The sequence below is a fragment of the Malus sylvestris genome, chromosome 17 (genome assembly GCF_916048215.2).
Source record: "Malus sylvestris chromosome 17, drMalSylv7.2, whole genome shotgun sequence".
Classification (NCBI taxonomy): domain Eukaryota; kingdom Viridiplantae; phylum Streptophyta; class Magnoliopsida; order Rosales; family Rosaceae; genus Malus; species Malus sylvestris.
In genome coordinates this window covers 32,548,912-32,617,173 of record NC_062276.1, presented here as the reverse complement: position 1 = coordinate 32,617,173, position 68,262 = coordinate 32,548,912, and the positions used below count along the sequence as shown (strand labels likewise).

General features: G+C 36.4%; 8 protein-coding genes, 1 long non-coding RNA gene, 1 other non-coding gene and 1 pseudogene across 21 annotated transcripts in view; 4 read left to right on the top strand and 7 right to left on the bottom strand.

Annotated features, from left to right (window-relative positions):
• Positions 1–3,882, top strand: part of LOC126612505 (UTP--glucose-1-phosphate uridylyltransferase-like) — a 5,019-nt gene extending 1,137 nt beyond the window's left edge. The window contains exons 5-21 of the mRNA XM_050280933.1: positions 1–46; positions 142–219; positions 300–350; positions 464–537; positions 818–890; positions 979–1,036; positions 1,181–1,227; positions 1,303–1,368; positions 2,062–2,094; positions 2,289–2,341; positions 2,414–2,489; positions 2,560–2,616; positions 2,742–2,825; positions 2,906–3,004; positions 3,095–3,199; positions 3,493–3,564; positions 3,667–3,882. The exon at positions 1–46 is cut by the window's left edge and continues 15 nt beyond it. Of these exons, the coding sequence (XP_050136890.1) occupies positions 1–46; positions 142–219; positions 300–350; positions 464–537; positions 818–890; positions 979–1,036; positions 1,181–1,227; positions 1,303–1,368; positions 2,062–2,094; positions 2,289–2,341; positions 2,414–2,489; positions 2,560–2,616; positions 2,742–2,825; positions 2,906–3,004; positions 3,095–3,199; positions 3,493–3,564 (1,072 nt within the window). The 3' untranslated portion in view covers positions 3,667–3,882. The remainder of the gene's footprint in view (positions 47–141; positions 220–299; positions 351–463; positions 538–817; positions 891–978; positions 1,037–1,180; positions 1,228–1,302; positions 1,369–2,061; positions 2,095–2,288; positions 2,342–2,413; positions 2,490–2,559; positions 2,617–2,741; positions 2,826–2,905; positions 3,005–3,094; positions 3,200–3,492; positions 3,565–3,666) is intronic.
• Positions 3,883–4,804: 922 nt separating this feature from the next.
• Positions 4,805–6,487, top strand: LOC126612509 (transcription elongation factor SPT4 homolog 1-like). Its single transcript, XM_050280937.1, has 5 exons — positions 4,805–4,971; positions 5,071–5,162; positions 5,269–5,324; positions 5,646–5,707; positions 6,228–6,487. Exons 1-5 carry the CDS (start codon positions 4,873–4,875, stop codon positions 6,276–6,278), a joined length of 360 nt encoding a protein of 119 aa, XP_050136894.1. The 5' UTR covers positions 4,805–4,872; the 3' UTR covers positions 6,279–6,487.
• A 2,846-nt stretch (positions 6,488–9,333) lies between these two features.
• LOC126612511 (uncharacterized) lies at positions 9,334–15,371 on the top strand. 3 transcript variants are annotated; one of them, XR_007619147.1, is made up of 5 exons: positions 9,334–9,780; positions 9,814–11,483; positions 11,609–11,719; positions 14,582–14,646; positions 15,238–15,371. It is a non-coding gene; the product is annotated as an uncharacterized LOC126612511 (long non-coding RNA). The 3 variants fall into 3 exon arrangements; XR_007619145.1 differs by lacking the exon at positions 15,238–15,371 and having other exon boundaries at positions 9,335–9,780; positions 14,582–15,135; XR_007619146.1 differs by lacking the exons at positions 14,582–14,646; positions 15,238–15,371 and having other exon boundaries at positions 9,335–9,780; positions 11,609–11,747.
• LOC126612510 (homeobox-leucine zipper protein HDG11-like) lies at positions 9,846–13,537 on the bottom strand. The gene is made up of 10 exons (XM_050280938.1): positions 13,062–13,537; positions 12,612–12,729; positions 12,352–12,504; positions 11,814–12,233; positions 11,606–11,707; positions 11,305–11,511; positions 10,838–11,018; positions 10,457–10,725; positions 10,292–10,381; positions 9,846–10,199 (listed from the first exon to the last, which is right to left on the bottom strand). Exons 1-10 carry the CDS (start codon positions 13,175–13,177, stop codon positions 9,846–9,848), a joined length of 2,010 nt encoding a protein of 669 aa, XP_050136895.1. The 5' UTR covers positions 13,178–13,537.
• Positions 15,063–19,295, bottom strand: LOC126612503 (homeobox-leucine zipper protein ROC8-like). The gene is made up of 11 exons (XM_050280931.1): positions 19,177–19,295; positions 18,841–18,967; positions 18,222–18,339; positions 17,945–18,136; positions 17,382–17,825; positions 17,171–17,272; positions 16,872–17,078; positions 16,353–16,527; positions 15,922–16,190; positions 15,723–15,812; positions 15,063–15,538 (listed from the first exon to the last, which is right to left on the bottom strand). Exons 2-11 carry the CDS (start codon positions 18,954–18,956, stop codon positions 15,167–15,169), a joined length of 2,085 nt encoding a protein of 694 aa, XP_050136888.1. The 5' UTR covers positions 18,957–18,967; positions 19,177–19,295; the 3' UTR covers positions 15,063–15,166.
• A 1,553-nt stretch (positions 19,296–20,848) lies between these two features.
• LOC126612507 (DNA repair protein recA homolog 1, chloroplastic-like) lies at positions 20,849–24,678 on the bottom strand. Of its 10 annotated transcripts, none has more exons than XR_007619140.1 (8): positions 24,500–24,678; positions 24,349–24,424; positions 23,359–23,415; positions 23,118–23,247; positions 22,257–22,361; positions 22,102–22,180; positions 21,830–21,901; positions 20,849–21,308 (listed from the first exon to the last, which is right to left on the bottom strand). XR_007619140.1 is itself a non-coding variant. In XM_050280935.1 (6 exons), exons 1-5 carry the CDS (start codon positions 24,568–24,570, stop codon positions 22,285–22,287), a joined length of 411 nt encoding a protein of 136 aa, XP_050136892.1. In that variant the 5' UTR covers positions 24,571–24,678; the 3' UTR covers positions 21,913–22,158; positions 22,261–22,284. The 10 variants fall into 10 exon arrangements, 2 of the variants coding, with proteins under 2 accessions (XP_050136892.1, XP_050136893.1); XR_007619137.1 differs by having other exon boundaries at positions 22,102–22,158; XR_007619138.1 differs by having other exon boundaries at positions 21,830–21,897; positions 22,102–22,158.
• Positions 24,679–25,625: 947 nt separating this feature from the next.
• On the top strand, positions 25,626–30,561 carry LOC126612506 (isocitrate dehydrogenase [NADP]-like). Its single transcript, XM_050280934.1, has 16 exons — positions 25,626–25,858; positions 26,621–26,664; positions 26,779–26,888; positions 27,217–27,254; positions 27,374–27,451; positions 27,550–27,603; positions 27,677–27,778; positions 27,914–28,005; positions 28,102–28,205; positions 28,335–28,403; positions 28,498–28,613; positions 28,709–28,743; positions 28,854–28,996; positions 29,099–29,221; positions 29,821–29,934; positions 30,203–30,561. The coding sequence occupies exons 1-15, from the start codon at positions 25,810–25,812 to the stop codon at positions 29,900–29,902; spliced, it is 1,239 nt and encodes a 412-aa protein (XP_050136891.1). The 5' UTR covers positions 25,626–25,809; the 3' UTR covers positions 29,903–29,934; positions 30,203–30,561.
• A 3,811-nt stretch (positions 30,562–34,372) lies between these two features.
• LOC126612498 (uncharacterized) lies at positions 34,373–42,753 on the bottom strand. The gene is made up of 16 exons (XM_050280924.1): positions 42,431–42,753; positions 42,263–42,346; positions 41,927–42,067; positions 41,738–41,808; positions 40,936–41,029; positions 39,740–39,817; positions 38,912–38,978; positions 38,632–38,717; positions 38,483–38,533; positions 36,965–37,012; positions 36,235–36,355; positions 35,953–36,133; positions 35,432–35,569; positions 35,156–35,268; positions 34,751–34,822; positions 34,373–34,673 (listed from the first exon to the last, which is right to left on the bottom strand). Exons 1-16 carry the CDS (start codon positions 42,599–42,601, stop codon positions 34,567–34,569), a joined length of 1,623 nt encoding a protein of 540 aa, XP_050136881.1. The 5' UTR covers positions 42,602–42,753; the 3' UTR covers positions 34,373–34,566.
• Positions 42,754–45,105: 2,352 nt separating this feature from the next.
• Positions 45,106–45,209, bottom strand: LOC126612721 (small nucleolar RNA Z103). The gene has a single exon (XR_007619281.1). It is a non-coding gene; the product is annotated as a small nucleolar RNA Z103 (small nucleolar RNA).
• A 114-nt stretch (positions 45,210–45,323) lies between these two features.
• Positions 45,324–45,409, bottom strand: LOC126612723 (small nucleolar RNA Z103; annotated as a pseudogene).
• A 956-nt stretch (positions 45,410–46,365) lies between these two features.
• Positions 46,366–48,036, bottom strand: LOC126612501 (universal stress protein PHOS32-like). The gene is made up of 4 exons (XM_050280927.1): positions 47,704–48,036; positions 47,462–47,571; positions 46,994–47,112; positions 46,366–46,852 (listed from the first exon to the last, which is right to left on the bottom strand). The coding sequence occupies exons 1-4, from the start codon at positions 47,879–47,881 to the stop codon at positions 46,732–46,734; spliced, it is 528 nt and encodes a 175-aa protein (XP_050136884.1). The 5' UTR covers positions 47,882–48,036; the 3' UTR covers positions 46,366–46,731.
• Between the last annotated feature and the right edge of the window lie 20,226 nt (positions 48,037–68,262).

Here is a 68,262-nt window from a genome sequence, read left to right as displayed (position 1 = left end):
TCGAGATGGGTTGACGTTTCTTGACTTGATTGTCATGCAGATTGAGGTTATCTTTATGTCTTCTTCTTCTTCTTCTTCTTCTTCTTCTTCTTTGTGTGTGTGTGTGTGTTTATACCACTTACCCTGCTAATTCTTTTGCAGCATCTCAATGACAAATTTGGGAGCAGTGTTCCCTTGCTTTTGATGAACTCATTCAACACTCATGACGATACACAAAAGGTTTGAGAATCTAATGCCGTATTTTTTTGTTTTTGTCCTTTAAATTTACCCGTGGACTAACTAGGTCTTGTCTCCATTAGATTGTAGAGAAGTACTCCAAGGCAAATGTTCAGATTCATACTTTTAACCAGGTCTGCGGCACCTTTCTTGATTCTTGATCACCTTATTTACTTTATACGTGTGTGTATTAAATACTTAAACCAACGAACTTATACCTTTCCCTGTATGTTTTTTGGATGTACAGAGTCAGTATCCTCGTCTGGTTGTTGACGATTTTACGCCACTGCCATCCAAAGGACAGACTGGCAAGGATGGATGGTATAACTTATACCCTTTCTCTTCCTTTGATATTACTCGTTTTTTCTTTATGATTTGGTGCTATTACTTAATTTACATCCTACTCATATAATTTAATCTTTTTTCTTTAACGTTCTATAAGGCGTGGGAGTGACTGTTGGCTTGGCACTGTGGTTTAGAGGTCTAGATAAAAAACACCTAAGCCCTATACTTTGTAGTTTGTGGAATCCAATTTCTATCTAGTGAAATTTCATGCAAAGTTGCATCGCTTTCTACTCATGGTTATTTTATGCACATGAAGGTATCCTCCTGGCCACGGTGACGTGTTTCCATCCCTCAAGAACAGTGGAAAACTTGATCTGTTATTGTCACAGGTCGGTCTCTTGATGCCGTTTGTGGTCATTTTATTAGTTTCTCACAGCCCAGGTATAATTCTTTCCTGCATTCGTCTCCATTTTGCAGGGTAAGGAGTACGTGTTTATTTCTAACTCGGACAACTTGGGTGCCATTGTTGACTTGAGTATCCTATTTTTTGTCGGATTGGCACATCTCTTTCTAGACTATAGTTCTTTAGTTTCTAAGATATATTATTGCCTTGTCCGCGATACTGTTTGAGAAAAGAAGTCCTTTTGGATGTTGTTGTATCCCTGACTGGTTGCAACAGAAATTCTACATCATTTGATCAAGAACAAGAACGAATTCATCATGGAGGTGTTAAAAGGTTACGAGTTTTAGTTACCTTTTCTCTTTTAAACCTGTTTCTACATATCTTTCTTATTTGTGCAGGTGACACCGAAAACATTGGCCGATGTGAAGGGTGGCACTCTTATCTCTTATGAGGGAAAGGTTCAGGTATGAAATTTGTATCCATTGCTAGTACTTTTCTGTCAGTTACAAGGTTATGATATATTGACAACTTTGTATTTTTTCTAAACTTTGGTGGGCACTCCACAACTCTTCAATGTGTGCTTTATCAAGCCACTTTTATTTTAGGAAGTACTGTTTTATTTTGGACAACTATATTTTTGGTTGTGGTTTTTAATTAGTGTTTCATCGTCTTCTTTTTAAATTAGCTGTTGTTTTTAAATATAAGAAGTTTAGTCGTCTAAGTAAATTCATTTTTAAAGTAGTTGGTTGAAATAAATTGGTGGCATGAAATTGTGACTATAGGACAGCTGACGTCGCTGTGATTGAATAGTAAATGACCTATATATATTTCACATATAGGGTTTGGTTTCGAACTTACTAACCCAAAAACAAGGTCAATTTGAAAAACACTAGTTCAACTGGCTGGATCTCAAGAACCTTGAGTTCGTTGGCCTAGTTCAAGGTTGAAGAGGCCAGTTCCCCGGTTTTTTCCTTATGAGTAAATGGATGTCAAAGGAAAACCAAATCGGCCACCCAGCGATTCCCCTGGTTAATCTATTTCTTCCTAACAACGGCATGAATTCAATGTTAATGCATCTTCTTTCCCGTATGAGGCAAAATCCTCGATAACTTTTTCAATGCGCGACCATTTTTCTCTTATCTGATGTACTTGTACAGCTCCTGGAAATTGCTCAAGTCCCTGAAGAACATGTAAGTCATGTTTCTATTATTTCACTCCTCCAACCCCCTGCTTTAATATTTAGCTGTCATCTTGTTCTCACTGCTGATAGCAGCTACGTAAAATGTAGCCAGAAATCCCACTTTTATAGTGGCCCAGGATCTAGTGAAAATAAAAATTTTGTACGGTTTATAGTTGACGATTTGGGGTGCTTTCTTTGAAACAGGTCGATGAATTCAAGTCAATAGAGAAGTTCAAAATTTTCAACACGAATAATTTGTAAGTAATGTTACCCCAAATCTTGTAAACACTCATGAAATACGATTGTGTGCCAACAAAAGTACCATTCAGGTGGGTGAACTTGAATGCAATTAAAAGGCTAGTGGATGCTGATGCACTTAAGATGGAAATTATCCCAAACCCAAAGGTATATATTTTTCATATGAAGCTTGGTTGTTCCGAGGTTCCGGTTTTCTGATGCTTAGATTTGTTTATAGGAAGTGGATGGGGTCAAAGTTCTTCAGCTAGAAACCGCAGCTGGTGCAGCAATCAAGGTACTTAAATCTTTAAAACTCATCTAAGTACGTTATCAAAAGTTGAAGCTCGATGCAATATTTCTATAGAGATTGATGTTTTAATAATTTTATTACTAATTTTAATGATCCGTTCCTACTACCAGTTCTTTGATCACGCTATTGGTATCAATGTACCGAGAGCTCGATTCCTTCCTGTGAAGGCAACTTCCGATTTGCTTCTTGTCAAGGTAGCCTTCTTTTCCCGCTACTAGATCTTGAATTTCACAATTACTCGAGGCTTGTCTAACGCATTTATCTTCTTTTGCAGTCTGACCTTTATAACGTAAGAGATGGCTTCGTTATCCGGAACAAATTGAGAAGAGATCCACAAAATCCCGTTATTCAATTGGGGCCTGAATTTAAGAAGGTGAATATTTAATATAGTGATGATCTATTGCCTTTTTCTTTATCGTTCCTACTACCTGATGATGAGTGTGATAATTTTCTTTCCGTATAGGTTGACGATTTCTTGAGTCGATTCAAGTCAATCCCCAGCCTCCTTGAGTGTGATGGCCTTCGGGTTGACGGTGACATATGGTTTGGATCTGGCATTAAACTCAAGGTACGCACTTATAGCAAAAATTTCAATCACCAGCTTCTTGTCTTTCGATGTTTGTGTGAGATATTGATATCTGAATTTTGGTTGGCTTGTCGATGGCGTAAATTAACCTCGTCTTATCTTCCTTACTACAAGACTGCAACATCGATTATTTACCATCCCGTGCTCGCTTATCTCTTTTCATTTGTTTCAGAAACCTTTGAAGTCCTGTTGCATGTTTCGCCGAACACATTATCTACTATTGTTCTGTATGGTCTTACTAACGTTGTCTGCCGTTGTTTTTTTACTTAATGTAGGGGAACGTACATTGCTCAGTAAGTTCTGAAGAGATGTTAAATATTCCTGATAACATCACGCTTAGAGAATAGGTAAAACAAGAAAATGAATCTAGACGGTCGTATGTTACAAAATATGTTGATGGTCGTCGCTGTTTTATACGTGGTAATTGTGTACTCTAACTGTTGGTGCAGGATATCAATGGCTCTGAGGATCTCGACATTACGCATCAGGAGAGCGTGCTAAAGTTGGAGTCGAGGGCGGGATGGTTGTGCCGTGCTTGTTTACTCCGATGGCGAAATAAAAGCTTTTTGAATTTTTGCTGCATGAGTTTGGTAGAGTTTGCAGGTTACCATGTTAAGCTCTATGGTTTTTGAAGGAAGGAATAAAACTTTAGTTTTATTTTTCTATTTTCATTCTCATTCGTTTATTTTTCGTAACACATTGTTATGTATCATTGAAGAGAAATTGTTCTTTCCCGTCCTGCAAAAATTTGGTAATAGAAAAGGTGTATGTTCAGCCCACCATGTATAAATCTCGAGATTTATACTTGTTTAACGGTAAATAATAAGGTGGTGAGCATTGTCACCACTTAAGTTAAGGGTGGCGAGCACTTGCCTCCAATTTCCACCCCCAATTTAGTCACTTGTGCTGGAGAAATGTAATTAATTTGAGCATTGTAATATATATATGCACGACAAGTTTAATATTTTGCACCTTAACTATATTAATAAAATAAGAGTTCCGTTCTACTAGACTTTACAGTTTAAGAAATTGTGATCACCAAGCATTCAATCTTAATCTAACAGTGAAAAATAATTTATAACGAAAGCACCTACCGTTGGATTAAGATTGTGAGTTTATCAATACACACTTGAAAAGGGACGTTTAGTAATTTTAAAAGAATTATGGATAAAAATTGGAAAGTGAACGAAGGTGCCATTTAGTAGGACAACTCGTTTGGTAGGTAGATGGAATTGAGCCTTAGGAATAGAATTGGGTTGACATGGACTTGTAAGTTGTAACTCATGTATAAGTATATGTTAGATAACTCATTTTATCACGGATTCATAACCTATCATGTCTAGTCTTGTCCATCTCATATTTGACACAACAAATAAAAGACTGGACTCCAATCCATTTTAATTGGTCTAACCTATCCCAACCAACCCACCAAAGAAGCCGGAATACTTTCCGCCAAAAAAAAAAAATTAGTTTGAAGTCTATGTGGTTAATTGAAAAAATATTTAAGGCGAAGGATAAATGCACAAAACGGAAAAACTTCAGTGGCCTTTTTTGCAAATTTCCCTATTATATAAAATAAGGACTCTGTTTATTTATTTATTTTGGACGACCGAAAAAAAGAGTGCACTGGTAGTTGTTACTTTTGCTGAAAGAAGATGAGGAACGCGCAACCGGAACCGGCCCAGATTCCGACGAGCTTCGGCCACGAGCTTAGGGCTTGCCTCCGTTGCCGCCTCGTCAAGACCTACGATCAGGTTTTAGGGTTCTACATTTCGTTTTCCTCTTTAATTTTTGTTTTAATTTACAGAGGTTTTAGTGTTTTTGCTGATTGCATTATTCAAATGCAAATGCAGTTCAGAGAACATGGATGCGAGAACTGCCCTTTCTTCGACATGAACGACGACAACGAGCGCATCGTCGATTGCACCACTCCTAACTTCAACGGGTTCGCCGTCTCTACTTTCGTTCTCTGAGACGATTTTGATTTTTTTTTTATGAATTTTTTGTTTCTTTTTCTTTGGTTATCGGAAATTGCATTGCTTGGATTTCAGGATCATCTCGGTAATGGATCCGAGTAGGAGTTGGGCTGCGAGGTGGCTCCGAATTGGTACAAATTTTGTTTATTTCATGATTTTGCATCCACTGAATTATACAGTGATTTTCGACAACCATTTTCAATTTTTTATTTTCTGTAATTTGTGCAATTTCAGTTTGCTTTGGGAATTTGTTCACTTGAATTTCGTTGTTGAGTTGCCTATGCATTCTTTTAACACTTGATATTGTAGTGGCTTACTCTCAAGTTTCTGCAACCCACCTTGCTTGAATTGTTTGCTTTTCGGACTTTTAAATGCTCTACGTTATGCTTACAATGTGGCATTGATTTACAAATTGGCTGTGAAATTTGCCCATGTATTTTGATATTTGGCAGCAAAATTTGTTCCTGGTTGTTACACGCTTGCTGTTTCGGAGACTCTTAGCGAGGACATGAAGGTAACATTAAGCTTTTGCTATTTTCTTGTAAGATATACAATTTTCAGTTGATTGGGTTGTGACCAATTTGCAAGTAACCTGAAAAGGCTGCCGTAAGACATTAGGAGTGAAACGTTCCAGCTTGTGGAGTGTGTTTAGCGGTCCACTCAGATACGGATGGCTTTTGTATGTGTTTTGTGTATGCATGATTGAACTAGATTATCATATGCTCACATCTTTAGAAGAAAGATTGCTAGGATGCGGTGCTGTTGTTGGAACATGTTCCTTCTTTAATTTGCCAATCCCTGAGATGTGCAACAGATCTAATCGTCTAAAAGTTCTTGTACTGGGTGTGGAGGATATTCACAAACGATTTCCATGTGCTTTGTTCACTCGATTGCACTTTCCAAATCCGTAGAGGTCGCTTGTATTGGCATGTTTAGAAGTTCTTGCGCTAATTTTATTGTTGTTGGGTCTTTACACTTTCTGTCTCCATTGTTTTTCTTTGGTCAATCTTCTTATTTGGTTCATCTATTTGCAGAACATGTGCGAAGATGCTCAGATGCAATACGTGCCGCCAAAGCGTGTATGAGCGACGTGATGATCGGACCAAAAAATGAACAAACCCCGTCAGAAACCGTCTGGAAGACTAGAAGCGAATGCGTTTTTTGTTATTTTAAATGAAAACAGTTGGTTGTTAAAACTTGGAAGTGAAGGAACTTTCTGCCAGCGTGGTAAGAACAGCAGCTTGTAATATATTTATTTTTGGGAAAGTATCTCCTTCGGGCGTTTAGCGCAAAATGGTAACAGATGCTCACACCCAATGAATTACACGGCCATTAATATCTTATTAAAGCAAAATTTGCATTTGCATATGATTATGAGAGGGCCAAAATCAATTTCTTTTATAATAGTTACACAAAATTTATCTAAAGTAGGGGGGAGAGAAATTCGAACTTGAGTGCAGATAGTAGAGCACACCGTTTTAGGTGTTTAGTAAATAAGAGATTTATGATATCCTTATTTTTTTAGAACACAATAGGCTTAATTCTATTTACATATAGAACTAAAAAATCACCACATTCTTCTATACTAAAACTCAGCACAAGGTATTTCTCTTTATTTGTAAGTAAGAGGTCTTAGGTTCGATTATCGCCAAAAGAGAATTTGAATCACATTATTGCTAGCCCATTTTGAGGCTTAGCCCACTCTCCACCTCCTATTATAGATAATATCGTTTGTTAAAAAAAAAAAAAAACTCAGCATATGATCATTGTTTATTAACAGCAAATGACTCTTTTGCCCCTGTTTTGTTGTTCTATTTACTTTCATTTTTCATCCTACACAGTAAAATTACTAAGAGCTTATTTAGATATGGTTTTAAAATGACTGAAAGTGTTTTTGGTAAAAATGATTTAGAACCAATATTTAGTAACGGTGCAAAGTAAATCCTGAAAAAACACTAAAAATACTTCTCGGATCCAAATGAGTTCTAAAATGCTCTGGTGACGAGTTCTAAAATGCTCCGGTGACGTCAATATATTGAGGCCCACATATGATTAGTGAGGCCCACATATTATTTTAGCATCGTGGTTGGGGTTACTAAGAAAGCGGTCATTTCTTTGCTTATATATATTGAACTTCGAAATGGGAGCAAAACATATCTATGGCCGCCGCTGAAGAGCAAAATTATTCTACCTCAAATCGTCTTCTTCATTGAGTATTATCATGGAACGAGGTAGTTTTTTTTATATATTTAATTAGTTTTTGCTTTATATTGTTGGGAAAATTAGGAAATTGCTTTACATGTAGTTTCTGAGTTAAGGTTAAAACTTTCACGATTTCTAAAGTGTTGATTTAGCGTTTGTGATGAATTGATTAAGTCATACCTATTATGATTTTATCAAGATTTGGTTTGGCATTTGTTTTTATGTTGCGTTGAAAAATGAACTAATATTAATTGATGGTTTCAATGAGTTATTGTATGAATTATTCTTTGTTAGGGACCTTTAACGAAAAGGGTTTGGGCTAACAAATATTTAATAAAAAATCATCCCAAAATGTTATTTAACCAAAAGGGCTCAACGTTTAATAAAAAATCATCCAAAACTATTATCCACGGGTCAAACTTACAAGCCCAACCCGCTACAAATCTACACTTTCGTAAATATCCCTAAATGATTCGATATTGTCCTGACTCTTCACTAACCTTAACCTAGCACGAAATCGTCATAATAACTTCATGTCTTCCTATCAAATTGAATTCCTTCATTTCAAGAACAACCAATCAAAGTTGAAAAATGAAGCATTCATCAGAACAAAGTCGCTGAAACAAGTTCAAAAAAGTTTCATGGCAAAAACCGGCAAAAAAGTGTCTGGAAAAAAAGAACCAAAATATAAAACTGTTTCTGGAGAACCCAAAACATAACATTGTTTCTAAAAAGAAAAAATATCAGATATAGTGTTTGTTAAGAAAAGAACCAAAATCTAGAAACAGTGACTTAAATTTTAGAAACAGTCTATGTTTTAAAAACAATTGACTATATTTAACCTTTGACTGTTTCTTTTCTTTCATGCATCAGTTGATTATATTTAAGAAACAGGGAACTTATTTTGCTTTGAATTCAAATACAGTGAATTCCACTATTTTTTTTCTAGCTTATATTTAAGAAACAGTGTGTCTATTTCATTTGGATCTAGAAACAGTGACTTAGATTCCAGAAACAGTAACTTAGATTTCGAAAATAGTAACTTAGATTCCAGAAACAATGTTACTTAAAATCCAGAAACAGTTTATTTTTACAGTCCAGAAACAATGACCCGTTGTTATTATTAATAGCATGCCGATCTTAAATTTATTTTATGGAGAAACAAACGATGAACTCCACTGACGAAGAAAAATTGAAAAACAGTACCTCTAATACACCATAAATAATAACAACGATCACATTTCAACGAAAGAATACAAAATATTAATTAAATAGCATGAGGATCTATATTTTTGTTTCAAAGAAAAAGAAGAAGGCCTGCAAAACAACGATGAACTCCATTAACGATGAAAATCTGGAACTCAACCTAAAAAAGTTAGGGGTAAAATTGACAAATCATAATTTATTATAGTTGGGTTATTTTTAGTTGAACTACTTTAATATGGTCTTGTACTAATCATTAAACAAAACTTATAACATGATATTTTATTAAAATTAAAAAATTTTAAGTCATTTTTATTAGTTTTTCTGTTTTTTAATGGAGACTTACAACAATTGTATTTTCATACAGAAGTGTAACTCCTTTGAGTATTTCTCTCATGAATTGGCTGTATATGGTAATTTTCTTTGCGGTTGTTGGGTGTATTGGAACCAACCGATTTTGGTTTGATTCATTCAATCATCAAAGCCTACATATGACAAAATAAGTATAATTTGGGTAAATATTATCATAAGCCATACGTGGGATGATCCTAATCATACTTTTACTGATGTTTTAGGTTATGTAAGCCTGAGTTTTGTTTACTAGGGTTGATAACTCAAAGCATTACTTCAAGATCGGTGATCACGGATGTTTCATATAACTTCGTAAAAGAGAGAGTTTGCTTGTCAATCTCGAACTTGGAGCCTTCTATCTGTGTGTATGATTGAAGACATGCGTAATGGATACTCCAAGGTGAGTTCATCTCTTCAACCATGTAATTAGATCTAAATCCTAAGTAATACCGAGTACATGCTTGTCAAGCTAATGGGAAAGGCCAAGTAAATGCAATTTCTTTGTTTGTGTGAATTGTTTGTTTTTTGCACTTTGGGATATACGTATCCCTAAGAATTATAGCGGGGTGGTATCATTGATTTGATCTTTGAAAAAACCATCATTAGCAATTATAAAGAGTTGTAGCTCGAGTGGTTAAAAACATTTACTGCACGCTCAAAATTATGCACGACTTTCATTCATCTCATGACCAATATCGCTTTGGAGGAAAATGAAAACAAAATAGCAACCTTAGCAAAAATATAAACAAAATGAAAACAAATTTTGGAGGAAAAACAGCTCTTTCCTTACAAAAATGCCGGTTGATATATCCAAATGAACTTTCAAAACGAGTCTTACAACTGTCAGAAAATTAAATTTCTTAGTCTTATGAGACTAGTTTTGTTCCTAGCATGTGTTAATCCAAGCCAGAACATTTGAGTGCGACCTTTATTTTTGTAACGGTGGAACTGATTAGAGTATTGACAGTTGCCACTAACTCCATGTTCATCTGCTCTGAAGTTGTGGGGCTGGAAACCAATATGTGGAAAACCACTGTAACAAGTGAACCACATGCATCCCCCATCTCAGGACGACCATCGCCGGATATCAAGAACCCCGATGGGAGTATAGCTATGTTCGATGAGTCTTCCCCACTTACTGCTACATTGAGAGTTTGTATGTCAACCGGAGCGTATATGATATAGGATCCAAGAGGGTCTATGTGGCACTCTTGAAGTATCAACATGTTGTCCTCCATCGGGATGAAAGGCTGCTCAATACACAAACCATTAATTCAATTAAACTAAACTTTGTTGAAATGAAAATTGTTAAAATAAACATCATAAGACTGAAATGTTTTACCCGAATGATGGATATATGGTTTTCGGGATGAGTTCCAGTTGAAATGTAGGCAATCTCATGCACTGGATTTCCATGAGAGAGAACATCCCACTGAGAGAAAAATCAAATTAGGTATTAGTAAGGTCACATTTCAACCTTTAATTATTGATAAATCAAGATATAAACCTGAATTCTTGTTTTCTCATCTCTTAAGAAGTTAAAGATAGTTTGCGACGACAAAGGGAGCCAGAAAGAAGTAGCAACACTGACGATTGTGCCATGTAGTTGTCCAATTTCTGTGCTTTTATGAACAGAGACTCTAATCCCACTGCTGTCAACTTCTGACAATTGGGGGAAATCAAGTTTTCCCTCCATGCTCAACATTCCGCAAAAGTTCTTCACCATCCTTTGGGAAAGCTTCATTAGGCTCTTCTTGCCTTCAGGCAAAGTAACCACTAAACAATGGAAAACATGTTTCATCAAAACTCAAAATTAGGCTCCTCTTGCCATCTTTGTATTATTATTTTCTAGTTTTGAATAACATAGGAGGTGATTAATGATACTTACCTCCTCCAAACACACAAGTAGAACCAACATCGTCCATCAAACAATCGAATCTCTCACACATCCTTTGAAGAGTAACAACCCATCTCTCAGCTCCATATGCAACACTACTACAAATTAGATCTCTATAGAGCCGATGAGTTTGTGTCTTGTCGTCAACCTCCATATGCTCAATCCAAGTAATCTATTATTTTCCGACTTAATACTTTAAAAACGATTCTACCAACTATAAACAAACCAGAATTATTGTACATGAATGCTTTTTTATGAAGCATGTAATGCCATGAAAATAATAATCGTGTCCTATCTGCTGTTGATATGTATTCTATGTAATTAACCATTGATAATTGATGCTAAAGTATATATAGCTCTAGGTATTCTCTTGGCTTTTCCCCATTAGATTAACAAGCATATCTCAGCACTAGTTTATCATGTAGACCTAATTATATGGTTAAAGAGATGAAGCAAACCTTGGCATATCCGTTATGCATGTCTTCTATCATGCATCCGGATGGTAGCCTCCAAGATTGAGGCTGTCTTGAAAAACTCCCTTTTGCGGAGTTATATGAGACATCAGCGATGACCCAAGTTCCTGGCTCAGTGTGTTGACAATGGCGAAGAAAGTAGAAATCCCGTGGCAGCACTAAAGGTGAGAGAATGTGTATTTGTTCATACATCTGCATTAAAGAAATTTGAAATGTATGAATGTGAGTGATAAAATGTATAGGTAAATAACTAATTAACTTAACCTAACAATTGCTTTTTATGTACCAGCTGCAAGCAACCATTCCGATTTCCTGACATTCCAGTTTCGAGTACTTCAATTGTCTTTGCTGTTGTTACGATTGTTGGAAAGAGTTCTTCCCATTTGTTCTGCAAAACCAAGTTGGTTTTTCTTAAACTTCTTTGCATCATTAATTTTAAGTCTAGTTCGTCAGTATATATAATAAATAATGAAAATACGAGTTATAGAACTTACGGAATCTAAAAACATGTCAACCAAGTGTGCTGCACTTATGTGCACTACTCCTGAATCTTTCGAAGACTCGACCCGAGCAGGAGAGTTTTTGAAGTGTTTGGCTTTTGGAAACATCTTATCATAGTTATCAGGGTTGAGGAGATGTCTGCCATTAGTTGGGGATTTGATCCATATGGGCTTTTCGATCTGGAAAAGCTTGACCAGTTCTTCCATGGCACTGGCTGCAATGTCTTTCATGAGTGCCTTTTCCATTTCGGCATTTTCATTTAATTGGTAAGCTAATGCGGGATTCGTAGGACTGAGATTAAGAGGTGGTCTGGCTATCACTTGGTTCATGGAACATCCTGGCGATAAATTTAGCGATGATCCAACAACAGGCGTCTCACTATACTTGGGTAGAAGGTTGGCTAACTTATCATGCTGCATAAAAAATATAAGCCTAATCAGACATCATTGTAGTGAAGAAACATGTACAGCAAAGATGTGATAGAATGGTAAGATTGTAGTGATAGAAATAGTTTATGTTTCAAATATTTACCTCTTGTTTCAAATAGGAATTCTCCAGTTGAAGTCTCTGCAAACAGGTTGGACAAACGACATTCTTTAAGGCTTCTTTCATTACAAAGTTTTCACGTCGAATATTTTCATTCAACTGACGGAGAGCAGTGGTTTCTGCTGTCTCAGTTTGCGCCTGAGAAATACCATGTAAAGAAAATCCAGGGGAACAGATTCATTATAAAGTAAGAGAGATGAAAAACAAATTGGTAAAGATTGTTTGAATAGAGAAAGCTAGAGAACCTTGATTTGGGTTCTTTTGTTTTGAAACCAAAACATGATTTGGTTTGGCTCCAGCCCCAATTCCCTACATAGCTGTTTACGCTCATTCTCATCTGGATGGGTGCAGTTCATGAAAAATCTGCACCCGACAGAACCTTCTTTTAGTTAGTGATTCCGGTCAGGGGTTAAGAGCTCATAAATCAAATTCAACCAAGTTCATGTAGAGATTATCAGAGATTAAACAACATCCCATATAAATTCATCAAACTAGTTCGTATATATGCAAATACATATAGTAGAACTGTTTATAAGGAAAATGATCTAATTTCATACTCAATGGAGGAAGAAAGAAATATATATCCATTTGTATTTTTTTACCAATCATGCATGTTTTGGTCATTGAAGATTTAGAACATGAACATAATAAAGTTGAGTAAAAAGTACATAAATTAATTAGAGGTTAGTTCTTACTCTTCCAGTCGTTGTATCTGCTCAGAAGTATGGCGTTGACGCTTCTTGTTCCCCTTGCGGGTAGTCGATGCTTCATGTCCATCACCGGAAGATTGATAATTTCTCGGGAGCTCCATTCTCTACCACACTAAGCAAACACAGTCACACATCAAAAAAAAAAAAAAAAAAGATAAATGTTTTTCTTTCTTAGACCGTAAAAGAGATATAGGAAGACAACACAAACTCACAGACATATATATAGTAAGATATTTAGTTCATATATTTCATCCAAACAATATACAAATTAATAAAAATGTATATATCTATTTATGTTAAGTTCAAATAAGGACACCAAATTAATACCAAATGAACCCAATTAAGAAAGAGATATCTATGCTTATTTGGATTTTATGGTTCTCGGTTGTCCTAGATTTTCTTCCTTATTAATTTGTGTGACTTAAATTTTTGAATTTATTTTTGTTTCACATTAGAGTACTTAATTAGTAATTAACTACACACAACTAAAACGGAAAATGAAGGTGCAAACAAAATACCAAATACTTTTCAAACAAAATATAGAATTCACATTACTTTCCCAACTTCCCTGTCAAAATGGCGGAGCTACTAAAAGTCTTGGATACAAGCTCGCATTCCTCTGAGACTGCATTAATCATGAACAAGACCTTTTTGACTGAGAAATGAATTCATCTTTTCTTTTCATTTTTGCATGGATTTTTTTTTAAATATTTATATTATTAAAGTAGAAGGGAGGATTCGAAACTGTTATATTAATTTAGAAAAAAAGAGAGATTATCGAACTCGAGATGCATGGGTAAAACCCCAACACCATATCGGCTAGAATAGGATCACAATTTATTTTTGCATGGATAAACATCATTACATTTGAAAGTTTTACTCGGGTTATCTCAATATTTTTGTATATAGTCTAATATCCTAGTTGATAGAGTATTAAATTTCCACACAATTTATTCCGTTAGAGAACAAATGACCACTACCATTACCACTACAAACACTTACCATACACAGCCACAACCATTATCACAACCATTGTTGCTACTGTCACGACTACCACAATCGTCACTAACGCCACCACCACAACCGTAAGTATCACTAAAACCACAACCGCCAACACCACAACCACCACCACTGTCGCTGCCACTACTCCTATCACCATTATTTCCCCTACACCCCAACCATCACACCCCATTAATGGAACCACTATCATACCCATTGTTGCCATTACCATCATCGTTACAAACCACTACCCCCTCCACCGTCCATGTCACCAACACTCCATTATCGTGTCCATTTTATCATTATATACAATTATATCACTTTTATATTAAAATTTACCAAACATTTTTACACTTTTTTTATACTCACGACACTTTTAAAAATACGGTTTAACAAAAGCTCAACAACTTTATGTTATAACTAATTACTCTTAAACACAGTAAAAAACAATAAAACACAACAATCCCAAACTGACCGTTATTGTCAAACTTGTTGCTTTGTTGCAGATGACGTTTTATCGCAGTAACGAAAAGTAATCATGCATATGCACCTTGGTGCATGTTCAATCCAGGTCGATTTTCATTCCCCTTAATAACTAATGGTCTCACCCACTAACTCTATTGCTCTACTTAAAATTGCTATGTCCTTTGGTAACTGTTGAATAAAAGCATCTCTACTCTAGTCATGCTCTTTGTTGCTGTAAGGCTAGAAAACTATTGTAGTTTTAAAAGAAATTTCAATACAAAAGGTTCACAATATTCTGAAAATGGAAACGGTTTGATTTGAAATTTTCTTGGTTAGAGTTGCAGCCTTGTATGCGACGAATTGTAACGGGCTTGTAGCTCAGGCAGCAAAAATTATATACCCCACGGTCAATATGCATTAGATGACAAAGCTTAAGCAAAAAAAAAAAAACTAAAGTAGCAGCCTTAAGCAAAAAAATAACTAAAATAGGAGCTTATACATAGCCAACTATTCAACAAGAAATTCAAACGGAGTCTTAAAACAGTCACAAAGATTGAATTCACAACCTTCTCCAACGAAACTAGTTTTATTCTTAGCATAAGAATTACAATTCCACCGCAAATAGGTTAATCCAAGCTCGAGCAGTTGAGAGCAACTTTGATTTTTTGAACGGTGGAACTGATGAGAGCGTTGACAGTTGCCACCGACTCCATGTTCATCTGCTTTGAAGTTGAGGGACTGGAAACCAATATCTGGAAAGCCACTGTAAGAAGTGAACCACCTCCCTTGGAATGTCCTGAATCCCCAGTTATTTCAGCACGGCCATCGCCCGAGATCACAAACCCCGATGGGAGGATAGGTATGTTGGAAGAGTCCTTGCCACTTACTGCTACGTTAAGAGCTGGCATGTCGACTGGAGCATATACGACTAAGGATCCCAAAGGGTCCGTGTAGCTCTCTTGAAGCATCAGCATGTTATTCTCGGTAGGGGTGAAAGGCTGCTCCACAGAAACCATTGAAATAAATCAAACTGAACTCTTTATAAAGCCAAAAGCATAGGTAAAAATATTTTTCTCATCCTTCTAGCATTTGAAGTAGCATCAGTTCAACTTTAGTTTCCCCATATTTCCGGAATAATATATTTCGGAAAGAAGAAAAAATGGAAGAAGGAAATGAAACTACCCGAATGACAGATATACAGTTTCCGGGATGCGTTCCGGTTGGAATGTTTGCAATCTCATGCACTGGATTTCCATTTGACAGAACATCCCACTGAAAGAGAAATCAAATTAAGGTATCAATCATATCACATTTCAACCTCTAATTATTTGGAATGAAGATAAAAACAAAATGAGTAGGGATCTTTTTGTTAGGTAAAAACCTGAACTCTATTTCTCTCATCTCTGAAGAAGCTAAAGACGGTTTGGGACGGTAGAGGAAGCCAAAGAGAAGTAGCAATGCTGACAATCATGCCATGGGGCTGTCCTGTTTCTGTGCTCTTACGAACAGAGACTCGAACCCCACTATTGTTCACTTCGGACGACTGAGGGAAGTCAATTTTACCTGCCATGCTCAGCATTCCACAGAAGTTCTTGACCATTCTCTGAGAGAGCTTCATTACACTCCTCTTGCCTTCGGACGAAATAACCACTAAACAATGGAAATAAGGCTCATCAAAATCCAAAAGCTTTACAAAATGATTCGGACAAAAAAGGGGAACAATAAAGGATTACTTAACATTAGAGAGTTTTCTTTTCCATTTTGGCAAATATCAATGTATTATTTTCTAACAGGGAATTAAGGAAGACTTGCCTCCTCCAAACTCACAGGTAGTTTCAACTTCGACCATCAAGCAATCCAATCTCTCACACATCCTCTTAAGAGTAACGATCCATCTCTCAGCTCCATATGCAACATTTCTACATATAAGATCTCTGTAGAGCCGATGGGCTTGTTTATCAACCTCCACATGCTCAATCCAAGTTACCTACGATTATTGCAGTCAATATTTATGAAACAATTCTTTAAAATTAGGAATATCATATAAGAATGTGTATCGGATGAAGCATGTAATGTCATGAAGATAGCGATTGTGAAAAGTAAATAATTGTGATGTCGACGGAGCCTGAACAACATTGATAATTGATGGGAAAGTATAAATGTTGCTGCATGACAAGAGCAAGATTGTTAAAAATGTATTAAACTAAAGAAATTGGAAATGTGAGGTATTCTCTTGGTTTTTCCCGTTGGCTTGACAAACGTATTCTCAGTAATAGTAAGCGCTGCAGATCCAATTATAAATGCTTATGCTAAAGAGATGAAGCTACTCACCCTGGAGCAGCCGCATGAAATATCTTTGATCATACACCCCGAAGGAAGCCTCCAAGATTGTGATTGATTTGAAGAACTTCCTTTGGGGAAGTTGTGGGAAACATCAACAATGACCCATGTGCCTAGCTCAATCTGCTGACAATAACGAAGAAAGTAGAAATCCCGTGGCGCCACCAAAGGTGAGAGAATGTGCATTTGTTCATACATCTGCATTAAAGAAATTGATTCGTATAAGTATTTGTGACAAACTATAGGAAAATAATTAATTAACTCAACAACGCATTGGCTTTCATATGTACCAGCAGTAGGCAACCACTCCGGTTTTTCATCATTCCACTTTCAAGTACTTCAATTGTCTTTGCTTTCGTAACGATTGTGGGAAAGAGTTCTTCCCATTTATTCTGCAAAAATAAATCGTTTTTCTTGACCTTCTTTGATCATTCCAGCAGTGTAATATTACTTTCTCAGTATATATTGGGAAATAATGAAAGAACGAGTTATAGAACTAACAGAGTCTAAGAACATGTCAACCAAGGTTGCTGCATTAATGGCCACTACTCCTGAATCTTTCGAAGACTCAACACACGCACCAGAGGTTTTGAATTGATTGGCTTTAGGAAATAACTTATCATAGTCGTCACGGTTGAGAAAATATCGCCCATCAGCTGTGGATTTGACCCACAAAGGCTCGCCGATCTGAAAAAGTGAGACCAGTTCTTCCATAGCACTGGCAGCAATGTCCGCCATGAGTGTCTTTTCCCTTTCAGGGATTTCTTGTATTTGGTAAGCTAATGCAGGGCTGGTAAGATTGAGATTAAGGGGCGGACTTCCGATAATCCCTTGGTTGGTGGAACATGATAAATCCAGCGTCGATCCAACTACAGATGCCAGCGATTCAATTTGTGATGGTGGTTTCCCTATGTATTTGGAAAGAAGGCTGGCTACCTTATCATGCTGCAAGACATCATTAAAGCGAATCCATATATAAACACAATCAACAATAATTAACAATAGAGATCTTTAAGAATGATCGAATCTACGGATGAGAGATTATGTACATTTCAAATACTTGCCTCTTCTTTCAAATAGGCATTTTCCAGCTGAAGTCTCTGCAGACTTAGCTGCCGAGCTTCTTCTCCAAACGGTGGACCACCGCAAGTTGGGCAAAGGACACTCTTTAAGGCCTTTATGATTGCATAGTTTTCCCATTGAATCCTTTCATTGTCTTTACGAAGAACAGTGTTGTCTGCGCTCTCATTTTGAGCCTAAAAATTACCAAGCATGTTACATATGCAATATAAAATATAAGATCTAAACATCCAAGTCGTTAGAGTAGGAAAAATGGAAAACCTGGGTCTGCGTTCTTTTGTTTTGGAACCAGAACTTGATTTGTCTTGGCTCAAGCCCTAACTCCCGGCTCAGCTGTTGACGTTGGTTGTCATCTGGGTGAGAGCAGTACTTGAAAAATCTACATCCAAGAGAACCCCGTGTTTTAATTTTTGCAGAGAAAAAGCCACATCAAATTGGAGAAAAACAAAGATCAAGGCGTAATATCTACTGTCAAAAAACATCAAAATTCAATGGATAATTGAGCTGTTAACCATAAAAGAACAATATGCAGTCAATTACAACTTTTGGCAGCTTGAAGCAAAAGGTATAAGACTAAGAATTACTTGCAGATTAGTCTATGTACGAAAAATTAAAATATACAAAACAAGTCCAAGACCTTTCAAACAAGCATTGATCTGGGATCTGTAGCAAATTTTATGGCTGCTTGAAAAAGAAAAGTCTCTAATTAACTGATTTCAAAGTGAGCATTTGATTCATGAAAAAGATGATATCGACGTAAGTATTTCTTCTTTTTTTGGTTTTCGGAGGAACAGATCAGATGATATCGACGTAAGGAACAATCATGTATTGGTCATTCAACAACATTCAGAAGATAAATTAATTGGAGGTTGTTTCTTACTCTTCAAGTCGTCGTATCTGCTCCGTAGTATGACGATAATAATTCTTGTTGCCTCTGCGGGAATTCGATGCTTCACGTCCATCACCTGAAGCTCCACCATTTCCCTGAAGCTCCATTCTCTACCACACTAAGCACACACAAAATCACACAAAGCAAAAGCTTTTCTTTCTGAGAGCAAAGAAGAGATACACACCCAAACACATACATACACATATATAGTGTGAAAATTAATTTACAGATGCCATCCAAACAATATGCAGATAAAATACATGAATTTCTTAGGCTGGTCAAATCCAAATAAGGATATGAAATTAATACCAAATTGACACAAATTACCAAATGAGTAATGAACTAAGCCCAATTCACTGCTAAATTAGAAGATGAGATCCACGAGAATCGAGGGGGCTCTGTGCTCTATGAAGCAAATTACCAAAAGTGCAGAAGGTATTTCAAACAAATATAGAAGACACATTACTTTCCTAACTTTCCCGCCAAATGGCGAAGACAGTAGAGTCTTGGCTGCACGTTCAGATCCCCTCAGACCACCATTATGAACAAGTTTAACCTTTATGGAGAAACGGATTTTTTTTTCTTTTCTTTTTTTTTTATAAGGATAAACATCATTAAATTTCATAGTTTCACTCGATATATTTCCCAAAATTATCATTTTCTTATGAATTACTAGTTACATAAGTGCCGAAAACACGCGCCAATCAAGGTTATATATATATTTTGAAATGAGCCGCCAAATATACATGCTAGTGTGTCACGTTATAAAGACGCAATGACAAAGATAGAAACATGGTTGTGTATAACAATTGATAAAAAAGTAATTTTCTGAGTGGATGACGTGTTGAGATATAAGCTTTGTGGAGATTTCTTCTACGCTACGGAATTGAGGTTTTTTCTTCTTCTTGTTGTTTATGCTTTTTATTTATTTCATGCAACGTTTCCAAGCAGGAACTGCTCCCTTCCTTGAGCTCCCTATCAGTGCGTCATGTTTTTATTCTTGTTGTAATGGCCGGCTAGGATTAGAACTAGTTCATAGGCTAGATTGATGCCCGCTGTTATAGCAACTTAGTGGATTAAAATGTACACGTGAGTTGACTCATTAATAGACGCGAGTGGAGTTGCAACGGTCATCTCCCTCATTCCTCTCTTAGCGTAATCGAATCCAAGGAGCAACGTACTCGTCCTTTCTTCAGACACCAAGCTTATCAATTTCTTATTGATTTTCATCAGTAATTCTTAAAATTAAAACTCTAATCCGAATCCAAAGTACTAACTCGCGCTCAATAATAAGTTATAAGCAGCTCATCATTTAGTGACCGAGGTTCGACAACTAAAACTGTTGGCCGCTGTTTAGCACTAATCAAATTGTTTTGTTTTGAAAGTTGTTCGATACTACTACTTTAAGTTATGCTAAGGGAGGAGGGAAATAGAGGGTTGAACCCGAGATGTAGTAGGTTAAAAAGAAAGGCCATATCAACCAGGACACTGGACAGTCCGCTACTTGCATGAGGGGGAGAGGGGGTTGAACCTCAACTTGCTTGCTTATACTACTCATGCAATTAGCGAACAGTCCGCTCCTATCATTTACCAAGCTTATTTTTATATTAAACAAATTTATTCATCAGTGTCGAACCTCGATTCAAATGCTAATGGAAACGTTGGAACTCGATGAACTGTATACTTCGACAGTTTTATGACGATTTGAGTCATTACCAATACCTAATTAGGCGTCAAGGAAATCGAAAGTTTGAAAATGATTAAGAAAAAAGATGGGCAAATTACATTTTACCACCTCAACTTTAGGTCATACAAAAAACTCAAATCTCATCTTTTAAATATTGTAATGTCATACATCAACTTATGAATCCATTGAAATTTCAAACTTGCATTAAATTTTCTGTCAATTTAACTGTTAAATGATGATGTGACAAATTTGATAGCCACGTAAGCAAATATGTGGAGTCTACATTTGTCACGTCATCTATCAAACGCATGCTTTATGTGAACGTGAAAGCAAATACTTGATGAATGATATCATACCAACGAAATAACAACTCAAATTGGCAAATAAGCCTGTTAGTTCGAAAGACGACCCATCGCCCGACCCACATCTCCTCCTACCCCATAAATTTATGTTCTCACAAAATTACAAAAGGAGTATACTTCCTTTATGTCTGCCAACATTTTTGGTCTGGAACTGAACTGATGTCAACTTGTCAAAATCCCCGGTCTTGCATTTGATGCGGAGAGAGTGGAGCAAATTGATGCTGTTCCTTTGCAATATCCGAGACTTCTTTTACCTTGATCCAGAACAGAAAACAGTGAAAACACCGAATCCCTTTTCTCCTCATTGGATATCTTCGAAATCATCTTCCATTGTTTTGGGGAATTGGCAAGTTACTTGTCTGAAATGAGCCTACTTGTCCGGTTCCATCTATCATCATGGAGCGAACTATCTGCATGTACGTTTAAGAACTGTTGAGTTTCTTCCTAAAAGACAGCACACTCCATTTCATATCCCACCTTCAAAGATAACTATGAAATTCACGCAAAGACAACATTGAATATTTCATTAAAACGTATGAACATTGAGGTTTTGTACATTTACTCCTAGTTCCCCTCAAAACAGATAATAGCACCAACTTTCCTCAATAAATTTTTGTGACTATTTGAAAACATAGTATGATGAATTAGGGATAGGACTTGCCTCTTGTCTTGTTACATACATTAATATGTTGAACTCGACCATCATATTATGTTCATAAATTCATAATTCACAGTATTGACGGCATATGATAACCACATTTTCATTTTATTCCTTTCACATACTGAACGAAAACGAAGCAAAGTATACCGTCCAAACAATGCAGGTTACTTGACCACTCGAAATACACAACCAGAAACAATGTATTGATTAAGTAAAAAATCTGGAGTATAGCATCAAGTTTCAGTTAATATGAGAAATCAGAAAGACCACCTTCTCTATTTCATCAAGAAGAAGAGGGTTCTCTCTTAAGTACTGCAATGCTTTGTCTCTTCCTTGTCCTAACTTTTTGATAAAAATAAAATAAATTAGACCAAATATATAAGAAACTGTCACATTTTCATACTTTAAACCAGTTCAAAAGTTCTAGTAAAACTGCAATAACAGCTTCAAGTAATCATTAAGTTAATAATAGAAGCGTTCCTTCTATGCATGGTGCACAAGCCTTACGGATGCAGAAGTGATTCTGATGTACTCAAAGTTACCGTACTCTTTTGCACTCTTACACGAACCCGAACCCCAATTTCTTCATCTCCCTTTACCTACTCAGTACAGAAGTATGTTCTATGAGAAACAATATAGATCAAACTCTATCAAATCACTATTATGAAATGAAAAAAAAAGTGGCTATTGTGCTTACAGACTTTATCTTCCCTGTAGAACGTATTTCAAGCCGAACTGAGGCAAAGAATTTTAATGCAATTCCTCCAGATGTCACTTCTGGATTCCCATAATATGCACCAATCTTGCAAAATGAAGGAATTGGTCAATTAAAAGTCAAATAATTGTGATTAGGGAAATAACAACTAATAAAGCAAACTGAGAAACAATTACAATCATATACATTTGAAAAATGATTGACGCAGGCTCAGCAGCTTAGACCAAGGTACTCAATATCATTTATTGCAATGGATCCAGATATATGTCATCATCAATATGTCAAAACTTTAATGCTCAAACTCAGTTCCTTAGACATATGCACTCAATCTTGTTTCAATGAATTCAAGTATGTACCATCCACAAAAGAGAAGATATAAACAAAATTAATTGAAACTACCTTATATCTTATTTAGAGGTCGCACTTGGTGCGATGGCAAGTGCCTTCGCCCATGAGCGGTAGGTCTCGGGTTCGAGACTTGGGAGCAGCCTCTCCATAAATGGGGGTAAGGCTAGCCGACATTCACCTCTCCCAGACCCTGCGTAAAGCGGGAGCCTTGTGCACTGGGTACGACCTTTTTACCTTATATCTTATTTGATTTAAAAATATTAAGTCACCCTATACGTAGCAAGATCAGAAAGTGAGATATGTGAAATTGCATATCTAAAATTTATAACTACAAGATAAAGAGAAGGTTACTTCAATCTCTGCTCGTGGAGTGAGTGCCGAGACAGAATCAACACAGATAAGATAATGGCATAAGTTCCCGCAAACAAGCATTTTCCAGAAGAAAAAGAAAGAAAAAAATCCCCACAAACATGCAGACAAGAAAAGAAATATTACTCTCAAGTGCCATTTCTCCATGATCAGGCTGACAGACAATCAGATTTTCTACATCTACTCCCAGTGCTTTTGAATATGCTGGATCAAAAGCATGTTCTGCATCAACAAGCATAGCATTTCCTCCAAGTTTCTGCATATTACCATTAAAAAGCTAAATGTTGGTCCAGAGAAGAAAGAAGCCAGTATTCAGTAACCAGAAACTAAAGATTCCAGACGAAAGTTGAGAAAACTATAACTGCACCTCTGCAATTGCATGGAGTGCTAGAGTGGTCTTTCCACTGCTTTCTGGTCCAAATATCTAGAAACAATACAAAGATAAATCAGCACTTTGTGCAGGAACTACCTGATCCAAATAAGGAAGGAGCTAAACTACTTCCTTGGGACGACAGGAAGCCCATTAATTACACTACTCCAATCAGTTTAACACAATGAAAGTCATTAGGAGAAATTTCCACATGACCATAAAGCTTAAGTAGTATGTCAAGATCACCCACCACCGCATATCATGCCAAAGTATTGAGCTGCAACAGTGCTTAAGCAATATGGACGAACCACTTGATGCTTTAATAGTTGAAATAAACTTTGCTAAATAAAGAATAGCAGTTTATTGGGTGATTGTGTCTTTATTAAAAACTATAAGTAATCATGATGGTTGCACTTGTCGATAAATTAACCATCTTTTTGGCTCTTACACAAAAATAAAAATAAAACAAAATTTTAAAACTTGACTTATGAATGTATTCTTTGAGCTGTTTACTTCTCTTTGATTGGCTTTATAGTGCTAAAGTCATAAGTATAGGACCTACTAGCAATTAATTCTGCTCTCGTTGTTGTCTAGTTCTTTCCTCACTCCAGATTTTTTTGTCTACTGTTGTTCGTTTTTCCTTTTCTATTGTTTTCTTGAATCCTTTCGCAGGATCCTGAATTTCCAGGATTCTATGGTCTGCATTACATACCAATTGATTACACTTGTGGATCCAGTAACTGCAGGGGCATACTAGTTTGACAAGAACATTACCAGATATTCTATATCAAATTATCAAATAAACATCTCGCACCCCGTCTTCGATCATGACAAGCGAAAGGAAGGAAAATCAGAAATTGGTCTTTGGGCCTAACAAAACCTCTCCACACGTAGAACAGCATGAAGGACAGCATCCAATTCCAATCCCGACCGGATGCAAGTGTAAGTGTAACTTAGCAAGCATGAAAGCATACAATGGGGACATACCTCCACAATTCTCCCTGTTGGAAGGCCACCACCTAAGGCAAGGTCTAATGTCAAGCAGCCACTGGGAAACGTTTCACTGCAAAACCAACAGAGTTTTAGATAATCTACATTAGCAGTGATATGATATGGCAAGGAGATAAGAAGCACGTACACCAAGGCTCCACCAGCACTTCCTAATCTTGTAACACTTCCCTTCCCAAATGAGCCATTTATATCGTTCATGGCTGCTTCCAGTGCTTTTTGCTGAAATAAAAAGCACTTTGGTAATCAGAGTTTATCTACTTTTAGCTCAAAGTTTTAGTCTTTCTGCATTCGCGTTTGTGAGTAATCACCGATGCCTCTTCAAAAGCACTCTTCTATTTTTGTTAATGACATTTATCTCCTCCAGCAAAAATGAAACCATAAGGTAAAGATTCTAACTCGTGACATAAAGTCTTAATACAACGATGTCATTTAAAATGAACGAAAGTGTTTTTGATAAAAGTGTTTTTGATTTCTAAAAGCACTTGAAGTGCATTTTGAAAGAATAAGACCTTGGCTTCTTAAGGTTAAAAATACTTCGTGCTTATGATCGAAACTGTTAATATTATAAATCACTTGGTAAAAATCATCTTTACAAAAAAAAAGAATTAAAACTAAGATCATTTTGTCAAGAAATAGATAGACAGTTTGTAATGCTCCAATCAGTCTTTTTCAAATCAACTTGAATTTTCAGTAATGATTGGTTTTAAAATTATTTTTGGTAAAAACGTTTTTAATTATTTTAAAAACATCGTAAAATTTGTGGTACAATATGTGGGTAAAGTTAGAGAAATTTTTAGTTGTGAAGGGAACACGGATAATACATCACGTGTTTTTATATAAGTGATGAAAATTTTTAATTTTTAATTTTTAAATTATTAACATTTTAACACATATAACCCACTATTTATATAAAAACAAGTTATATACCATCTCATGTGACGATCATATAAAAAATCTCTCGTGAAGCCGGTAGGTGGATCAGCCCAATGACCAATGACCAAAAGAATTAAAAATAATAATAAATAAGAAAAAACAAAAACAAAAGTTCCCAGTTTAATATTGGTTCAAACTCCCAGTATATGTCGGTCAAGCCGGTAGGTGGATCAGCCCAATGACCAATCACCAATCACCAATCACCAAAAGAATTAAAAATAATAATAAATAAGAAAAAACAAAAACAAGAGTTGTCAGTTGAGTATTGGTTCACAACTCCGGTATAAATAAAACAACAAAGGGAGAGTGTCGTACGCTTCTTCGTTTTAGTGTTTTTGCCTGCCTTTCACTTTCAAAGACTTGCAAAAAAAAAAGGCACTTTCTCTCTCCCAGCGAGCGACTCTGTGACTTTAAAGAGTCGCCGATCCCATTCCATTCCCTTCCTATCTACATATCTACCCCTTCCAACTCCAATCAACCACCCCCGGACGAACCGAAGCAGCAATGGCTTTCCAGAAGATCAAGGTTGCCAACCCCATCGTCGAGATGGACGGTGAGATTTCCCTTCCATCTATATGTATATTGTATTTCCTCCGATCTGTTTGTTTCCGTCGCCGATTAACTGAACTGATTGATCTGCTGATTCTGTTTCGTTCTGGTTCTGGTTCTTCTTGATAACTTTCTGAGATGAATTTTTTACGTCCCCAAATGTTTGTTTGCTTGTCTTCCGCAAAGTGGTGACTTTTATTTTTGTCATCCTTTGTTTTCCATTTTCTATTCCTTCAAAAGTTGGTAGAACGAAAACCCTTTTGTTTTGAGGCTACAGAAAGAAAACGCATTTGCCAGAAATGATTTGTTTTTCCCCCAAAAACATGAAATTGAAAAAATCGGCTCTAACTTGTTATTTGATCTGTACAAAAAATAATCTTGATTTCAATTGGGAGGGTTGTTTGCTGAATTTTTATATGTATTATAAATTAAATTTTGTTTGATCTATATATTAGCAGATTCTGTAATTGCTTTAGCCTTTAAGAATTGAACTATGATGATGCATAAATGATTCAGACTTCAAGTGTTTTTCGTAAAGAAAATATGTTAGAAGTTTCAAAGACTCGAAGAAATTATTTTCAACTCATGAAAGTGTGAAGAACTCGTAATGCACGATACACTCATACTCACACTGCATGGAACACTTGTTGATTTCATTTAAATCTAACTTTACAAAACTAATACGCTTGTGTACGTGGGTTGAAGATTCGAAGAAATTTGACCTTACTCTTTCTCATACTATCTGTCTTTTGATATGTGGTTTCAGGAGACGAAATGACAAGAGTTTTCTGGAAATCCATTAAAGACAAGGTATCTACATCATACTCTCTAAGTGTTTCACCTATGCTTTTTTTTGTAACTACGTACTGTTCTGATGAAGATGGTGATTGCGTACACGATTCTTTCTCTTTGTTGTATCTGCAGCTTATTTTACCATTTGTGGAATTGGACATCAAGTACTTTGACCTTGGCCTTCCTCATCGTGATGCCACTGATGACAAGGTTACTGTTGAAAGTGCTGAGGCTACTCTCAAGTATGTTTATCACATCTCTGCTTAGAAGTTCTTATGATGGCTATTTATTTCTGAATTCATTATTTTTATCTTTACATTGGTATTGGTGAGTCAGGAATGTAATTAGGCAGTAAACAAAGTTGTTTATGGCACACTGTTGTCCTTATGAACACCTCCTTCCTATGCATTATAAAATACGAGGTGGAGGGTGAGAGCATTCAATGCTCGTCATGTGTCTATATATGTTTTACCAGGGAAAAACAGAAGAATAATGAGTGCCTAGAGTCTCTTTTTGCTTGGAAATTTTATGTTGCTATTCATTTCGCATCTCTAACACTTGGTATTTTAGGTATAATGTAGCAATCAAGTGTGCGACTATTACTCCAGGTATACACTACTGAAGAATCATACATGCATTTGTTTTCGAACTCTAGATCCTGTATTAATATTTTCAGTCTTCACTGAGAGATTGACAAAAGTCATGATATTGTTGTCATAATTGACAGATGAAGCTCGTATGAAGGAGTTTAGCTTGAAGAGTATGTGGAGGAGTCCCAACGGGACTATTAGGAATATTTTGAATGGTTAGTGAACTGGCAACTTCACATTCTCATCTTTTGAACAAATTTTTTATTTTTTTTGGCAATTACAATGGCTGATTGTTTTTTTTCTTTTCCTACAGGTACTGTTTTCAGAGAACCAATTCTTTGCAAAAACATCCCTCGCCTTATCCCAGGTATTATAATGTCATATGGTGGTTCTATATTTTTGTAGGACTAGAACTATGCTTATTTTTTTCTGTTTTTCAGGCTGGACAAAGCCAATATGCATTGGAAGACATGCTTTTGGTGATCAGTATCGAGCAACTGATGCAGTCATTAAAGGACCGGGGAAACTGAAATTGGTGTTTGGTAAACATTTATCTTTGCTTGATAGTATTAGATTTGTGTACATCACTGTAGATTAGTACGATTATATGTACAAAGTTTCTCTTGATAAATGATAGTTCTTAATTTCCTTTGTTTTTACTTGATAAATGCTTGCAGTGCCAGAAGGAAAGGATGAGAAGACAGAGCTAGACGTGTACGACTTTACAGGGGAGGGGGGAGTAGCATTGGCCATGTACAACACCGATGAGGTTTGTTTGTTAATCCTTTCGTGTTTCTGTTGAAAGAATTTATTGATTGCTGTGAGTGACTGTTCCTTTTATTGTATATCGGTCTTGGGTATGCAGTCCATCCGTGCTTTTGCAGAGGCTTCCATGACCACTGCTTATGAGAAAAAGTGGCCTCTTTATCTTAGCACAAAAAATACTATTCTGAAGAAGTATGATGGAAGGTATGCAGATTCTTAATTTCCCTGTTTTTAAGTATTTAACATTTGTAATCGACAAAGAAAAAATAGGATTTAACATTTGTACTTATCATTCTCTGACCTATCTATATTTTTGTTTGTTCATGATATAAGATTCAAGGACATATTTCAAGAAGTTTATGAAGCTAACTGGAAATCAAAGTTTGATGCTGCTGGCATATGGTAAGGAGTAGGGACTGAAACGCCTGGCAATTTTGTTTTATATCCTGAGGTCAGATGGTGTTGTTTTATTGACTATATACTATTGGATTGGAAGGTATGAGCATCGTCTCATTGATGATATGGTGGCTTATGCACTTAAAAGTGATGGTGCGTATGTTTGGGCATGCAAGAATTATGATGGAGATGTGCAAAGTGATATGTTAGCTCAAGGTTCGTACAACTGCCCTTTTGCTAATTTTTGTCTCGTCTCATCAATGATTTGCATACTGAGAGATTGCAGTTTTTAACTTGTGGTTCTATTTTAGGGTTTGGATCTCTTGGATTGATGACATCCGTACTGGTATGTTATACCTGTTTCATGTGTATTTGCATTTATCCCTCCATCCCTCGCTCCCTATTTTGTCATGTGAATCCTTGTCCTTCACTTACTGGAGTATTTCATGGGTACAGGTGTGCCCAGATGGAAAGACTATTGAAGCTGAAGCTGCACACGGTACAGTTACTCGGCATTACAGGGTTCACCAGAAGGGAGGTGAAACAAGTACAAACAGCATTGCTTCCATCTTTGCTTGGACAAGAGGGCTTGCACACAGGTATATTCGAAAGATTGTTTTCCAAGTTAGCACTCCTTTTTGATATCTTAGTGTTCCGTGGAAAGGTTATTAAATCTGAATTTAAATGTGTCTGTGTAATAGGGCTAAGTTGGATGACAATGCAAGACTTTTGGAATTCACTCAAAAACTCGAAGAAGCTTGTATTGGAACTGTGGAATCAGGGAAAATGACCAAGGATCTTGCACTAATTCTTCACGGATCCAAGTAAGTGTCTAATAGATTATTTTATCTTCATAATTTTTGTTTCTATGCCCATGTGAGTTGTGTTTTCCTGTGCGAGTAAATTGTAGCTATGGTCCCTTAACTTTAACTCAATTGGAGCAATGGTCCCTCAACTAAAAATCCATTACCATTGGTCCCTCAACTCATCAAAACGTGCAGCTATGGTCCCTCAACTAAAAATCCATTACCATTGGTCCCTCAACTTTAATTCAATTGGAGAAGTGGTCCCTTAACTTTAACCCAATTGTAGCAATGGTCCTTTCAACATAACTCTTTTTGACAAAAAAATTGACGTAGTTGACGAAAATGACCATAATTACACACTTTGATGAGTTGAGGGAGTCTAATTGTATAAATGGTCATTCCAATATAACTTATTTTGACAAAATTTCGATGAAATTGATGAAAATGACTATAGCTACACATTTTGACAAGTTGAGGTATCAATGATAATGAATTTTTAGGTGAAGGACCATTGCTCCAATTTGATTAAAGTTGAGGGACTATTACTACAATGTACTCTTTCCTGTGCCTCTATATGAGCAGTGATTTTACTTATAACATGCTTACGTGTGCTGCAGGCTGGCTAGGAACCACTACTTGAACACTGAAGAGTTCATTGATGCTGTGGCCGAGGAACTGAAAGCTAAGCTTGCTTGCTAGGAAGCACTGCATTTTTCAGACTTGCATTGGAGGTGAGTTCCTTTCCGTTTTTCCACCGTTTCTAAAAGTTAACATCATAATCATAATCTTATTGAAAGTAACGTCACCTAATGCCTGTTTGTAGGGGAATTTTTAATACACAATCTAAATTTCTTGCTTCATTTCCTTGCGATTCCAATGTTTTCTTGACAAATTATTCTTACCCTCGTCGTTTTTTGGTTTTATTGAAATAGTTTTCTCATTTAGTGCAAACATTTTCTTTCATTTTTTGAAGTTAATGGATTCTAATTTGTGTTTCAGGCACATGCAACTGTGGACTTGTATTTTGAAAGAAATAATGGAGGGCGGAAAAAGGGGAAGACAGGGAGGTGGAAAAGGGAAGACGAGTGGTGGAAACTTTCCCTTCTGGTGTTATTTTACACTCATCTGTTTCTTGAGTGTATTAGTTTCTTGTGCACTATTTGGATTCTCGACTCTTACCCATATGCATGTTCTTACCTCCACATCAGTTGCTAAGCTTCGGCAATTTCTACTTTTTTCGTAGTTAACTGAGGAATAATCTTTTGTTTGGTTCGTCTTTGGACAGACAGTGTCTGAAGTCCGTTAACCGGAGAGTCAGAGACTGTCGAGTCCGGTTTCTATTCTTCGTTCCTGGTTTCTATCTCGAGTCTTGGTTTAAGTATTTGAACAAACATTGGCAAATGCATTTCAAAAAATAATGGCCAATGGTTCGTACCCATTGATCTCTGTCCGCCAAGGATATGTCGATAACTTGACATATGCTTGACCAGTACGTTTGTATGGATGATCACAGTGAGGCACATCTTGGCTGATATGCCGGGTGATGTAAAACCCGGTTGATATGCTGAAACCGTCTCCTGACTGATACGCCGGATGTCGTAAATATAGCATCAATAATATAAGAATCAAACTCTTATAATGGGCTGGAAAGTTTTAGTGCTATGAGATTGATTGTTATAATTTTAGTTCGATATACTGCACTCGCGAGTGTCAAACCTATACAATAAATAACAAGAGAAAAAACAGGACTTGGATCGTCTGTCCTCCCCATCTCATATCCTCTCCATGCCCTTCTATATTTTGTGGTTACGGTTAAGCCATGTTAACATTTTATATTTATTTTTTTATAAAAATAATAAGACAAAAAATAATTGGAATATAAAATATTGACATGGTTTAATCGTGACCACAAAAATAGGAGGGCATGGGGAGGGTATGGTATGGGATGGGAGGGCAGACAATCCATATCCAAAAAATATATGTAACTAAATCATAAAATAAAGAAAAATAGAAAGTAGATGGGTCTTACATTTAATATATAAAACTCACCCATATCAATAGTGTAATAGGAATTAAACTCATGGTGCCTTTCTTACGTATAGGTATTGGACTCACCTAGACTATTGTAGAATTTATAAAGAGCTATGCTAGGGAGACCAAATCTTTAAACCAAATAACATGAAAGTCGATGATTGGATTATTACTCAAGTGTGGATTAACATGTTTATTTCTTATTCGTAACACATTATCAGGTTTACATATTTAATTTACAAATTTGATCTCCTGTATTATCCATATATTGTTATAAATATGTCAAAGTTAGACAGATAACCTTTTAGTAAATGGAGCGAGGCATGTGTAAAATGTCACACTGAAACGATAGCACAAGAAGATAACAAATAAAAAATGGAGGAAGAGATGATATTATTGATCTTTCTTTCCTTCTGTATATTCTCTCTATATCTTTTGAAAGCATACGGAGTGCTCTATTTATAAAGCAACTCCAAACTAATGCATTAACTGCACTTTGAAATTTACATCACCCATTTGACAATACCATCTCCTGCATCTCCAAATTCCATTTCACTTTGCATGGACATTGAAAACTTCTGCCAAAGTATTGTGGGCATTCACTACCCACCAGCATTTTCAACATATATAAATATATAAAAATGAGTTGAGGTTTAATGCTAGTGTTAGTTGAGGTTGTTGAACCTAGTGAGGTTAAAATCAACCACACCCACCTTTCTTATGATGATATTTATTTTGAGGAGACTTCATTCAAATTTACATTATTCTTGATGGAGATAGTCTCTATCCCTCTCTCTCGTACTTGTTGGAAGCGAAACCCTACGAATCTGATACTTTTATTTATTTATCTATTTAAAAAAAAAAAAAAAGAAGTTGGATGATGACTCATGAGACAAATCACACAGACGGTTAGTTGGCTTAGATGGGCGAGGAGATTCTCTTCGTGAGGATTCCAAAAATCCTCTAATCACATTCGTTTATCGTATATCATACGATCAGCTTTTATCAGGTACTGTTTATATTCAATTTTAAATAAAAAAATTACAATAATTTCTGACCACACAATGTACGATGAACGAATGTGATTGGAGGATCCTTACAAAGAGGATCTGACGAGGATCCTACTGGGCTTAGATATATAGTCAATCACGGTGACTCATCAATCACAATTGCCATATCTTTTCATGATTAAATTCTTAGTTGCCTTAAATTACGATCTACTGTTATTTTTCACTAATTATGCAGACTTTTGTGAAGTTTAGCTTGAATACTCACATTCGAGTTTAAATCTTCTATATCTAAAACTTTTTATGGCCTTTTTTGCCCGATCTAGTTGAGTGACACACGCTCATTTGACTTAATTTATAGGGAGACTTTGGATGCGATCTTTAATTATCAATGTTTTTTTAATGAAACCTTTGTGGTTTTCAGTTTTTTATCGAAGTCTCTGACATTAATGTAATAATGTATTTCTAATTTTTTAAATTAAAAATGAAATTTATAGTTATTTATATTAATGAAATTTTAAATAAAACCCATAATTTATGGGATAAAAAATATTAAAGATAAATTATATTCTCCAATATATTGTCTCTGTGTGTGTGTGTGTGTGTGTTAGGCTTAGTAGCATTTTTAAATTTCTTCTATTAAACTTGATATGGATACATTCTCAAATCAAAGAATGTACCCATATAAGTTAAAAAAATGGATTAGAAAAAAGATTGAATGAATTTTATGTAAAAATAGGTACATTTTACAGATAATAAAATGATATATTTAAGAATGGTACATTTAAGATTAGAAAAAATTGAATAATTATATGAATGGTACATATAAAAAATTAATGGGTACAAACTTAATCTAATTTTATTTTTTATATTTTGGAAATGTTTTGAATTGAAAATTAATTAGGAGTTTAATAAGGATGTGAGTATTAAAACCCTAAATCAATTACTAATTTTTATTTTAAAAAATTATGTAACTGACATTTAATTCATTAATATATTAATGCTAGGGACTTTGATCAAAATCTAAAAACTGATAATGTCTCAGTTAATGAATATTAGAAACAAGGGATCGGATACTAATTTTTCCTAATTTATATTTAGTTTTTATTTTTTTATTAATGAGATAAGTTGAAGAGTTAACATTATTAAGTGGGTTTTAAATAAATAATCAAGTGTCAACAAATGAGATAGGTCATAAAGAATTTTGGGCACAAAATATTTGAACTCCTCACATTCTCAATATTGTTATATAAAAATAAAGGAAAACTAATGAAAATAGCTTGAAAACTTTGAGTTTTAATGATAAGGACAAAATAAAGGGTAAAGTGAATAGTACCAGGATTGACTTTTTAGTGTAAAAATGTGATTTTTCGTTAAAATGAATAATACCGGGAGCTTTTCATTAAAGTTCCCAAATAAAGGAAAATGCGAGGGAGACCAAAGTTTCAAACTAACATTTTAAACCAAATTTGCAAATCAAATAATTTGTCACCTATAGAAAGTAAACACATTAATCAACACGAGTAATAAACCAATCATCAACAACTACTTCATTTTATTTACAAAATTTGGTTTAAAAATCTGACCTCCCTAGTATTACCCTTTAAAGAAGCAATGTGATATCCACACCTCTTTTTACTTCTCCCATACCTTTTTAGTTTTCGACCGTCGGATCAGATGAATTGAAGAGGATCAACGGACATAAATTAACAAGGAGTGTGTGAAAAATAAAATGGGGTGTGTGGATAGCACACCCCCCAAAGAATAGTAGGTGGCTTTGATTCACTAAATTAAATCAGGGAACGGTTTAGCTTACAAAATTTCAATTGGCCTTAATCATTGTGATCACCAAATGCCCCAATTTTTTTTCAGTGGGAATGGATGTAAATTCTAGCTTGGACCATCTTCCAATTATTTTTCAGTTTAGTGGTACTCTCTTTTCCATTTGGTAACACTCGTTTTTTAAAAATTTTGTTTTCAAGCCTTTGTTCACATATTTCTTTCATTTCTCCATAAATTCCCCTCTAACCTAATTTTAGGGTGAATGGAAATTTCGATGCTAATGATCAAATATATTACGGCCTAGAGATATTTATTTTCACTTGTAAGTAAGAGCTCTTAGGTTCAAATATTGAAAATGACGAGTTCACCACCAATTTACTCCCCCACCCTTTAATGTGTAAACATATCATTATATCAAAACAATCAGATGTAAATTAAACGGGTATTCCAAAAGAAACAAAAAAAAAAAAAAAAAAAAAATCCTTTACAAGGACGCACTGCGAAAAGTTGGAACAATTTGAACGTATGTAGGTTGAAATAACGCTAAGAGGAAATAAGCAAAATTCTCCTCGTAGCACCACCCAACTTTTCATACAAAATGTGCAGCAGAAGCTTGACCTTTCCCAACTGCAAACGGAGCTCGATTACCCCTGCAATTTGATCAGTATTCGAGTCATTTCGATTTTCTTGACTAGATTGTTAGCATTGGAAGAGTAAATGTTCTTACCGAGAATAAGCCTTAACCAAAGGTAGCTCACTTTTGCCTTCAATCGGGATAACTTCACTTCCATAGAAAAATCTGAAAGCAAATCAGAAATCAGAATCAAACGATGATATGGTCGGAAACTCGCTCTAGAATCGTGGTCTAAAATAGCGGACTAGGCATGAAATGTTCAGAACAACAACTAGTTAACATGATGCATGTGTGTTTAAAATTCCCAAGTTGAAGTTCAGTATTTGTCTATGAACAAAATTTGTTATTTTTCAAAGAGCTTTCCTTCAAATTATTAGAATTCAGTTCTAAGTCAGCAACCGAGTTTCCATCTTCACGCTAAAACTTAAAAGTGCCCCCGAAAAAGTTAAAATGAAATGCAATTGTCAAAGTATAAATCTTACGATATGCAAAATTTACCAGATTCAGGATTCAACTTTGGAGAAAGACCATATAATGCATATTTTCCATAGGCTAGTAACCTCACTCTTTGTGGAGCACCCAACTTGCTAACGATAGACCTAAGTAGCCCGCTGGATACGGAGATAAAAATACAGCAATAAGGGATTTGAACAAACAAATTCGTAACGGCAGAACCCAGTAGCACACTGGATATGGAGATAAAAATCGAGGCAAAAAGAATGCGAAGTACATCAAAAGCTTTCAATTCTGGAAAGGTTTCGTTCTTCTACTTACTCAGTACGCAATATTGTGAGGAAGTCAGATGGCAAGGATTCCATAAATGAAGATATGTCCTCCATCTTTAGGGACTTCAACTCTTGCTTTAGATTACTTTTTTCTTCAACTGACATTGTCTTCCCAAGAGCCGATTTACTGCAAGACATGGTAAAAGTGCAATTAGCTCAATATTGAAGTTTGTTAGCGTAATCATAAATGCTTTATTGAGGGATATATATTAATGATATGAAAAAGGAAAAGAAAATATAGATTCAGCTTTCAGCATCAAGCGGAAATCTTTATTGGGATAGCTCCTTGCTAACTAAAACCAGCATCCTATACAAGGATCAACACATAAAAGAGGTGCATCTTGTAAAAGTATCACTGGAACCACAATCTGAGTATCTTTTGTCACTTCTAAACAGACACAATCATATATACAAATGCATATATGAGAGGATGAAAAGATGAATGCAATTTATAAATTTCTTGGGAGCAGAATTGGCTCGTCACTGACAAAAGAGGAAAAAAAAAATCACCTGTCAATAGTTCTTCCCGTAAAAATGACAGGAAAGTATCTAGAATACTTCCCAACACCAAACCTTTCACCCAAATGATGCAATTTTTTAGAGTCTAGAAGAATTAAAGCCTTCCAGAGTTGACAGTAGTCCAACCTGAATCCTTCATCTAATTGTTTGTATATTCCATGGTCTAGAAGAACTGCATTGCAAATTTATAAACAGTAAATCATATTGTAAGCCCAAAAATAAAAACAATTTTAACTGAAACAACTACGTACTGGTCTTATTTTCAGCACATACCCAGAGAAAAACCATTGGGACCTTCTGGTGAAACTAATATGTTACCAGGGTGTGGATCTCCATGCAGGAAACCATGGATAAAAATCATTTCAGCAAACGCTTCCAATAATACTTCTGCTACCTACAATACAAATTAAACACAAATAATTAAGAGTAGTTTTCCTAACTGCAATTGGCTTTACTGGTTAAGACCTATCAGACAATTCAAACAAGAAAAGAAAACAGGAAGGGCGACCTGACACTTCCACCATACTTTCGCCTAGCACACACAAACTAAAGAGAAGCACTTGACGAAACATTATCGTAACTACACAAGGCTTCATTAATGTGTATGCATGCAAATGTATGACCTTACGTGACAATGCACACACATGCACACTTTAAATAAGATTTTTAGCATAAACTACAGTTTCTGAAGCCCAGTTGGATTACAAAAACACATTCTAGCATGCCCGACCGTATTTTGACTTGGCTCATTCTCATTTGCTATTGCTGTTTAATCTTGGCCATCAGATTTAGTTATATGCGTAGATAAAAGCATAGAAGACTGCTGCCTCAACCGCCTATAAAGCCAGCCACCCAAAAAGGTCCAGCTCAGATGATTTAAACAGCCTAATATCAGATAGGCTGAGCTCAAATTGAGTTTTAAAACATATAATGAAGTTCAGAGTTTTTGTTTGTGCTGGCGTTACAATATACAGAAAATCTGCAGGTAAACCTGAAAACTAACCTTCATTGGGTTTATTCTCCTTTCCTCCAGAAACTGTACATCATCAACCTGAGTTCTAAAGAAATTATTATTAGCGGAATTAGCAGCACAGATATCAGAATATAATATAATGATACAGGCAACAAGTTCAAGTTCATTAAAAATATCATGAAAGGCAGACTTACAAAACAAAAACAAATAATGAAAACCATACCAAAAAGTGATTCAAATTCATAATAAGATCTGCTCATCATCCTTCCTATGGCTCTTTAGGCTAGTTACTGTCATTAACAATATTATTAAAAATTAACTGTTATACTTTTCTTTGACTTCAATAAACTTTTAAGTGACTGGAGTCATCCTTCTTATGACTGGAGGCTTGTGGTATGCCCTGGCCCTGGGATGGGGTAGCCTCCCCTCCCCCTAAACTTTTGACTAGCCAAAATAACATAAACAAAATTTGCTCGAAGGATTCATGATAGTTTAAGGGCTTTTAATTTTGTTTTACACTTTTTTATTTTGGAGCCTCGAGTCTTGTTAGAATTAGAATTAAGAGAGCTAGTACTAGTAGCCCAAAAATATAGACAAAATGCATCAATTCAATGCAGAAGTGTTTGAGAACATGTCTATATGTACAAAACAACTTATGGTCTTGGTTTTGAAGCCTAAACTCTACATTGTTTTATTCCATTATTTGATTTTCTGCAGTAAGATCACTGCAGTTTCAGCAACTTCAGAGGCATCAGAACGAATCTTTATTGACACAATTTAAAAAATAAACCCCATATCAACTTCTTTTTTTGTCACTTGGTTTAGCCTCAATATAACATATCATAGAATGCCAGCTCTAAGTTAACCAGTGCTACATTACGCCCTTTTATACTTGTGTATTATCACATAGAGTCCATGGCAATAACAAGTATATTCATGGCCCACTACAACCAACATTATAGAAACTAATTTACGAACTACTTGCAGAAAATTTATGGTAGATTGCCATATTTATATATTAAATAACACATGTAGCCCATTCTAAAGTTATCGTGTTATAAACTAACAGGTCAACACCTATACCAGTTTCCTTACCTACACCTACATGGCATACTACTAACCTATTATCCACCATCACCGGGCTGTCCCATGGCGATTGAGAGAAAATTTCAGAGCTCGTTTGGATGTACTTTTAAAATGGCTAAAAGCACTTTTAGAGAAAATGTTTTTTGGTTCCAAAAGCACTTAAAGTGCTTTCTGCAAGAAGCACCAGTTATGTGCTTCTTCTAGGAAGCACTTTAAGTGCTTTTCCGGAATTTACTTGCATTTTTACTAAGGATTGGTTCCAAAAGCGCTTTCAGTCATTTTAAAAGCACATCCAAACAAGCACTCAATCTTTTTCTTGCAATATTAGCTAACCAACCATTTCCTTCTAAAAAAGTTTCAGAAATTAGAGAGAACTGGAAATTGTCAACAAATTTGATAAACTCCAGAATATGACAAGCATACCTAGATGCGTACTACATAAGAAAGTTCAAAAGGCTATACCTTGTGGCCTGTACAGAATTCCATTGTTAGCACTTGAGTAGTGGTCAAGTCCTGGATACATATATGGCGGTCAGCTTGTTGTAGTCACAAATGAAAGATATTTCAGATGGCCCAATAAATATTAAAGAGGAGTATCCCAGCTATATTACCCAAAATATACGAGGAATCTTGACCCATTTGTTGTTTGCAAAGTTAGTGGCAGTTGTCTCAGAATTCCTAGCCTCCTGAATAAAGTCTGTGCAACCGTCAGAGAGGAGAAAACCATCATTGTCCAGAGTATATTCGACAACAATTTGAGAAGAAATAAAATGCTATGAAGAAAATAGCTATGGTGCTCCTTCCTTGAGTAAGACTATTTAAATAGTAGGCAATCAATGAAGTCTAATCCAATGGCAGTGGTCTAATTATTGATGTCATCCTACAACTCACCAAGTTCGAGAGATATAGCATGTACGAACTCCGATACCAGCCAGTCAAATCTGTATTCCGGGAAAAACTGTAAAATGGATAAGAGAAAGGTCATTAAGTAACTGGGGGTGTCTGTTTCATAATTACAACGAGGAAATCATTGTGTTTGTTTCATAATTACGAACTCATTTTCTTTTGAAATTCACTATTCCTGATAATATACTTATTTCCCCTAGTAAAAACATTAGCAAAAGAAAAATATCCACAATGTTACTTTCCAAGTTACACCAAAAGAAAGAACTAGGAGGACAAATGGGCCTTCTTTTAATTTCTGAGAATATAATTCTAAATTTATTGTTAAAAGAAATAAAAAGGCTTCAAATCAATACTACATGTATGGAAAGTGGAAACTCACATACATGCATAAATGAATTTACATAGTATACATTATACACAGATCCAACTCAAGAACTAATAATTAAGCACATTTTGGGACATACATTGATAGCAGAACATAGCACTAGGCATAATATCATAAAACCAAGGCTGCAAATAAGCCTACACACTCGAGGGATCAAACAAATTAGTTTGGCTTGGCCTGCAAAACTGGTTTGTTTAAACATGCAAATTGTCAACTCCAAAATTGAAGGTCAAGGAATAACAATCCTTGAACAAGCATAAGGTTCTTGATTGACTACAATTGCACAGAAACTCCACAAATCACATCTCTGTCAAGTATTACTATTTAGAAACTTGAACGACTTTTTAGGACCGACAAAATCATTGCAACTACAATATCAATCTGCAAGCAAATATGAATTTAAAAGTGTCATGAGATTCAGTGTGTACCAATGTAAGGGATTTTGAAAGGAAATACATGGTTGCTGTATCTATTTTCATGTGCTGCTCCAGACCTGGGTACTGCACCTATTATCCAAATGATAAAACAAATTAATAATCACTGCAGCCGTATAAATCTGTTTTCTTGAGAAGGAAAAAATTCAGATGCCAAAAAAAGTAGTAGTGATCACAGAAAAGACAAGCATATGTTCATTTTTTCAAGTATAATAAATGGTTGAGGAATGGAAAATTTTATCAGATGTCATGAAATTCAGGTAAATAATCTTTTTGTGAAACTATTTTAAACTTAAATCACTTCTCACCTTTTTTTTGCCTCCAAGAAGTTTCCTCTTTAAAAATAAAATTAAGCTATTGTCCAACCATTTTATCCATCTCGTCCTTGTTTTGGCTGGTTCAGGGTGAGAGTATATTGTCATGGGATACTTGTTTCTTGACGATGATTATGTTTTACTGTTCACAAGCAAGCTTCAATATTTGTGGCATGCTGTTATTTTTTATACTTTGATCTTCAACACAGCATTTCAAGATTGAAAGAGTTTACTTGACCTGTCTTTCTTGTCTGCCTGCCTTGACCATTGCAACTAGATTCCTTACCTTGCTTTCCCTTTTGACACTAATGAGCTAAACTTACTGTACAGCCGACTTTTGTGTCCTTTTTATTTGGTATTTTGGTGTCTTTGCAAGTTTCTTTATCTAGGTGGACAGTTTATATCTCAACTTGGGTAGTTTTAAACTTGTGCTCAACAGTGTGTTGTATAGGAAATGCCAAAAGGGATATCATAAAGTCATGTTCTTATATTGGTAAAATACATGAAAATTTGGGTATTATAAATGTAATTCCACTAAATGATAATCACATATGTTAATGTTAGAGATTGAAGTTATATTCCCACGCTTCAAGGAAGTTTGAATGTCTAAAGGAACTAAAACTTCAGGAATTTGGTCAAGCTACCCACCAAGCTTTTCTCACTTCCTGAGAATTAACAAGTTCCATCCAGAATTCTCAAGAGACCACTACACATTCCTTTCTGTTTTTTATATTCTCCTAATGAATTCAAATTAAAGTACAGATAGCACTGCATAAGAGTTTCTGGTCCATTAACCAATTACAATTACAATTACAAGTTAATTTGTTTTGAAATCAAATGCAAATTACTAAAACAGAAGTTACTCTGCTCACCAACCTTAACTGCTACTTCTTGATGATCCTTAAGAACTCCCCTGTGTACTTGAGCAATAGATGCAGCGGCTATGGGAAGCTCATCAAGTGACAGAAACCTGAGGTAAATGCCGAAGTCAGTAAAATAATTGTATTTCAACATTGAATTACAGAGTTCCATGGCACAACACATTAAGATGCAATACAGAGTTCCATGGCACAACACATTAAGATGCAAAAGGTTTTTAGGCACATGTTACAAAAAAATAAATGACTAGGACAATGCTTGATAAGCAGTTGGGAGAGAAAAAGGAGTAACAATAAGACAAATAGTGTGGTTCACCAAGTTAGGAAAAAGGACTAACAGTAACAATAAGACAAAAAAAGGGCCATAATGTATGATTTTAGGACAAATATTGTGGTTCATCAAACATTGTGATCCCAAAATCATACATCCTGGCATTTTTATTCAAGTTTAAAGTTCCATTGAAGAATCACACAAGGAAGGTGCAGCAATTTTTAAAGAAATATACAAACCAGGAAAATGGCAGCAGCAAACATGCTATAACAAATGAGGAAAAACAAATAAGGAAGAAGCCATATGCCATTTACCCTCTGTCTTCCCCCGTTTACAAACTAAGAAACCCCAATATAATGCCAAAGTTTATATCTATCCTTCATAATCCCTTACGTTACAGAAAAACTCACCTGTAATTAAGAACCCGTCTTAAGAGTTTATGTTTTATTTTTATTTTTATTTTGTGACATCATCTGGGTTCCCACTACTGCAATGTGATGTAATGCTTGTAACACGATGAAGTACTTACACATCTGACAGCTTGTGTCCCAGATTGCGGATCAGCACTTCTTTAATTGCTTTCAAATGACAAGGAACTGCCTAAGCCGATGAGTTACCAGATAGTTACCATTTCATAAGGGTTAGATTAATTTCCACCTATACAACCATACAAGTATACGCATCAAAATATAGATACAACCACATTGTTCGTTCATACCTGATCCTGCAATGAGGAAAGGGTTGATGAGTACTCTTTCGGAACCTGTCGCAGAGCGGCCACAAATTGACCGGCTTTCACATAAAATCCTCTATTGGCCTCACACAGCTTCAGAATTCTCGAAGCGGAACGACTATGAACCTAAATGCCACCATCATAAGACATACAATACAACTGAAGTGAACCTCTTTCATATGATTCTCACTTATCAGGCTACAAGCAAACATAAAATTCTATTTCTTCTGCAAATTAATTTAACAATTTAATTAAAATTCCATTTCTTCTGCAAATTAATTGAACATTCATATCAAAAGAAAAGCAAATTAACATAATAACCTGGGATAGCTTCTGACGGTACTCATCGGAGTCCTCTGGGATTCCACGCAGAGTAAGCTTGTAGTCAACGGCAGTCAACGCAATCTGCAATTTCCGGAAACATATTTCTAACAAAATGCAATTGATAGACAAATAAACTGGAGAATGTGAGGGAGGGAGGAAACAGACGGTGGAGATTGCACGGGAAGACCGAACGACGCCGTGAATTGGTGTGCGGAGGTGTTCTGGGAATGATGGGAGGATATCGGCGGAGGAGGACGAGAGGAAATCAGAGTTGAAGGCGTGGAAGGTAAGGCCAGTTGCTGCGACAAGGAGGACAGTGGTTTTGGCCCTCCGCATTTCTTTTGGGACTTTAATTTGTTTCTGGACTCGCAGCTATTCAATCAACCATCAAAAACCCGCATGTCCACTAGACCGACACGGACTAACGGAAATCAAGTTCAGGATCAATCTAAATGGTGAAAATTCACTTGTGAATTATATTGAAGCGGTTTCCGCTTTCACATTTCATGATATTATTGAGGCTTCTTAACGAAAATGATAGTTGAGATTTGAATAATACACTATTTTGGTTTCTAAAATTTAAAATCAATATAATTCGTTTTTGAGATTGTTCATCATCAATTATTTTGATCTTTTAATGCAAAATTATGTTAAATAAAGATCAAAATGACAAATATACTCTTAATTAATAAACAATTGACCAAAATGATTTAATAAAACTTAAAGGTATTTTGATCATTCTATTCTTATGTAATGGAGATTTTTCAATGAATGATCAAAATTATTGATATGGACAAACTCATGGAACAATTTTATTGATTTTAAATCTCATGATCAAAGTGAGAAGTTATTCAAATCTCAAAAACCATTTTAGATAAAAACCCTATTATTAAATAGAAACGTTATAGTTATGATGAATTTGTTAACGTAAGTTGGTTTTTATTATTTTTTTTTATACAGTAGATCAATTTGGTGTATATTCTATTTAGAATTCAAAAGATTTTGGAGTAAGTTTAGATTAGGTACTAATTTGGATTTTTTTTTTCACAAAAAAATAGTAGATATTTTAGAAAGAATTCAGTTTGTTTGACCGTTTAATTATCTATGAAATTGATGATGTGACAAATATTGAAGTTGAACTGTTTTTAGGGCGCAAAGAAGCCACAATCATCATTATAACCAAAATGTTTTACAGCATCTCCAAAGGTTTATTGTCTATGTGGCATGTTGAAGTTTATTTGTTAGCAATTAAGGTTTTGAACATAAAATTTAAATTTGACTGCTTATATGGCATTTTGATATCTTTTAAAATTTTATTGTCCAACTGATATGTCAAATTAAATTATTATTTTATTATATTATAAAATAAATGATTAAATTAATAAAAGGCATTTAATAATTATGAAATCCAGACCGTTCACTATTTCTTTTTAACAAAAGGGGACCGTTCACTTATCTCGATTGAACAAAAGGGAAACGGGTCAACAACAACATTAATTGCAATGATGATTAAACCAACAAAAAACTAATAAAAAGCATTAATAATTAATTTTGAAACTGCTGTCAAATTTGACAGCAATTCTCTTGCTACCAATCCATGTCATCGCCACATAGAATTTGACATTTCAGTTGGAGAACATTAGTGTGGTTTTTTTTACTGTTGTAGCTTATATGAACATTTTGACATCTCATTTGGAGATGCTCTTAGTGTCTTTTAGAGTTGGACCCCTACAAGTCTTAAAACTTTAGATATAAACTCACGTATATGAAAACTTCTAAATAAAATTCAAAAATCTGTAAGTAATAATACTCTCTCCGCGTGAATACACTAAAACTTTCTTAATCTAAAACTCCATCTCCCTCTCGTTCTAGATCAACAAATACGAAAAACCAGACCAAAAACCATAGTTTCAATGGGACTGGCGGAAGCATGCGAAGAACTGAAGAAAATTGATGAAAATTTCTCTTATTTCTCAGCATTCCAAAAGTTAGAATTGCCGTGGTTTTCCAAAAATTTCTTCGCGTTTGCTGCCTTCCTTTGAAGTAAGTGTGTTTTTTAAGATGCAACGGACACCAATTCTCTTCCTCCAACTGTTTGACGAGTAACTTGATTTTTTGATACCAACGCCCTATTGATCATTAAAATGTATGGGCCGAGAGTGCAATATCGAGTATAAACAAACGCTTTTAGAGCAAGTACGTCACAAGATTTCATCGATCGTAAATTTTTCTTTCATCACATGCGCATGCATATGTTAAAGCTCTCACAACAGTTTTGACATTTACTTTATTTGCCTTTTATTTGACACCTACCATGTACAACCCTGTTTCATGAGAATGTTTTTTATTACACAAAGTACACCGTCACATAACGTTCATGCGACCATCACAATGTTAAACCCCATTCAAGTTGTTCTGTTTTCGTACGGGACTAATCAATTACAAGCACTCTCATCGCAAACCCTAAAATCCTAAATTCGATCCAGTTTCAAGCGCAATTCAAGCAATTACATTGGTTTTTGTGGGTGGCGAGGTAAAAATTCGTCACTGCAATTTGCTTCCGCATTGTCTTTGAATGTTTTTCGTACATGTACACATCTAAACGTCCCAACTAAATTCTGAAATAAATGGTTATGGTGCATGGGAGTTCAGTAAAGAAGCATTATTCCACTGCTGGCTTCCACCCCGCCGCTCACAAAAGAGCTCAAATAGTGAATTAACCGCGGCGGCGGTGGATGCCGAACATGATTAAGATATGATTCTAATGTATCAGTATTTGAGACCCAAAACGTATATAAAAATCATAAATAATAATTTTTTTTGATATATTGTGTAGAAAGATGGATCAGATACACCTGGCTTGGTGGTCTCTGTGTAATACAGAGATGTAATTCGCTCAGTTATTTCAGCTTCGATCATTTGGGGAAATAATCATCACTTCCATCTTTTCTTTTTCTTTTTTCAACAACAATATCATAAAACATGCACTAAATTCAAAAACACAGAAGAAATTTAGAAGAAGAAAAAAAATAAAGATGGTGGATTTTGGGGATTTGGGAAAGATCAGAGTTCTGGCTTGGAAATTAAAAATAGCGCAAGTTTGAATCAGCTTCGATCATATGGGGAAAGTAGCATCACTTCAATCCCAAATCCACCTCCAAAAACATAAACCCTAATTTCAAACAACACATAACAAAACCACAGAAAATCAAAAACAGAGAGACGAATAAGATCTGCGGTTGACAGAAAAAGAACAGCTATGGAGCCCAGAATTAAAACCCTAAAAATAACCAGACCCTGTGACGATGAAGGTGAAGAGTCAGGGAGGAGATGAGATAAAGTGGGAGGGTTGAAGGAGGCGATTCAATTATATAGGCACCCGTCCTGCACTTGGAAACCCTAATTTCATCCGGTGTTTTAGGCGCGGTCCAAGTAATGACAATACGGCGCCGTAGCGTGATAGTTACCCTAAGGCCCAATATTAGAGGTAAGCCCATGAACTCTAGTTTAGAAAACAAAGCCCATCGGGTGGCTTCTCTCACTCAGTACTACAGTATATGGGGGTATTCTTCTTCACTTGAAAGTTAGAGGTCTTAATTCTGAATCTCGTGGATGGAGAATTAGATATCAAATTAGACTGCCCATTGTGTGGCTTAACCGAACTCCCTCTTCCCTTAGTGTAAAAATATCGATGTACTAAAAAATCATAAAAAACTATTTGTTATCATTCATTGGATTCAATTTTTTTTATTTTTTATTTTTGAAACTAGTGAGTACTAAGTAACTGAGCTACATTCATAATTTTTCAAAAGAAAAAGTTGAATCCGATAAGGATACCGACACTGAGTTATATCCCTCTGAACTTCCAAAAATATGTTTTCAAAAGTCTTATCATACTAAGAAATTGATACGCAAACCCACTGCATGTTAGGGTGATCTGTGCATATGTTGTGTGGCAATTGACTAGAATTGTTTGCAATGAATTGGGCTCAGGCAGGGTCTATTGATGTGTGCTTCTTTGGTCGAGATATTTTACTTTCCCATAGATATTAAAGTATTAAACTGAATATCTTTGCTTTTACCCAAAAACAAAGAATATCTTTGCCAAACAGCACATATTATATTAATGATAATAAGTTTCAACAACCGTACAAGTACCCATCAAACCAAAGCCTGCAGAATAAGATTCCATATGGTAATAAAAATAATAATAATAATTAGAAGGGTAGTGATATCTACACACCATTTTTTATTTTTTACACACCGCCTGTCAATATCCGACTGTTAGATCTAATGAATTGAATAAGTTCAAAGGATATAAATTAACAAGAGGTGTGTAAGAGATAAAAATCGGTGTCTGGATAATACCATCCTAATTAGAAAAAGAAAAAAAAAAGGAAAAACCACAATATCCCCAAGGCCTGATTCCTTTAATTTCAACACATTATAATTCAAAGTACTAATTATCATTTGAAAGATAGTTTCTTTGAGATTTTATGGTTTGGATGATTGTGTGCGCCCTTGACAACAGTAACCGGACATGAAGCATTTGTCACCACATAGATGCTTACACTGCCCAGCAACACCCTGCAAATTCATCGCACATATTAATCAACCATTTTGCAGGAAAAATATTTAATCAAACACAAAAACTTTTATTTTCTTTCGTTTCTTTTGTGTTTTTATGAGAAGGTGAATTAGTGGAAATATTGGTCGAATAATGGTCACCTTTTGATAGGGCCTAAGCCCCTGCTTCCGACGACAAGCGAATCAAGCTTAAGATCTTGCACTGCATCACACAACTTCTCTCTTGGATCCCCCCAGTACACCTTTGCCACAGCCTCAGCCTGTTCATAATCGAATCAACACACATTAATTATACTCTAATTTATAATCTAATAATTCATGTCTCTATGCACACAAACTAATTTGTGAAGAGTGGCGACTACCAATCTACAGTGTATGATATACAGTATTAATATCAACATTATATTGAGTGCATTGATAGTATATTAAACTTCTGTAAATCGATACTCGTTGCTAGATGATCGCTAGATAGATAACTATATATATATATCATGACCGTTCTACCATCTATCTGTGCAGTTGTGCAAATCCTATAAATCTATACTTCTATGTATATATACAAAATAATTAATATTAGAGATGAGATTAATATATAAAAAATTATCATACCCCTTTAGTTTTTGACACTTTGTCAAGAATATCAAGCACCTCTGGATCATTAGTAAGTCCATAGTGCTTTGAGACATTAGTCTCCACAAGTTCTTCTAGAGGAATCAAAGCTGCAATAAAAAACACAAAAAAAACAAAAGAAATTATATGTAATTCATAAATTTAAATTATTAAGGTAACTAATGATAACTAACAAGTATATGTATGTAGAGAGAGAGAGAGAGAGAGAGAGACATGCGTACGTGATCCAGTGTTCTCAAACAGCTGTTTCCTGCTTGTAGTAGCTGCTTTGGTTGGCTCAACGTGGATTAATACGATGCGATCTCCTTGTTCGATGAGATTATCGACTGCCCATCTTAGGGCTAATTTGCTTGTTGCTGAATAATCCATTCCAACTCCTACACTGCGAGCCTTCCCCATCGATCTCAACTTCCTTTCTCTCTCTAGATCTCTCTCTCTCCTCTAATTAACCTTTCTTTCTTTGAGTTAATCCGGCTTATCTATAAATACTTGGGCATTGATCCTTTACTGTGGATGATACAGTCTACAGAAGAAGGTTCTTGAAGGCTGTAGCTAGTTGGCTTCTTTCTAAAGTACACAATGTTAATTAATGGGAAAATAGACAGAAAATTTTAGCATAAATTCTCCTGCAACTTGTTCTTACGTACATTAATATCATTTAGTCGATGTGCGCCCGCGGATTTGTTGCTTTAGTTTAACACGCATAGATTCGTTCTTTTAGTATTCATGGAAAATACTTTACCTGATACCCAATTTGCAGATACTTTTATATATACTTTTCCTATGGCGTTTCTAACAAGTTCATGTAACATGCGTACTCTTCCAAAAAAAAAAATACCTACTTTTAATTGTCATTTGTCACATTTTAATTCATGGAACTATTATTTGCACTTCAAAATTTTCATTTTGCACTCCTCATAAGTGTATTTTTCTTCCCACATATAGAAAATTTAGAGTGCAAAATGAGTATTGTGGAGTATCAATAACAATTCTTTTAATTTATTGTGACTTCTAAAGTATAATGATGATTGAGCCGCGCAAGAAAAAAAAATCCATTTCTTTCTCATTTATCTTCTACATTTGGATTCAGATTATGCGTTGCAGTCTCTGTTTTTTGTTATGCTTTTACATTTGGATTCAGACTGAGATGCAGTACTCTCTGTTTGTTGTTCTGCTTTTACATTTGGATTCAAATTATTGCAATGTACTGTCTGTTTTTTTTTTATTCTGCTTTTACATTTGGACTCATACTCTGTAATATCGTGTCTATTTTTGTAAATCTATTTTCCTATGGATTTTCTTCTAGTTTCCAAGAGATACAAGCATTGCCTTCCACCATTCTAAACACAAATTCAATTATAAAATTAAATAACAAAAAGGGCCTAAAGTTCAAAGCACGAATTTTGCATATTTGATCAACCGCTCAGTTCCTTCTAAACCTCATCGATACTTAGGTTTAATATCTATAACCCTAGCCTCAACAAGCTTTCTTCTAGAAAATCTCTTCAGCAACCAATGTGTGACTAGTCCTTCCTAGACCCCACCGCCACCATCCACTTCATGATCTCGTGAAGGTCATTGAAGGTTCTGGAAGGAATCGTGTTAATCATGATGTCATGGTAACAGATCAACTGAGGTGTTGGGATCTGGTTGACACGCTCCGACCCTGATTTTCTTCGTACACCAGGGTAGGCACGTGCTGGCTGACACCCAAAGGTGACGCAAGCCATTTTGGATACGTGAGAATTAAAAATACGAATAAGATAATAGAAATTTAATTATAAATATTATGCAAGTAAGGAACATGTTAAGAGCATACGACTAACTAGAACACTAAAGAAAATAATATAAAATTGAATGAAAAAAAGAATAGATCCTACGCCAAGAGGATTCGAAGATGCCGGTGCGGAAATGCCTTGACATCGGGTTTGTACACCTCGATTCTAAGTCCTGTTTTCTTTAGTTGCACAACATTTCGATGGCAAAGTACTGTGAGTGGACCCCTTCTAAAATGCATGTTTTAATAGTAGAAATGCATACATGAAAAACATGATTTAATGATTACGTTTTATGAGAAATTGATTATCATACTATACTGAACTTATTTTGGAATACCATATTTTCTATCAAAACCATGTTCTTTATAGAATATCTGATGGATGACGATATATTATTTAGAACATGTTTTCACACACTTCTTTATAGTATAGATGATGGATGACTTTATACTATGAAGATGATTTTGAGATATCAGTACCTATGTTTTAGAAAGATTATGTTCAACTTTTTGTGTGTACCTAGTGGTCACTATATGCCTGTTTGGCAATTGATACAGATATGCCTGTTTGGCAAATGATACTGATATGCCTGTTTGGCAAATGATATACATGCCTATTTGGCAAATGATACTGTTATGCCTGTTTGGTAAGTGATAGATGTGCCTGTTTGGCAAATGAAGGGTTCTGATACTGTTACTGATATATATTAATTGTTGATGGCTTTTGAATATTATTTTATGATATTAGTATTTCTATGAAAATTTGCATGTTTGTTGCCATATATTCTTGGTTTTTGCATTCATAAATGGTTTGTGTCACCTACGGGTGTCGGCTATCACGTAACCACCTTGGTGTACGGAGAAAATCAGGGTCGGGGCTTGTCAGATGCTTTGATACCATTATGTCACATCCTGCGCGATATTGTCCGCTTTGGGCCCCGACCACACCCTCACGGTTTTGTTTCTTGGAACTCACATGAGAACTTCCCAGTGGGTCACCCATCCTGGGAATGCTCTCGCCCGAACTTGCTTAACTTCGGAGTTCTGATGGAATCATTCTGTCACATCCTAGTCTCGGCTCCGCCGTAGCACAAATTGTCCGCTTTGGGCCCCGGCCACACCCTCACTGTTTTGTTTCTGGGAACTCACATGAGAACTTCCCAGTGGGTCACCTATCTTGGGAATGCTCTCGCTCAAACTCGCTTAACTTCGGAGTTCTAATGGAATCCGAAGCCAGTGAGTTCCCAAAAAGCCTCGTGCTATATGGAGATGGGTATGTACATATAAGGCACATTGCCCTCTCTCCGTTGGTCAATGTGGGATGTTACAATCCACCCCCTTAGAGGCCCAACGTCCTCGTCGGCACACTCGCACCACACGGCCCAAAGCAGATAATATCGTGTTATGGCCAGCCGAGACTGGGATGTGACACTGGTGCTACTCGTCGTCGCCAACAACCTCTTCCTCTTCATTGGAGAGAAGATGGGAGAGATGGGAGGAGAGAAGGACAAGAGAGAGTAAGGAAAGAATGGGATAAAGAGATATCAGAGAAAGCCAAGATAGAAGAGAGTAGATAAGAAAAAGAGAGTGAGGAGGAGAGAAGAAAAACAATAAATTGAAGTGAGAGAAAGGTAGAATAGTTATTTTCTAAATAGCCTAAACACATGTGACGTGCTTCATTGACTTATGACTAATTAGTAAAGATTCTACTAACCTTTTGCAAAATAACCTTACAATTTTTCCCTTAGATGATTAATTTATCTTTTATTTTAGTGTAAATTTAAATAGAATTTATCAAAACTTAAAAGTCTTGAACAAGGATTTGGATCCAATTCAGAAACAACCTTTCTCTTGACACAGTAAAACCTCCCTAAAGTAATACTTTATAAAACCTCCAGTCATAAAAAATTCTAGCCCCAACTTGGGACTAGTTATGTATAAGAATAAACTCCACAATAATAAGTTATAATTTTTCCTAGTCTCATGTTAAGGAAACACGTCTCCACATAATAATTATCAATGAGAACAAAAATATGCAATATCACAAATAAAAATTTAGGATAAAAACTATAATATTTTTCAAAAGTTATTTGGGACAATGCTTTAATTTTTTGAATTGATGTCATGTTTTTGAGCTTGTGGATAAATCTAAGCAAGAAGTAAAATACTTAGCGCCCAAGGAATCCAAGAAATACAACATTCATTAAGGGTAAATAAGTCAATGAATAATATTTTTAACTACATCTTTATTAAGTAATAACCTCCGTAAAGTTATAAAATTGGTTTAGTCCAAACTTTAAGATTTTGTAATGGTTTTACAACAATAATATAGATGGCTAGCATCTCAACACACACATTGATTTTTATGAAATTATTTTATTTTAATAGAGGTAAATTAAGATTAAATACCAAGTTGAACATGAGTTTTAAGAAGAAAAAAAATCAATTTTTAAGGAAAATTGCCAAGCACAACCCCACAACCTAGGGCTGGGCACGGGCCAGGCCAGGTCTAAATTTGGAAGAACCTGGCCCTATTTGCTTTAAAATGTAACGGGCCAGGTATAAGGATTTTGAGTTTGGGAACCGGACCTAGCCCGATCCGTTTCAAATTGGCCGGTTCGGGATGGGTCCACGAGTCTAATTACTTTTTTTTTTTTCGGTTTTGAACGGTGCCAATCTGCTCCTCAACCTCCATAAACTCATTGGAATTATCCTCCGCATTGGCCTGTAATTTCCGACATGAACAAACACAGATCGCCAAAAAACCCTAATCAATATTAAATCTCTGATACAAACTTCGAATTCAGAAATATTTACTCATAACAATGCATCATTCACAATCAACTAATTGAGATTTGTAGAAACCCTAGGTGTACCTTGATCGGGGAAGAGTGAGAGAAGGTAGAGCAGAAGCAGAATGAAAGGGATCGTTTACTTCCTCATCGTTGCAATTCGAAAACCAGAAAACCAAAACCCAAAACCGAGATTTATCTGTTTCTGGGTTAATTTTCCCTATATCCAGAAAACTAAAACCCAAAAATCGAATCCCTTTTTGACTCATGCATGCCCGCGAAATCAATTGAATTTCAAAAACAAGAACACAATAACCCTTGAATTGGCAGAAATTTCCTAAACAGAACATCATCGAAACCCAAACCATTTTCCGTTTGGTTCAATTATGCAGACACAACAAGGATATGCAGAGATCGAAACCCAAACCGATCCTCGACAAAAGCCTTTACCTCCTCAGCGTCGAGAAAATGACGCTCTCACAGGTCTAGTCCTTGCAGTGAAAATGCAGAGAAAACTAGCAAAACCCAGATTGGGGTTTTGGGCTAAAAGCTAAAAATGCATGATTTGTGGAAAACCCAACTGGGATTAAGATCTTGAAGAAGAAGAAGGTTCAGGGAGAGAGAGAAGAGAAACCGTGGGAGATAGAAAGGCAGTTGAGATTGAGAGAGTGAACTGAATTATGGAACCTTGGACTCGGGTATGGTTGAGATTGGATGATAGGTTATCATTCAATCTCGGCTGTTCATTATAATTAGAAACGGGTTTCGGGTACCCGTTTTTCTAAGTATCTGGACTCGGCCCACCCCATAAATGAAAAGGGCCCAGCCCGGCCTGCCCTGTTTGTTCTCTAAAATATTAGGAACCAGCTTGTACCCGCCCTGAACCGTGATTACCCGCCTCGACTCGCGGTTCTTATACCCGTTTACCTACCCTTACCACAACCCATTCTATTTGGATTAAGCCACACTTTGTGGGCCAAGACATTGATAAGCATAAATACATTCATATAACATGACCCATTGACCACAAGCACAGTCACTAGAAAGTTTCATCGAACGGTCACCAAAAAAATTTTAGTTGTTCAAAATCTAGTCGAATATTTTTTTTCCACCAACCGTCAACACAAGACATTTTTACTTTCGGTCACCAGCATCGATGGTGGCTTATATATAACATGTCCCTAACTTTATGATTTTATAAAGGTTTTTCTGTATAGATGGCTAGCATCTGAACACGCACATAGATTTTTATGAAATTTATTTCATATTTATATTTATATTATTTTCATTTTAATACAGGTAAATTAAGATTGAATACCAAGTTGCACATTAATTTTAAGAAAAAAAAATTATCAATTTTGAGGAAAACTGCCAAGCACAACCCATTCTAATTGGGTTAAGCCACATTTTGTGGGCCAAGACATTGATAAGCATAAATACATTCACATTTTCCCTCATTGGACATAAGCCATAAACCACCAGCACAGTCGTCGGAAAGTTCACTGAATGGTCACCGATTATTTTTGGGAACTTTAACAAAAATCTTCCGTTACTGTTCACTTTAACAAAAAACCACATTTTTACACTAAAAAGTCAATCCTGATACTATTCACTTTACCCTTTATTTTGTCCTTATCGTTAAAACTCAAAGTTTTCAAACCATTTTCATTAGTTTTCCTATTCGAAATTTCGCCTTTTTTTTCTTCTACCAACCGTCAACCCAAGACATTTTTATTTCCGGATACCAGCATCGGCGGTGGCTTGTATATGAACATCTCAGTTGGGAGAATTGAACCCGTGGGCCGTGACCTCACAAGTGAAACCATGTCAACTTACCAAATTAACTACAATCTTTCAGTTTATATTATTTCTTCATGAAGGTATTCATATCACAGGTGGTTGTTTGGTGTAGGGGTACAAATTCTTGCTTTTCACATGTATATGCACCAAAAAATAAAAGGAAAACTAATTAAAAGTGTTTGAAAATTTTGAGTTTTAATCAAAATAACAAAAATGTGTTGTAAGTGAATAGTACCAGGAGTAACTTTAGAGTAAAAATATCATTTTTCGTTAAAGTAAACAGTACCGAAAGTGTTTCGTTAAAACTCCAAAAAATAAAAAACTTTTACACTTACGTGATCTTTTGGAAGTCAATGTTAGACAGTGACCTGAGAGTTGACTATATTCAGCAAACAAATTACATCATATGTTTATTTTTATTTTTTGAAACAAGAAAAATATATTAAGGGGAAAGATATTTTTTATTTTGCATCATATGTTTATTTGGTATAAATATTAATTAAGGTAATACATATCACAAGCGGTATTTATTGGCGTAGTTGTTACTTTCAATTTGAGATTTTGGGTTTATACTCTATTGAAGACATTTTTGAAATCATTTATCTATGAAATGAAGTGGCTAGTCGCCCAAAAAAATTGGCTAATAGATCACCGGTGGCCGAAAAAAGTTGGTATGGAGTGACAATAAAGTAATTATTTTGAATTATTAGTATTTTTTTTTATTTTTTTATAGAAACCGTGACGGTACGAGAGAAAATTTATTGATAACGAAAAAAATAAGTTACACCTAGTCAAGGAAGGATATAAACCTTACCACTCAAAAAACAAAAACAACAAAAAGGAATACACGAAAAAGAAGGGGGTGACATAAACCTTACCCCTCAAAAAACAAAAACAACAAAATGAATACACGAAAAAGAAGGGGGACATAATTCTTACCCTTCTAAAAATAAAAACAAGAATGATACAAAGAAAAATGAGGGGGGGGCATGAAACCTAACCCCTCTAAAACCAAACCTAAAAATCTAAACCTGCAAAACAAGTCAAACACCACCATAAAGTTTGGAGAAAAAAAAAAGAGTGAGACAAACTTGGATGCCGACATGCACATTAATTTGAGAAGCGGTAGCCAAACAAGTCAACAAAGTTGAAAACAAAGTAGTACGAGCCACCATTGGAGGAGAATCATGCCATGTTATAGATGGAGAAGACAAGCCCATGTTAGCAAAATTGTCCGCAACAAGATTTCCTTCATGATTTATGTGAAATGCATAGAAAGTCATTTTCCAAATGCGATCCAAACAAATAGATCATTGTGTACAAAGAGGCCAAGGAGAATCAAAATTAGAAGATTGAAGAGCAGAAATAACACTAGAACTATCACTTTCCAACCAAAGACAATACCAACCCCGCTGATACGCAAACTCTACACCAATAATAATTGTTGATAACTATGCAAAAAAAAAAAAAAAGTTGCGATGACCAATCCATTGATTGAAACCTCCAAGAAAAACGACCATGGTAATTCCTGAAAACTCTTCCACAAGCAGCAAGACCAGGATTTCTTTTAGACAAACCGTCTGTATTAAGCTTAACCCAAGGAAACCAAGGGGAAAATACAAGAAGAATGGTAGGTGCCTTACGAGGGATAGGTCGGATCCCCAAATGATTCAAGTGTCAAAACCCTGAGAATAACCATGAATAAACTGCCCAGCATGAACAATTGCTGAATTAATAGACATGCAAAGACAATGAAAATAGATTGGACGACCCTAAAAAAATAAACTTATTTTGAGCCTTCCAAATAGCTGAAATAGTATAAAGACTCGCAAAAATCCATAGATTGTGCAACTGTTTGAAAAAAGGGTTTACGGACATAAACATAAAAAAAAAAAAAAACAGCCAAAGAACCTAAAAGAAGCAAAAAGGTACCAAATTGACATACTAATCACCTCCAAAGTTGCCTAGATATCCGACATCCAAATAAAAGATAATATTTTTGGTTGGCTTTTCCATTAGTACATAAACTAAAATATAATATTTTAGCTAAAAAATTCTTAAGATATTTAAACTAAAAAATCCCATAAAAATAATTGTACTGATTTAAAAATAGAATAAAATTCTTCCACCTACTTCTCCTAGCTTCCTCTATCTTTCATATTATGCATAGCATGTATGAGATTGCTAGTGTAGTATAGCAAAACATACAAGCTGGTTGGGATACGTCCCATATAGCCCTTGTGGCAGGTCCACCCTTGACCCGTATGATCTATCCAACGATTTCAATCGGTTTTTTTCATGTCACTTTTAGGAAACACAAGTCCTCTAGCTAGGAAAGACTTGAGATTTCAAGCTCATAGATCTTCGTCTCTTTAACATTTTGTTGATATACAAAATTAGTGAGACTTTGGAACAACATAAAGTGTCAAGTTTGTGACCTTGACATGATTACTCCGGTCACCTAGTGATGATTATATGTAAAGAGATAGAGATGGGGAAGCAAACACAAGATGTACGTGGTTCACCCTAAATTTGGCTATGTCCACATAGTAAAGGAGTTCTCATTAATAGTGAAAGATTTACACAACACATATGTTCAAGCATAATCATCATTAATGAGTTCTAATGATGAGTTTAAGTACAGTAATAGCATTCCCCCTTAATTGTAGGAGAGTTGTCTTCTTTTATATTTGAGGAGAGTCTCTGACTTTCATCTGCACTCGATGTGGGACTGTAGGAGCTTTATTCTGACGTTGACACGCACGTATTGTGATTGACCTCCTGGGTGGAGGGAAACTCTTGTGCTTCGGCATGGGTGCCTCAACATGAACTCTTCAGTGGGTCCTTGAAGGTATGAAGTTGACCGGCGCTTGGTAGTTTCGGGATTGATCAAGTATGGTACAAACACATTCCATATGAACCATCTTTTGCATGCATGTTAGTTTTGTCATGTCAATTAAGTGACAATTTTTGTTGTTGTTTGTAAACCATGTGTCATGCACGGGCCACAATGGGTGTGACAAATAGGGATGGGCAAAATACCCATGGGTTTGGGTAATCGCGGTTACCCGCCCATTTAAAGTTCACGGTTACGGTTATGGGTAACCGTTTAGACGAACAAATGGTTATGGGTATAACCGTTTATCCGTGAAATTTAAATGGACGATTGTGGGTATTACCTACGGTTATAACGGGTATCCATTTACCCATTTAATTTTAGCTTCTTTACAAAGCTGTCGGAAATGTAAGTAGATTTAAAGAACATTTGTTGGGTTCATTTGGAAGTGTAAGTAGATTTCAAGAACATTTGTTGGGATCATTTGGAAGCTGTCGGAAATGTTATAACAGTTATACTAAATGGGATACTAATTCAATTTATACATTTCTTTTGTAGGCCTCTTTTGGTGACAACGAGTCGATGAGATTTTGTGATTGAACATGCTAAAGCATTAGTGTTCGAAAGTGTTTAGTTTTAGAAAATTTTGGAGCTTTGAATAATCTAGTATTCAAGATAATGACTACTTTTTGTTTTTAGAAGCTTTACTTTGTAATCATATGGATTATAATTAAAGACTTGCTTGGGTGTAGCAGAAAAATATCGTTCGTAAACTATTATTTCAATTATTGGAATTGAATGAGGACCTAAATGATTAAAATAGGGAAATGCATGCTAAAATGTACCTATAACAGTGTTTAATTGTTAGAAAACAAAAATTATGAAAAAAAAATTCTTTTGTAATTTTCAAGTTGTTTAAAAAAATAAAACATGTAGACGGATGAAAAAAAGGGGTAAATGGGTAAAAAAAGGATAAACGGGTAAATGTTTATGGTTAAATGGGTACACGGTTATGACTATGGTTAACCGTTTATAAACGGTTATTGGTGTCACGCCCCGATCCCGACATATGTCCAGGATCAACACGTGACGTCACCAAATACCCGTATCTCTAACATACCCTAACTTCGGGAAATGGCAAAACATAACTTAAGATCCAACAGCGCAATAATTCTTCGTAGACTTTATGGTTGCATCTAACATCCTCGTTAGACTGCCTACGTACCCTAAATAGGGATCAAGCCATTCATAGTTCATTATTTCACTACACTTGAATATTCATCACATAAATCGTTATGTCCTAACAATATACCACAATGCATATCATGCAATATTTCAAAGAACAAACGACGAAGCACAATCATATTCTCTAGCCATATTTATCAACAAGTCTAATCATAACAATAACAATAATATCCAATGTAACAATCCCACATGACGATTGACATTTCCACTTCATCAATCACATAAATCATCATGTTTCCCACATAAAATCACAATTCATAGCGTGTAACATCTTAAAGAATCAACAATGCACAATATTATTCTCTATCAACTAAAATAATCATAATAACAACACTCATATCCAGCGTCATTCCACAATTCCGTCAATTAATCAATTCATGAATCAAAGATGCACAATCTTAGCATTTAATTACGTTAATCAAACAATGCGATAACTTATCATTTCACGAATTTAACCAAGGAACTCTATATAATTCCTTACTTGGATTATGAATTATAACATGGTAATTCTAATTTGTATTCACAAGATCTATTGTGGTAATTCACATTCACTCGAATCTAGGATTCTAAGATAACCTTATGAAAATGAGCAAGAGCAAGGATTCCGGACCACTCAACGGAATCCAACAACATCGGGTTCCGAACCACTTAACGGAACCAAAATATCAAGTTGTTTCTCGTAATCTACCTAGACCTGTCACATGTAAAATCGATGCCTATATTATAGGAATGGTACACTGGGCAAATCAGGCACTCAGATAAGTTGTGAGGCTTGGGTGAGTGACAATAATACAAGTATGTGATATTCAATAAAAACAGACCATCGATCACAATTTATAAACATTAAGTATAGAATCATGCTTTATGAAATCATAATCAAGTCGCTGAAAACTCCGAAGAAGTCACCTAGACATCCAATGCTTTTTCTAATTCAAACCACAAGATTCCCAAAAACCATTGTTCATATGTGCATTAAAAACTAGGGCTAGAGGGACGTAGTTCGGCCGAAACCTACATAAGTAACCAAACACGAAGTGGCCCCCCAAAGCGGATTAACCAAGCAGAGCCACCCCTGAGAAAGTAACCAAGTAGGCAGTGACCCCCCCAATGCGGATTAACCAAACATAGTCACTCCTACAACTTTTAGGAAGTGATCACCTAATGCGGATTAACCAAGCATGATCACTTCTAAGCATACATGGCCATAAGGATCGCCTAACGTGGATTAACCAAGCACGATCCACATATAATATGGTCCCTCAATGCGAATTAACCAAGCAGGACCACTAGTGACCCCCCAATGTGGATTAACCAAGCAGGACCATTAGTGACCCCCCAACGTGGATTAACCAAGCAGAGTCACACCTACAGAACTGTTAGGCAATGATTACCAATGCGGATTAACCAAGCATGATCACCCCTAAGTATAAATGGCCATAAGGATCGCCCAACGCAGATTAACCAAGTGTGATCCATATATAGTATGGTCCCCCAGTGCGGATTAACCAAGCATGATCACTAGTGATCCCCCAATGCGGATTAACCAAGCAGGTTCACAGACCCTACTAGCCCTTAATTTACAAAACATTTCAATATGCAATTCGAATCACTTTTTCACAAATATTACCAATCCATGAATCAAATCACATTTAATAAAAATAGATTTATGGCCAATTATAAAAGAATCACATTTTAACAGAAAACACATTTATAAAACCATGTCATATCCACAAAGGATATTAATATAAAGAATCGGGTAATCACCATATCCCATTTATTAAAGTCACTCATCGAGACAAGTCCACAAAACTTCACTGAGTCTTTAGTAATACTAATTTTAGTAATTTAAATGGTTCAAGACCTGTTGACCAAAAATCATTGGTGGGGTCCACACCCTAGCAATTTAATCTGAAAGATCTGCACATCATAATCTAGATCTGTAACTTCCTAAGGTCCACATTATGCTCAAAGAACAACATATTAAAATCTCATCGCGATCCGACGGTCGGATCTCCACTAATTGCTAGAATTAGGTGGCGGTTAACAATTAATTTTACTAACTTAGAAATCTAATTCGGGAAGATCCATACATCGGATTCCTGATCCATTAGTTCCAGCTATCCTCAAATATTACGTTCTACAATGTATTAAAGTTTGGTGACGATCCAACAGTCGGATTGTCGATTCAAATTTTGACCAAGTGATGTATCATAATGAAACTAAGTTCAAACAATCAAACCACTTCATACGGATATCAATTATGAATTCAGGGCATCTAATTGGATTTAGAAAGACATCTTTGGCCCACTGGCCACGCGCCTCTGCAGGTGGCGGTCGGCCGCCCCGACTCGTCGGAAAATTCAACTATTTCCAAAAATTACCAAATTTTACAAGAAAGTAGGTCTCAATGAGGGGAACAAGTTTTATACCTATGGCCAAGTCTAATTTGGCTGGGAAAAGCCTCAAATCGCCATAAACCCACCGGAACCCTAGAATTTGGGTGTCCTCAATTCGACTCCTTAACAACTCCACCGCCCCCAAACTTGTTTGGGCTTTGTTCCAGGTGTCAAGAGGATGCTATAGGTGGTGGTGATCGAAGGAATTTGTTTCAGATTTGGTGGATCGACACCTATGAACTCGCGTACCCACCGGTGCAATTTGCACAATTTCAAGGCCAATTTTCATCTAATTTATGGTGGAATAGGTAGAGGGAAGGTCATGGAACATTTTTGAGGTGATTTACTAAAATAGTTCGCTGGAAAAACCAACGAAAAACCGCCGGAGAAAGTGAAGAAAGCCGGATCGGTCGGAAAAATAGAACCGGGTCGAAGGGGGGCTGGTTCCCCTCATTCTCCCATCTCTCCTTTTCCTTCCTTGCTTCTGTTTTCGATTGGTCCTTCTTCCCCCATCCTTTCCCTCATTTCTCTCATAATCTCTTTTCTCCTTTCTATCCTAGTCGTCCATCTCTTCTTTTGCTTTCATCCTAGCCACACACGTGGCACATCCTTTGCTCCAGATTTTCTAGAGCCTTTTAAATGAGGGCAAAATTACAAAAATATCCCTAATTTCAAACGTTAATAACTCTTTCATTATAACTTCGTTTCACGAACGGTTTGTGCCTACGCGTTCGTGAGATCAAACTCTATTCAGAAATATAAATTGTGACCTCGAAAGATCTATGAATTTTAAATAATTAATTTCCAAACTTCAAACTTCGTAATTAGTTTAATTAAAATCTAAATTTAAATAAATTAATATAAATTCCTGAAAATAACATAAAATTTCAATAATAACAATGCGTAGATTATAACAGTGAAATCCGGGAATGGGATTTCACAATGGGTATGGGTATAACCGTTTATGCAATTTGTTGGTACCATATTATATTGGGCCTCGTTAGTTGGGCTTCCAGACATTGAGCCCATGATTTATGTAAAAGGGGAGGAGCCCTTAGTCTATAAAAGGGCCTCATCACCCTCACAATCCAGAGGTCACATCCTCACATACAAAAGCCACAAGGCTCACAAATAGAGAAACTCTCTCAAACTCTCTCTTTCTCTAGGGGACTCCCCCTCACACTTGCAATCCATACATTCATACAGAGAAATACAATCAACATCAATGTGGACGTAGCCCAAACATTGGGGTGAACCACGATACATCTTTGTGTTCTTGGGCGTTTGCATGATTCACGGTTGGATTTACGTTGTTCCAAAACCTTCCGGTTTTATGCATTAACATTTGGCGCCGTCTGTGGGAAACGACACGAAAAACTATGTCGGTTCTCTTTCATTTTTTTCATCTCACCACTGTGAAACCTCACCACACTCCACCGTGAATCTGCAGAAACCCAAGAACCAAACACATGCAGAGTCACTGCAAAACCCATCTCTCAAAAATGCAGAAATGAAGCCTCATATGCTCTCTATTTTCTCATCTCCATATTTTAAACAGGAACAAACATAAGCAGAAGGAAAACACCGTTACTTTCTCCCTCTGTTTGTATCTGAACCCAACACCAAAATCCTGTCAACATTTTCTGATTCCTCACCTGCCACCTCCAGATTTCCCAAAATGGAAAGCTATTTTAGCTTGTCACAGTGGCAGAAGCTGGAGCTGCAGGCTTTGATATTCAGGGTATTGGGAGCTGCCATGGATCCGGAACCGACGAGGTGCAGGAGGACAGATGATAAGAAATGACGGTGCTCGAGAGATGTGGTGGTGGGTCAGAAGTACTGTGAGCGCCATGTGCACCGTGACCATCGCCACACCGGTCTCCATCAAGCGTTCACATAAAACGCATAACCATCGTGACCATCGCCTAGATCATTTCATTTTTTTCTCTCCAAAACATGGATACAAGGCGGCGTTCGATTATGTGGCGACCGAGAAAGCCATTGCCATGCGTAAGTATCACCGCCATTAGAAGTTCAAATCCGTTCTAAGGCGTGCTTCGTCGTCTCTCCTTTCATCTTCACCTTCTTCTGTTCTCTTCCATCCGTCTTCCAACTCTCCAACATTTCCTGCCAAGTTCACGCCGTCTTTGACAACCAGTTTTACGTTTTCTCGCTCATCATGGCGTTCCTCGCCGCCATTTATGCTCTGGCCTGCCAACACGACGAAGAATCCCCCGATCACCGGATGTATATGAGGAGTTCGCCGTCAACAAAGTGTATTGCTGGAGCGTCGTCGCCAATGGTAAAGATAACAGCGGTGTGTGTTTAGAAACAGAGAAGATGCCGTCTTTTCCAGAAACAGAGTCAAAGGTAGATGAGGAGTCTAAAAATGCAGTGGTGCTATTGCCGTCTGTTGAAAGCCGCGAAACAGTTACATAAATGGAAAGTCGTTACGTTCTTCTGGTTCCTGCAATTAATATAGAGAGTGCTGACGCTGCATTAGTGGAGAAGGAGAAACGAAGGCGCAGGAGATCAGTATAGCTGATCTGGCAGTTGAGGAAGGCACCGATGCTTTAAAGGACTTCATACCCTGCAATAGGGTCTTGAACTTGGAAGGCGTTCACATGCCATTGCTAGCGTGCAGATGAGGGGGAATGCATGTTCCTACTTTGCTGAAAAAGCCTTCACTAAAAGCAAGGAAAGAAATCATTTCCAATTGTTCCACCCCATAATTGATGAGCTGGCAAAGCAACATGTTGTAAACCTGCAATACAGCAAAAAAAAAAAAAAAAGGAGGAAAAGAATAGAAAAAGGAAAATGATGTCTGGAGATGGAGAAAAGCCGATGAGGAAAGTGGAAAGAAGTGGTCCGGTCCTATAGTGAGTCCATTCTTCGACGTCTACTAGCTACTAAAAGCAACCTTCCCAACCTTCTTAAGGCTAGAACGTGCAAAAAGGTTTATCAAAAGCTATAGACCACCAAATTCAAAAGAAAGATAAGATGCTCTCCTTTAATATCCCATTATGTTATCTGCCACTTAAAAAAAAATTGACTGCCATGTGTGTGTCTATATATATATATAGGGTTTAGAGTTGCCACTTACCTACCACTTTAAAAAATTACCGTTGGTGTATATATATATATATATATATATATTATATGCTTAATATATTATTGATTTATGCAGCATGTCATTTATCAAACAACTGAATAAATCATTTATTCAAGATTATATATGTTGATGCACAAAATCGGTAAGAACTTTGGTACAATAGAAAGTGTCAAGTTTGTGACCTTTGCTAGATTGCTCCGGTCACTAGTGTGGATAAATATGTAAATGGATAGGGATATGGAAGCAAACACAAGATGTACGTGGTTCACCCAGATTGGCTACGTCCACGGAGTAGAGGAGTTCTCATTAATTGTGAAGGGTTTACACAAGTACATAGGTTCAAGCTTTCCTTTAGTGAGTACTAGTGAATGATTTAGTACAAATGACATTAGGAAATATTGTGAAAGAATGATCTCTATTTATAGAAGAGAGTTTCTAGTTTCATTCTGACATTGACACGTGTCGTGTTGTGATTGGCTTCTGATGTTGACACGTGTCACGCTATGATTGGCTTCTGATGTCGACACGTGTCGCGCTGTGATTAGCCTCCTGGTTGGAGGGAAACTCTTCTGGGTCCTTAACGGTGTAACCTTGACCGGTGCTCAGTAGTTTCGGGATTGGTCAAGTATGGTACAAACAGTGCTCCTCTAAGTTCCCGAGTGAGGGAAGCTCCTCGGTTAGGGACTTGCAAGATCCAAGCCATTGAGTAATCACGAAACTTCAAAGTACCGAAGTGTGGTATCATTTTCACTTGCCTTATCTGTCTCATATGTAGATGTGGTATCTTCTCTGGAAGTACTTTTCCTCAATCCAGGGGTGGTATCTTTAACATATGAAGATGCACAAGGTAATGTATCAATTTCACTTGAAGCTTACTTGTAGTTTCGGGCTTGGTCAAGTACGATACAAACCCTATAGTATGAGTTTCCCAAGTCGCTGAGCTAGGAGATTTTCCGAATGAGGTAACAGACAAGGTAAGTAATCAAACTACCAAGAAAGCAACCTAGATCGGAGGTTCGACTTCCAAGAAAGCAACAAGGATAAGGAGAATCAAATGGAGAAGAGATGATATGACATACTTTTACTTTTGAAGAAGTAACTTTCCACAGGCTTATTATTGAACTGGGCTGGAGGGTTTTCTGGATTCCTCCAGAGTATAAGGCCGACTCAAGAATTTGAGGGTCAAAACAAGTCCATCAAATCTAGAGTACGTTCGACCCTGATGATATGTGATACTTTTGCTGTTGACAAAATAGTGGATGTATCAGCACGTGTTCTGTTATGTTTGTCTCCACATGCTTTCTTGTATCCTTCTCACTTGCCCTATCTGTTCCTCAAACATATGTGGTATCTTCTCTAGAAGCATAAGATGTTGAAGATGAGTACTCGAGAGCAATGCCAGGTAAGTAATCAGGCAAAAGGTTCCAGGCAATCAGTTCCTGACTGGAAGCTTGATTCCAAGTGTTGACTGATTGCTCTATTTCTCATTGTCTTGCAAGTAAGAACAAGGCCAAAGGAAAAGACAGGGAAAAAACATGATATGTGATACTCTTGCTTTTAACCCTGATGATATGAGATACTTTTGCTCTGGTGTGGCTTGTTTGCAGAGGTATTATCGGGAAGAAAAGAAACTGAGTATTTCGAGAGACTCTGCTGAGAGTGCCCTCTCGAATGTGAAGAAAAGTTGAGAATTTTTTTTTATTTGTAGGTCTGCCTGGTTGTGGAGGATGGAGGTCGACATATATAGGAGTCTCCCTAACAACAAGCAGTAGTGCTATTCCTTTACCCTTCTTGGTCATAGCAATGTAGTGGGAGCTGCAAGCTTCACGTGTTTTAACTTTGTCATAGCACTTTGAAAAAGTGGTCTGTGGTATCTGGAAAGCTGATGTTGCGTGTGAAGATTGCAGACAAGCTTTATCCAAGGAAATCTGACTTTCGAAGTTCGGAGAGCGGTGCCTCTTCGGTTTTCGAACAAGCAATCATGTTGGGGATCTGGCTCTCGAGATTCAGAGAACGGTGCCTCTTCGATTTTTGAAAAAGCAATCCTGTTGGGAGTCTGACTTTTGAGATTTGGAGAGCGGTGCCTCTTCGATTTTTGAGAAAGCAATCATGTTAGGAGTCTGACTCTTGAGATTTGAAGAACATTGTCTCTTTGATTTTTGAGAAAGTAATCATGTTGGGAGTCTGGCTCTTGAGATTCGGAGGGCAGTGCCTCTTCGATTTTTGAGCTTGTAATCCTGTTGGGAGTCTGGCTCTCAAGATTCGAAAAGCGGTGCCTCTTCGATTTTTGAGCAAGCAATCTTGTTGGGAGTGTTTTCTCGAATGTGAGTAAAGGTTGGGCATTTTTGCCAGTCTGCCTTACCACGGAGCACTGAGGTTGACACACATTGGGACTTTCTAGTTATCAAGCAGTGGTGCTGTTTCTTTACCCTTGTGAGTAATAGTAGGGTAGCTGGACCTTCAAAATTTATGTGTCTAAACTTTGTCAGAGATCTTTGGGAAAGTTATCTGTGGTACCCGAGGAGCTGATGTTGCGTGTGGAAAGTGGTGCTTCTTCGGAATTCGAAGAGTGGTGCCTTTTCGATTTTTGAACCAACGACCCTATTACCCTTTCTTTTATAAGGGCACCAATTGTGTGCAATAAGTACATTCAGAGAGTTATTATTTGTAGGAATTTTCCCCTTACTTCAGAGATTTATTGCACCTTATTTCTCCTTCATCATTTTTGAGAATGTCTGGCCCATCCGACCGTCGTTTTGACTTGAACTTTGGTGAAGAGGCAGCCATGCCTTCTTAAGACAACATATGGCGCCCATCTTTCTTATCCCCTACTGGTTCTCTTACCGTTGGGGACTATGTGATGAAGAATGATATGACCGCTGCGGTAGTGGCCAGAAACCTTCTCACTCCCAAAGATAACAGACTATTTTCCAAACAGTCTAATGAGTTGGCTGTTACGGATTCTCTAGCTCTCAATGTTCAGTGTGCAAGTTTTGTATCTAATATGGCCCAACGCCTATTTGCTCGAACCTACCAAGTTGAATCATTGGCGGCTGAAGTGATAAGTCTCAAACAGGAGATCAGAGGGCTCAATCATGAGAATAAACAGTTGCACAGGCTCGCACATGACTATGCTACAAACATGAAGAGAAAGCTCGACCAACTGCAGGAATCTGATGGTCAGATTTTACTTGATCATCAGAGGTTTGTGGGTATGTTCCAAAGACATTTATTGCCTTCGTCTTCTGGGGCTATACCGCGTAATGAAGCTCTTGTTGGCACCATAAATTGGTTTTGCTTCACACTGTCTTGATCAAGAGTGTGTGAAGCTTTCTATGAGTTGTAGTGTTTGCATTGTTACAGAGGGGAAATGTTTGAAGCAGATGCAAGAGGGCTGAATAGCTTGATCTTCGTATGCCATGCACTGAAGTTGTTGGCTTGCAATAAGACTTTATTGGTGACTATAACTCTTGTTGGGCATAAGTGCTCCCCTAGTTGAGTTGTCAAGCTTTAGGGTTTTTGATTATTTGTGAATGCTAGGAGTTCACATGTACAAGTTGTACCATTCGTCTTCTGGTAGGTGGAATGAATGGTGAGTTTATTTCATCACTTGGTTGGTGGTACGAATGTAAGTTCCTTTATCACCTTTCATCAAATTTCATCACCTGGTTGGTGGCACGAGGATGAGTTCCTTCTTCACCTGGTTGGTGGCATGAATGGCAAGTTACCAAATGATATTAGAGTATAGGTTGTACATTTCATCACCTGGTTGGTGACATGAATGAGAGTACGGGTTCTACATTTCATCACCTGGTTGGTGGCATGAAGATAAGTTCCTTTTTCACTTGGTTGGTGGCATGAGTGGCAAGTTGCCAAATGATATTAGAGTATGGGTTGTATATTTTATCACTTGGTTGGTGGCATGAAGGAGAGTACGGGTTGTACATTTCATCATCTGGTTGGTGGCATGAAGAAGGGTATGGGTCGTACATTTCATCACCTGGTTGGTGGCATGAAGATGAGTTCCTTCTTCACCTCGTTGGTAGCATGAATGGAAAGTTACCAAATGATATTAGAGTACGGATTGTACATTTCATTGCCTGGTTAGTGGCATGAAGGAGAGTACGGGTTGTACATTTCATCACCTGGTTGGTGGCATGAAGATGAGTTCCTTCTTCACCTAGTTGGTGGCATGAGTGGCAAGTTGCCAAATGATATAAGAGTATGGGTTGTACATTTCATCACCTGGTTGGTGGCATGAAGGAGAGTACGGGTTGTACATTTCATCACTTGGTTGGTGGCCTGAAGAAGGGTACGGGTCATACATTTCATCACCTGGTTGGTGGCATGAAGATGAGTTCCTTCTTCACATTTCATCACCTGGTTTGTGAGAATAAGGGCAAGGTGTCTAGGCACATTGTAGCAAGTGTCGAATGACACAAAGTATGTTGAACCCTTTCAAAGCAAAGTTGGCTTATGTATGAATGTGTTGGAATGTATGATTGAACGAATATACTGTGAAGCTGTTCGTTTATTTGTATAGTCTTGTTGACATATACTTAAACTTTGTTTCATGTTGGAAGCATTCATGTTGAAGCTTTGAACCTGAGTGTTTTCATTGTTAGGAATGTAAGAGGATTAAGACCGAGTTGTCTAAATCACATTTTTACTGAATTCATGCCAAATAGTCTTCATTACATAGGATGCCGAACGGCTGAAGCTGAACACTTGTACAATGTGAGTTTACTTGTAATAGTATTTCAAGTGATCAGCGTTCCATGGATGGCCAAAGGTCTTGCCATTGGAGCTTCTAAGCTTATAG

What these genes read in the sequence shown, in the direction of transcription:
- LOC126612503 (XM_050280931.1), bottom strand. Translation starts at nt 18,956, where the DNA reads ATGGAGCTTCAGGGAAATGGTGGAGCTTCAGGTGATGGACGTGAAGCA. An exon ending in CAGATACGACGACTTGAAGA is followed by an intron (nt 18,340 to 18,840) that starts GTAAGAAACAAC and finishes TCTTGGATGTAG; the next exon opens with ATTTTTCAAGTACTGCTCTC. An exon ending in ACTGTATATCTGTCATTCGG is followed by an intron (nt 15,539 to 15,722) that starts GTAGTTTCATTT and finishes TCTGTGGAGCAG; the next exon opens with CCTTTCACCCCTACCGAGAA.
- LOC126612501 (XM_050280927.1), bottom strand. Translation starts at nt 47,881, where the DNA reads ATGGGGAAGGCTCGCAGTGTAGGAGTTGGAATGGATTATTCAGCAACA. An exon ending in GTTTGAGAACACTGGATCAC is followed by an intron (nt 47,572 to 47,703) that starts GTACGCATGTCT and finishes TTTTTATTGCAG; the next exon opens with CTTTGATTCCTCTAGAAGAA. An exon ending in GGCTTAGGCCCTATCAAAAG is followed by an intron (nt 46,853 to 46,993) that starts GTGACCATTATT and finishes ATGAATTTGCAG; the next exon opens with GGTGTTGCTGGGCAGTGTAA.
- LOC126612506 (XM_050280934.1), top strand. Translation starts at nt 25,810, where the DNA reads ATGGCTTTCCAGAAGATCAAGGTTGCCAACCCCATCGTCGAGATGGAC. An exon ending in GAAACTGAAATTGGTGTTTG is followed by an intron (nt 27,779 to 27,913) that starts GTAAACATTTAT and finishes AAATGCTTGCAG; the next exon opens with TGCCAGAAGGAAAGGATGAG. An exon ending in CTGAAGAAGTATGATGGAAG is followed by an intron (nt 28,206 to 28,334) that starts GTATGCAGATTC and finishes TCATGATATAAG; the next exon opens with ATTCAAGGACATATTTCAAG.
- LOC126612507 (XM_050280935.1), bottom strand. Translation starts at nt 24,570, where the DNA reads ATGAACGATATAAATGGCTCATTTGGGAAGGGAAGTGTTACAAGATTA. An exon ending in CAACAGGGAGAATTGTGGAG is followed by an intron (nt 23,416 to 24,348) that starts GTATGTCCCCAT and finishes TATTGTTTCTAG; the next exon opens with ATATTTGGACCAGAAAGCAG. An exon ending in CACTCCATGCAATTGCAGAG is followed by an intron (nt 23,248 to 23,358) that starts GTGCAGTTATAG and finishes GGTAATATGCAG; the next exon opens with AAACTTGGAGGAAATGCTAT.
- LOC126612510 (XM_050280938.1), bottom strand. Translation starts at nt 13,177, where the DNA reads ATGGAGCTCCCGAGAAATTATCAATCTTCCGGTGATGGACATGAAGCA. An exon ending in TTGACATGTTTTTAGATTCC is followed by an intron (nt 11,708 to 11,813) that starts GTAAGTTCTATA and finishes TTGGTTTTGCAG; the next exon opens with AACAAATGGGAAGAACTCTT. An exon ending in GGAATGGTTGCTTGCAGCTG is followed by an intron (nt 11,512 to 11,605) that starts GTACATAAAAAG and finishes TCTTTAATGCAG; the next exon opens with ATGTATGAACAAATACACAT.
- LOC126612509 (XM_050280937.1), top strand. Translation starts at nt 4,873, where the DNA reads ATGAGGAACGCGCAACCGGAACCGGCCCAGATTCCGACGAGCTTCGGC. An exon ending in ACCACTCCTAACTTCAACGG is followed by an intron (nt 5,163 to 5,268) that starts GTTCGCCGTCTC and finishes CTTGGATTTCAG; the next exon opens with GATCATCTCGGTAATGGATC. An exon ending in TGCGAGGTGGCTCCGAATTG is followed by an intron (nt 5,325 to 5,645) that starts GTACAAATTTTG and finishes GATATTTGGCAG; the next exon opens with CAAAATTTGTTCCTGGTTGT.
- LOC126612498 (XM_050280924.1), bottom strand. Translation starts at nt 42,601, where the DNA reads ATGCGGAGGGCCAAAACCACTGTCCTCCTTGTCGCAGCAACTGGCCTT. An exon ending in CTCACAATATTGCGTACTGA is followed by an intron (nt 35,269 to 35,431) that starts GTAAGTAGAAGA and finishes CTCCGTATCCAG; the next exon opens with CGGGCTACTTAGGTCTATCG. An exon ending in TTGGTTAAGGCTTATTCTCG is followed by an intron (nt 34,674 to 34,750) that starts GTAAGAACATTT and finishes ATCAAATTGCAG; the next exon opens with GGGTAATCGAGCTCCGTTTG.